Genomic DNA, 72,089 nt, shown 5'->3' with positions numbered 1-72,089 from the left:
CATAAGGAGCCATTTGAATACTCGACTGGTAGCTGTTGTTGTAGTCAAAATTCGCAAGAGGCAAGAACTAATCCCAAGAATCCCCGAACTCCATGACACAGGCGCAAAACATATCCTCCAATATCTGAATAGTGCACTCGGACTATCCATCCGTCTGAGGGTGGAATGTTGTACTAAACTAAATCCGTGTGCCTAATTCACATTTTATGGATCTCCAATAAACTGCGTACCCCGATCAGAGATGATGAATTCTGGCACACCATGAAGTCGGACAATCTCGTGATTATAGACCTTAGCCAGCTGCTCTGAAGAATAAGTAGTCACCACCGGAATGAAATAAGATGACTTGGTCAACCATTCCACAATCACCCATACTGCGTCAAATTTCTTCTGAGTCCGTGGGATCCCAACAATGAAATCCATGGTAACTCGCTCCCATTTCCACTCAGGAATCTCAAGCCTCTGAAGCAACCCAACTGGCCTCTGGTGCTCATACTTCACCTGCTGACAATTGTGGCACCGAGCTATATACTCCACTATCTCTTTCTTCATTCTCCTACACCAATAGTGCCGCCTCAAATCCTGATACATCTTAGTGGCACTCGGATGAATGGAGTAGGCGAATTATGGGCCTCCTGAAGAATCAACTCATGTAACCTATCCACATTGGGAAAACATAATCAACCCTTCATTCGCAACCCACCGTCATCTCCGATAGACACCTCCTTGGCATTGCCGTGTTGCACCGTGTCCTTAAGGACAAGCAAATGGGGATCATTATATTGATGCTCTCTGATGCAATCATATAGAGAAGACCGAGAAACCACGCAAGCCAGAACTCGACTCGGCTCCGAAATATTCCATCTAACAAACTGGTTGTCCAAGGCTTGAACATCCAATGCTAATGGCCTCTCCGCTACCGGTAGATATGCTAAACTGGCCAAGCTCTCCGCCTTTCAACTCAAGGCATCAGCCATCACATTGGCCTTCCCGGGATGATATAGAATAGTGATATCATAGTCCTTAAGCAAATCTAACCACCTCCGCTGCCGCAAGTGAAGATTCTTTTGTTTGAACAGATGCTATACATTCCGATGGTCGATATAGACCTCACAAGGGACATCGTACAAATAATGCCGCCAAATCATTAAGGTATGAACAATAGCTGCTAATTCCAGGTCGTGGACATGATAATTCTTCTCATGACCCTTAAACTATCCACACGCGTAGGCAATCACCATACCGTCTTGCATCAACACCTCACCGAAGCCCATATGTGATGCATCACAGTACATAGTGTAAGACCCCGAACTCATAGGCAACACCAATACTGGGGCTGTAGTCAAAGCAGTCTTGAGCTTTTGAAAGCTCTCCTCACACTCCTTGGTCCATCTGAACGGAGCACCCTTCTGGGTTAATCTGGTCACAGGTGCAGCAATAGATGAGAAACCCTCTACGAAACAGCAGTAATACCTTGCCAAACTAAGAAAACTCTGAATCTCAGTAGCTGACGACATTCTAGGCCAACTCTGCACTACTTTAATCTTCTTCGGATCTACCTTGATCCCTTCACTCAACACCACGTGACCCAAAAATGCCACTGAATCAAGCAAGAATTCACACTTTAAAATTTTTCCATACAACTTTTCCGTCAAGGTTTTGAGCACGATCCTCAGGTGCTGCTCGTGATCCTCCCAGTTGCGGGAGTACACCAAGATGTCATAATATAAACACAATGACGAATGAATCAAGATAGGGCTGGAATATACTATTTATCAAGTGCATGAATGATGCTGGGGCATTGGTCTGCCCAAATGACATCACAAGGAACTCCTAGTGACCATACCGAGTCCTGAAAGAAGTCTTCGGAATATCCAGATCCCGAATCTTTAGTTGATGATACCCCGACCGCAAATCAATCTTTGAGAATACTCTAGCACCCTGTAGATGATCAAATAGGTCATTAGTGCATGGCAATGGATACCTGTTCTTCACTATAAACTTGTTCAACTACCGATAATCAATACACATGCACATAGAACCATCCTTCTTCTTCACAAACAAAACCGGAGCACACCAAGGTGACACACTAGGCCGAATGAAGCCCTTATCCTGCAGCTCTTGCAATTGCTCCTTTAACTCCTTCAACTTCGTTGTGGCCATATGATATGGAAGAATAGAAATGGGTTGAGTGCCCGGCAATAAGTCAATACCAAAATCAATATCTATATCGGGCGGCATGCCCGAAAAATCTGCCGGAAATACATCTGGATAGTCTCTCACTGCTAGAACTGACTCAACGGTAGGAGTATCAACATTGACATCCCTCACAAAGGCTAGATATGAATCACATCCCTTCCCAACCATCCGATGTGCCTTAAGGAAGGACACAACCCTGCAAGGAACATAATCCAAAGTGCCCCTCTACTCTAACCGTGGTAAGCCTAGAATAACCAACGTCACCGTCTTAGCGTGATAATCAAGAATAGCACAATAGGGCGACAACCAGTCCATACCCAAAATAACATCAAAGTCTACCATACTAAACAACAATAGATCAATTCTGGTATCAAAACCACCAATGACAACTAAACACGACCGATACACACGGTCAACAATAATAGAATCTCCCACAAGTGTGAACACATAAATAGGAGAACTCAAAGAATCATGGAATATACCCAAATACAGAGCAAAGTAAGATGATACATATAAATAAGTGGAGCCTAGATCAAATAAGACTCATGCATCTCTATGACAAATCGAAACAATACCTACGATAACTGTGTCTGCTGTAACCGCCTCCATCCTACTCGGGAGAGCATAACATCTGGCTTGGCCTCCCCCTCTAGGGCGACCCCTAGCTGGCTGTGCAGGTGGAGCGGCAACTGGTGCGGTAACCACGGCCTAAGAAGTCTAGGGACCCTGTGGAATACGTGGAGACTAAGTAGTCTGTGAAGGTGCATCCCACTTGAGTTTGTGGCAGTTCCTCACTATATGACGAGTATTACAACACTCAAAACAATCTCTCGGAGGACGTGGCTAGTGAAACTGGCTCGGGCCTGGTCAGCTGGACTGGCCACTAAAAGCACCCTATGCAGAAGGTGCACTAGACAGTGGCAGTGCATAATGGGCAACCTGAGACTTGGGAGTAGCCGGAATACCACTGGAAGCTGGAAGTGCTGAATGAAATGGACGACTCACATAGCCTATGCCACGACGGGCTACAATTGGGGCACATGCACCACTATATAGACCAGAATCTCGAGGCCTCTTGGCCTCCCTGTCCTCCATGTCCCGACCTACTCTGACACGGTCATAGCACCCTAGCGCAACTACTCAAACTCCGTGCACCATGCATCCCGAAGGCTTTGGGGAATAAAGTCTCTCAGGAACATCTCTGAAAATTGAGCCCATGTGAGCGAAGCTACCTCGGTAGGGCTACCCTCCTCATAAGACTGCCACCACTGGTACGCTGGTCCCAACAACTAGAATGTAGTAAAAGCAACCCCGCTCAAATCCACGAAACCCATGGTATGGAGAATACAATGGCACTTTTACATAAAACCCTGTGCATCCTCTGTAGTTAGGCCGCTGAAAGTAGGAGGTTGGTACTTCTTGTACCTCTCGAGCTTGAGATGCTCCTCCTCAGATGTTGTTGCCCTAACCTCAGGCTGAACTGGGACAACCGGATATACTGGTATTACCTCTGGGACCTGGTCAACATGGACATGCTGCTCTAGGGTACGAGCGCGGGAGTCTGTGCTCCTCCCACATCCTGAGATGTGGCCGGTGCAAGTGGAATCAATATCGCCTGAGCTAGAGTACCAAACATGCTCAAGAACTGGGCGAGGGTCTCCTAAAGTGCGGGGGTAGCAACTGGCGCCTTAGGTGCCTGCCCCTTAACTAGAGCTACTGGTAGCTCCTCTATTGCATCTCGGGCAGGTGCTCTGGCTGCACCACATGCCCCTCCTTGGCCATTGCCCTGGCCCTGGCCACTCGCGGCTCTAGAAAGGGGCGCGAGTGTCTGATCACAGGATCCAGTGGTGCATGTTCTCACCATCTGTGACAGAATAGAAAGACAAGGTTTCATAATTTTGAAGTCAACAAATTCGCATGATAAGGAATCAAAGAAGTGAAGTTTCCTATCAGTTCCATAGCCTCTCGAAGATAAGTATAAACGTCTTTATACCGATCCGTGAGATTCTACTAAACCTACTTGTGACTCGTAACACCTATGAACCTAGAGCTCTGATACCAACTTCTCACGACCCCAATTTTCCTCTGTAGGATGTCGTAATGAAACCAAGTCTCTAAGACTAGGTAAGCCTAACATACATGAAGAATTTAACTGAAATAGTAATAAAACTTTCAATTTAAACCATTAACTATCAGAAAAAGGACTCTGATAAATAACCGAACGTAACACCCAAAATCTGGTAATACCGAGTCACAAGCTCTACATGAGTATATCGAGCATCACTATATAACAATATCTATTAAAAAAAATAGAATGAAACAGAACAAGATAGAGGGTGACTCTGAGGCCTGCGAGCACCGGCTAGTATACCTTGAAGTCTCACATCTAAGCTCGACTCACTGGTGCCTAGACCGGTATGCAGAACCTGGATCTGCAAAAAAGAGTACAGAAGCGTAGTATGAGTACAGCGCAATGGTACCCATAAGTATCAAGCCTAACCTCGGTAGAATAGTGACGAGGTCAGGTCAAGACACTTACTAGAATAAATAAGAAAACTGAACAGGTATATGATAGTATGATAATGAAACACAATGGAAATGATACAATGCAGAAATATAACAAGAATAGCTACACTAAACTAAGGAAATTAAGACATCATGGAAGAAAACACATAATAAGAATGCCAAGGAAACAATGCAGACAAGTCACAAGTGATGTAAATGAAAGGTATCAACAAGAGTCACTACCGAAGTACCGCTTCGTAGTCTCATTTCACAAATCAAATCATAGTCTTTCCTTATATCACCGCGGGAGCCTTGCATTTAGTTTTGAAAATCATTTTCCCAAAATAGCTACTCGCGTTTTAGCCCACCTTATCACACCGTGTGGCTTCAAGTAGTTCCCCTGCTAGCAATATGCGTATCAAGCCCACCTTATCTCACCGCATGCATTTCAACCTCAATCCTTATACCACCGTATGCGTATCAATATCACAACATATCACAAATCGCACCTCAAGTGCCTAATACCACAACTTACCAAAGAAGTCAACAATAATAGCGTTTTCACAATAAATAGCATATGGCTCAACCACAGTATGTACAAGAGTCTCAACACTAGCAACCGAATGTGAATAACTCAACAAGATTAGTATTTCAACAAATTTACAATTTTGACTGAATGTGAATCACGACCTTTATAACTTCAACACCAAAATTCAACAATAAGATATTCCAGGAACTAACAACTTCAAGTAAAAGAACTCAACGGCTAAATAATGAATAAGGAATTGAGAGAACAATAACTTCAACTAAGCATATAAAGGCAATTAGCAATTAAGAGATAAGACAAGTATTAACAATGTCAAGTAAAGCATGTGAAGATAGACTAATGATGATTAATATAACATGTTATGGAAACTCACTTAAAGGCATGAAAGCAATCTATATAGCTAAAAACTGGTCAATTACCATGTTTAGCCGTGTACACACTCGTTACCTTGCGTACACGGCTTCCACATACCACAATTAACACAAACAACACCAATCCTAAGGGGTAATCCCCTCCTCCCCACAAAAAGTTAGGCATGACACTTACATCAAAGCACGCTAACTCAATCCACTAGTAAGCCTTTTCTGCGATTATCCAACTCCGAACGGCTCGAATCTATCCAAATAACTTTATACCATAAATACAAATCATAGGAAACTAGTCCGAACAATAAAGTTGCAATCTTTAAAGAAAAATAAAAAGTCAACTCAAAAAGTCAATCTCGGGCCCGCATCTCGGACCAAACTTAATAAATCTGGACTCCCATTCAATAACGAGTCCAACCATACAAAAGTTACTCAAATCCGACCTCAAATCATCTTTTCACTCAAATCACTAATTAAATGACAAAAATAACAATGGATTCATATATAATAGCCAAAAATAAGTTAGAATCACTTACCTGATGATTTCCTTGAAAATCCCTCTAAACATCACCACAAACCGAGCTCTCTAGGTCAAAAGATGAAGAATGAAATTAAACCCTCGAACACACCATTTTCTGCCTAGTGATCTCGCTTCTCCGAGCCATCAGCCGTATCTGCGAAATTTCCATCGCAGGTGCGATCCTCACTTATGCCCATCCCCCTTCGCTTCTTTTGTAATGAGTTTCCTCGATGCTTACTCTGGGTACAACCAAATTAATATGAACCCGGAAGATCAGGAAAAAAACCTCGTTCATAGCGAATTTCGGCACATATTGCTATAATGTGATGCCCTTCGGGCTAAAGAATGCCGGAGCCACTTATCAGCGGCTTGTAAAAAAGATGTTTGAAAAATATATAGGGAAAACCATGGATGTTTATATAGACGATATGCTTGTTAACTCTTTGAATGCAGGTGATCATCTTAAGCACTTACAAGAAACTTTTGACATCCTAAGTAAGCATAACATGAAGCTTAACCCCGAGAAGTGTGCGTTCGGGGTCAGCTCCGGCAAGTTCCTAGGATTTTTTGTATCATAAAAGGGGATTGAGGTAAACACCGATAAAATCAAAGCCATCGAAGACATCCCGGACCAGCTATCAAGCGTAAAAGAGGTTCAAAGGCTCACATGGAGATTAGCCGCTTTGAGCAGGTTCATTTCCCGGTCATCAGAGAAATGCCACCTTTTCTTCGCGTTACTTAAAAATAAGAACAACTTCGAATGGACCCCACAGTCTTTGAGGGATTTGAAAAGGTACTTGTCAAGCCCTCCGTTACTATAAAAGCCGGAGGAAGGTGAAAAATTGCTAATATACCTAGCAGTCTCAGAGGTAGCGGTAAGCGCCGTTTTAGTCTGTGAGGACGAAGGTACACAATCTCTCATTTATTACGTTAGTAGAATTTTAACGGGAGCAGAAACTCGCTACCCGTATTTGGAGAAGCTGGCCTTAACTCTCGTAGTCACCGCTCGGAAGCTAAGGCCTTACTTCTAATGTCACTCGATAGCTGTGGTGACCACCTTTCCCCTGCGAAATATCCTTCATAAAACCGAACTACCGGGTAGGTTGGCCAAATGGGCCGTCGAAATGAGTGAATTTGACATTGAATATAAACCTAGGACTGCGATTAAGTCACAAGTTTTGGCCAACTTTGTGGCCGATTTAGTCCGAGATTGCTGCCTCTGGCAACCAAAGAAGCAGTGACGATCTCATAATCGACATCCGGAGCTTGGACCCTATTCACGGACGGAGCTTCCAACGTAAAGGGATCCGGACTTGGCATAGTATTAAACACGCCTTCGGGAGAAACCCTAGGACAAGCCATAAGAATAGTTCCTTTAACTAAAAATGAGGCGGAGTATGAAGCTTTGATTGCAGGACTTGAACTTGGGGACTAGATTTCGGGGTAATAGAAATCAAATACGATTCCCAGTTGGTGGTATATCAGGTCTATGGGATCTTTGAAGCCAAAGAAGAGTGCATGCAATAGTACGTAGCGAAGGTTCAGGCTCTGCTTGCTCGGTTCCGGGAGTGGTCAATTATGCATATCCCGAGGGATGAAAATGCAGAAGTGGACACATTAGCTAACCTTGGCTCATCGACGGAAATGAAGGGATCAGACTCTGGTATGATCGTACAACTTATGAACTCAGTTCTGGACGCAGACAATTATTACGAGGTAAACGTGACTAATTTGGTTTGGGACTGGAGGAATGAGATCATCGACTACCTTAAGCACAGAAAGTTGCCTGAAGATCCCAAGGCATCTCGGTCGTTGTGCACCAAAGCACGCGTATAGTTTCAAAGGAGGCCAATTGTATAGGAAATATTTCCAAGGCCCGTTGGCCTAATGTTTGGGAGCCTCCGAAGCTAATTAAGTTATACGAGAAGTCCACGAAGGGATCTGTGGAAATCATTCGGGCACAGATTCCTTAGTATTGAAATGGAACAAGACGCCAAAGTTTTTGTACAAAAATGCGATAAATATCAATACTACACACCATTGGTACATCAACCAGCAGAACCATTGCATTCGGTTTTATCTCCATGGCCATTCATGAAGTGGGGGATGGACATCATCGGACCGCTACCACCGGCTATTGGTAAGGTAAGGTTTCTTTTAATTTTAACTGACTATTTTTCTAAGTGGGTTGAAGCATGTCCTTATCAGAAGATCGGCGAACATGAAGTGGTGGATTTCTTGTGGGAGAACATAATTTATAGATTTGGAATACCAAAAGAGATAGCATGCGATAACGGGCCACAATTTATATGCGCAAATATCACAAAGTTCCTTGAAGACTTGAAAATCAAAAGGATCACATCTTCGCCATATCACCCGAGCGCGAATGGTCAAGCAAAATCAATGAACAAAGTGATTATACAAAATCTCAAAAAGAGCTTGGAAGCAGCTAAAGGCAAATGGCTCGAGGAACTACCTAGAGTACCGAAAAATGGCCAAATCAAGCATATGAGAGACTCCTTTCTCCTTTGTGTACGGAGCATTATCCTTGATCATGGTGGAAGTAGGGGAGCCTACCCTGAGGTATTTTTAGGAAAATGAAGAAGCAAACAACGAAACAATGTTAGTCACTTTGGAGCAGCTCGATGAGCGCAGGGACTTGGCGCATATAAGGACGGCAACTCAGAAGTAGAGAATAGAAGGATATTATAATCGAAGATCCAACCTCCGTTATTTCAAGGTGTGAGATTTGGTTATGAGGAAAGTAGCTCAAACCACTCCGGGAACTAAACACAGGGAAGTTAGGTCCTACATGCGAAGGCCCCTACTGGGTTTCAGCTGTCACCGAGAAAGGTTCATACGAATTGGAGAACCAAGGTGGAGAGAATTTGCCAAGCAACTGCAATGTGGCATACCTCAGGAGATATTATTGCTGAAGAACATCACATGTACTGAAAGTATGTGCTGCACTCTTTTTCCCTTCATCCAGTTTTTGTCCAATTGGGATTTTCTGGCAAGGTTTTTAACGAGGCAGCAATGAAAATCATACCACGAGGAAGGTTTCAACATTAGCAATAAGACCTTTTAAAAGCAAGGCACACAAGCAAAGAACCACTACGGATCGGTTAGATAATCTTTTGCTCGGTAGCAAAGTTCCCACCGGGAAGTTAAGTTTGCTATCGAACAAAGGTTATCCGACCGTCCACAAGTGCAAACCACTAGGGGATTGTTAGATAGTCTTTGGCTCCATAGAAAAATTTCTAAGGGTAAGTGAAGTATGTTACCGAACTGAAAATAATCTAGCAATTCATTAGTGGAGTATTCGAAGGTGCAAAACTTCTAGTGTTCCAATTCGCATTCGAACACTAGGGGGAATGATATGAGGATACGACAACAATGACTGCCACATCGACCGAAATACGAAAACCGGAAACATAGTTGTATCATCGAGACCGGGGACTACGCGGCCAGCCCGTACAAACAAGTTGTACAAATAGCCACAAGAAATGGCAATTTCTTTTTAGCATAACGAATGCTTATGTACTTTTTGAAAATGGAAGGAATAAAGTAAAGTCCTTTTATTTCTATCTTGTTTCTTGTCTGAACAATGAATTGATTTTTTCATTTGAATGTTAAACAAGTACTTCAAATGCTAGTGTCGTAATAAACAGGAGATGTCATTTTCAAGAGTACCGTAAACATAAGAGGACCCTTTCTTATGAAAACCCTCACGATAAAGGGTTGATTTCGGAAGAACTTGTGCCCGAAATCTAAATGCTTTCGGGGGAAAATACACCCAAAGCCTTGCATAATCAGATTCAAACAGTAAAACTTGCGCAAAACACTTAAGCAAGAAAGAATGCAAAGCTTAAACTTGCATAAATGTTCAAGCAAAAGAACGCAGAAAGACTCATGCAACACTTGAGAAAAATGTGTTTTTATTTACAACAAATGTGCCAAAATGGCACAAGTATAAAAGTTGGGAAAATAAATGAAAAGCTAAGCTGCTACATCTCTGGAACCTGGAGGAAGAGAAGCATCCGCGCCCCTAGGGGTAGTGGGTAGATCCGTCGCCGGCTCGATATCTTGACCTTCATCATTTTGGCCCTCAACATCTTCACCTTCTGGTTCCTCTTCAGTTCCCGAGGATTCGGAATCGGAACCAAAAGAACTGGAAGCATCAGGCCTGGCAGGGAGACCCCTTTTAGCAGCTCACTCCCGTTCATGGGCTTTAGCGATTTTGGCATCAAAGTCAATGACACCCGCTTCAGCCTCTTCCAAGGTTTTTCTCCTCATGTTGTACATAACACATGTTTTTTCAACAATAAGGGAAGTCGCTCGGCGCTTTAGTTCTTCTTTAAGTTGGTCAACTTCGGCAGAAAGATTTTCCCAGGCAGATCTAACGGACTTGAGGCTAACGTCAAATTCGTGGACTGGAAAATTCTATTATGCTCAATGGTCTTCTTATACTTCTCCTCCAATTGGGCATATTTCACCCCGACAACAGCATGCTCTTCAGTTATTGAGTTCAAGGATGCCTCCAAATTATTTAATCTTTCAGCGGAGGTAGCCTCGCGATCGGATGCAGCAAGAATGACACTATGAACTTCGGCCCATTTGGCCCTAGCCTCTTCAAATTGAACCCTCAGTGGGGCGATCTCTTGGCTAAGGGTCTCTATTTCTTGCTCGCTTTGCTGCAAACGAGCCTCCAAAACAATAGCCTCAGTATCTTTGGCTTCCAGTTCTGAGAGGCGAGCAACACTTTGGTCCCGCTCGGCCAAAAGTCGATCCCGCTCGGAGGTAAGTTCCTCCTTTTCATGAATCAACCTTTGGAGGCCTTCGGAAGCAAGGAAATTGGAATGCGAAACAAGAAAGGCAAACTCAAAATAATACTAATTTTGCCCAAAATTCCCATGAACTGGGACTGGGGAAGAGAAAAATCCTCTTCTCGGACAGATGCGGCCGGTGGAGATGATGTAGCAGTTGTTGGTGGAAGATTTGGTGAAGAAGGAGATGAAGCTAATGATGTTAAAGGGTGAGAAGAAGTTGCGGCAAACGCAGTGTTGGTTGTTGGTTGCTCATCAACCGAAGACAAAAGGGAGCCGGTACTCAGCCCCACAATACCGGGCGCGGTGACTCGGATCTGAAAATGGGAGTTGGCATTTTTCACCATCTCAAACTCACCCTAGAGTGCCAAGGCATCATCCTCAGTTGGTGTAACTAACTCAACAAATTGAGCAGTCTATTGAGTTAAGGAAGGCAGTCGTCTTCTGTGTAGAGAAGCCCCCTCCTATGATGGCTTCTCCCATGGTATAGACAATCATCACGGTATCTATGGCCGGCCTGGGTAGAGGGCTTGTCACCACAACTTCTGGAGATGACTTGGGGGCCGCATTCTTCGCCCTCTTATTCTTTCCCCCGACCGCGGAGGAACGCCTTCTTTTTGGATGCTTGCTCTCCGGTCGGGGACTCCGAGAAGAAGCATTCGCATCAAAAGCAGGCCCGGAGATGCCTCACTGTGAATAAGCCTTCTGCAGTAGCATCACCTCATTAGCAGGATCGGCAAAACCATCCTCCTTGGGGACGACAACTGAGCCCTTGGTAGACCTATATTCAATAGAAGAGAAGAATCAAACAACTTCCTTATGAGAAAAGGTAGAGACAAGATAAGTTTAACTTACCATGATTTTTGGCCTTCCATCTGTATCAACTATTTCCACCTGCGGGTTTCGGGCATAGTAACGTCCAAAATTTTCTGAAACCATTAGTCTAAGCCCTCAACCCTAGGAGAAACCCACCGAGTCACTAAGACAGGTAAAGGAAGAAAATTCAATAATGATGAAGAATGGTCTTTAACAGAAGAAGAAGCAAACGATACACTTACGAGTGCGGTTCCACAATTCTGGAAAAGACAGAGCCGAGGCCGAGATGATGTCACTGATGGCAACTGAAACGAATCGTTCCATCTACCCACGGTCGTTATCATCATCCATGCTGGATAGCAGTGCATGGTGACCTCGCTTGCTGAAGTTAATCATTCCCCCATGGAAGATCTTGGGGGAATAGAGGTTCATCACGTGAGCTAGGGATAGCTCATCTCCCGTTTCTTGGCACATGCGCCGAAAACAAGCAATCATCCTCCACACAGAAGGACTCAGTTGTGCCAAACACACCTGGTAGTGGAGGCAAAACTCCAAAATAATGGAGTCAAGCACTCCACTCAAAGAAAACGTCCCCAAAGTGAAGGTGTACGGATAGAAGTACGTAAAACCCTTTTCGGGTAAAGTTACCCCCTCCGCCAGGTCAGGAGTGATAATGTCTAAATTCTGGAAATGGAAATCTTCCTTCATAGCAAGAATACTGAAGGATGGATGGAAGAAGGGTATCTACCAATGGCACATGTCAAGGGTTAGCAGAAGAAAATTTCTCTTCGAAGTCTTTAATTGTGACGAGACTTCTGGGGATGATGGTGTCATGGTAGGAGGAGCAGCTTCATCAGCTTTACTTTTGTTCTTTGAGGAACTAAGGTTTTTAGAAGAAGAAGTCATTCTATGTTAGAGAAGAAGAAAAAGCTTTTCTCTTATGAAGAAAATTAAAAAAAGGTTGAAGAACATAGTACAAGTTGAATGAAGAGAGTTTGAGAGAGTTTGGAGAATTATGAGTTATGAATAAAGGAGGTTGATGCGTATAAGTAAAGGTTTAGGCAGCTAAACTCGTGGCCATAATTACCTCGATAGCCGGCAAAAATTATGTTGAATCGTGGGATGACGCGTGTTCGGGGCATTAAATGCGGAGAGACGCGCATCTAATCAACCGTCAGAATCTTTTCAGAGGGGGTCAGTAAAAGTTTCGCCAAAAAGAATGTTTCTACCAACTTCCCGGTGACACAAAGTTATGCCACCGGAAAGTAGGGAGACTATCTGTATAGGGTAAAAATATGTTATATTTATTGATCGCATAAGGAAGTGACACGTGGAGCCAAATGCAAAGGATAGTTAAAACCGAAAGCAACTATTCGATCTGTTACCGGAAAGAATGATGCTCATAAATATGAAATAAATGCCTGCCACCCGGTAGCATTTAGTGAATAATATTCTACAGCATTTAGTACGTTGCCCGTTACAAAGAATATGGCATTCATGCCCGTCGTTACACATTCTTCAATGGCCCTCATAATTGACATTAAAGAAGGGCTTGATCCTAGGACCTTGTTCCCTAGGTGCATCTATAAATAGTGAGTTTTGTTATCATTGTAAAGGACACGAATTTTCTGGCAAACGTACGCTACATTCTATTCAAAGCTTAATATAATTTTATCTTCTTGCCTTTTGATTTCATTGATGTTGTGCACGGAAGCCCTACTCCTGAAACTACTGTTTTTGCTATTTCGTCCCCATCTCGAGGCTAAGTATTGCATATTTATCTAATTCTTCTCTTATTTCAGGAACAAATTAATTCATTTGTCTAGAAATCACATATAAATTCAATTGTACCGTTTTACGGGTAAACAATGAAGTTGATATTTCTTTATTGTTATTTAAAAATACAAAAAACAATTAATTACAAACCTGACCAAGTAGGTAAAATTCTCATTTACATAAGAAAATCTAAGTTATATTTATTGTCGTCTTACTCTTCCTAGCTAGAAAAAAGGTCTTGAAAAGAACTTTTTGTACAACAAATTAATTATCATAAATCTAATTAATTAAAGAATTAAAAGAATATTTGGGCAAGTTTAAATAATTAATAAATTTTTAAAAACATTTGATGATATTTGTTTATCTAATATATAAGATTGACACCCTTATTTAGGAAAATTGAGTCTAATTTAATCCGCCAAGATTTAGTGTAACCTGTCGATTTGACATCTTTAATTAGGAAAAATATTTATGAACAAATATTTTCATTGTGGTAGGTCTTCAAACTTTATCTTATACTCCCTCTGTATTAATCTATATGATATTGTTCTTATTAATTTATTCCAAAAATAATGACATCTTTTTATATTTGAAAGCAATTTAACTTTTAACTTTTCACTGTATCTATTTTACCCTTTAATGAGAAGATTGCCATACAAAAATTATAACCCACAAACCTTTTATCCTATAAACTTTTAAAACCACAAACTTTAAAAATACTTTATGTTAAGGGTTAATTTTAGAGACCTTCCTTCAGATTTGGCTTCATCGCACTATTTTCCCTAGTGGTTTGTAATATTACTTGTAGGAGTGTCAATTGATCTTTAAAAATTGACTAAACTGACCGAATCAAATCGATTGTTAGGTTTATTTTAATAAAACCGTAGGTTTTTATATAAAACTATAATTGTGCCGATAATTAGGGTAAGTTTTTAATTTTATAAAAATAAATCAAAAAAATGCCGAACCATCTTGAAATATTTATATAAGAAAAATATATTTTATATATTAAGTTTAAAAATAACAAAACCTAATTTTTTCCTTGGGCCTTGAGATTAAGGAAAATTTTACAAGCTAACAAGTAATTAAAGTCCAAAGTCTCAACTCTCAAACCTATTATACTACTTCTACTGAAACTAAATTAGATCTAGCTATCATCTTGAGTAGCAAGCCACGGGTATTCTAGCGATCTTGAGTAGCAAACCATAAGGTATTGAATATCTTTCCTCTTATATGATTTAAGACTTTTCTTATTGTATACTTAATCTTCTAATATACTCTATTCTTGAATCCAATCTTTCTTAATATATTCCAACTCATGTGATCTAATTTTTTTTGTCTTTGCTCAATTTCCCTTAAGTTGTAGTAGAATAGTGGGATAAATCTCTATTTTGGCTATCTTTCACATTCCCTTGATTCATCATTTTTTAAACTATAAAAATGTCTAGAGAGTTTTATCGAAATCCTAAGTGTGACAACCCAGACTGTCATTTTATGTATTGTAGCCATGTTTCCCTATTTATTGATTATTCTACGTTCATTTGTTGGTTGGTTCCAGGGATGTTTCGGAGCGAGTTGGGGCACTTAGTCCTAAGGTTGGAAGCTTAAGTTGGAAGAGTTTTTCGGAGTTTGACTTTTGTGTAAACGACTCCAAAATAGAGTTTTGATGGTTTTGATAGCTTCATATGGTGATTTTGGACTTAGGCGTATATCCGGATTTGAATTTGGAGGTCTGTAGGTTGATTTGGTGCATTTTAGTGAAAATTGGAACGTTGAAGGTTGAGAGGTTTGATCGAGAGTTGACTTTATTGATATCGGGTTCGGATTTTGATTCTGGAAGTTGAAACAGGCCCGTTGATTCATTTATGACTTGTGATTTGAGGCTTGTGTGTAAAATTTGAGGTCAATCGGACTTGTGTGCAAAATTTAAGGCCAATTGGAGTTAGTTTGGTATGACTCGGCATTAGTTTTAGAAGTTGGAAGTTCATTAGTTCATTAGGCTTGATTGGGGTGCGATTCGTGATTTCGATATTATTTGATCTGATTTGAGGCTTCAACTAAGTTCGTATCGTATTTTAAGACCTGTTGGTATGTTTGGATGGGTTCCCGGAGGCCTCGGGTATGATTCGCATTGAGTTTTGAACTTAAGCAATTGGTGAAGCTTAAAGCTTCCGGTGTGATCACACCTGCGTGGATTTAGTCATAGGTGCGAGATCACAGAAATGGCCTTGGGGTCGCAGAAGCGGTTTTGACTGAAGCTGGGTAGATGTGCAAGTGCGAGGAAATATTTTGCACCTGCGAGCTCGCATATGCGGGTAGATGGGCGCAGAAGCAGATTTGGTCAGGAGAGGCCGGAGTCACAGAAACGGAGGTTCTCTGCAGGTACGGACGCGTAGGAGCGAAGGGAGGACCGCAGAAGCGATCCCGCAAGTGCGCATGGGGGGGGCGCAAGTGCGCTTGGTCGGGCATTAAGTGCATTCTGTAGAAGCGGACCCCTTGACCTCAGAAGCAAAAAATGGGAGCGCATGTGCGATAGTGCTGGGCATAATGTTAAAACGAAGGGTTTCATGATTTTCTCTCATTTTGGACTTGTGGAGCTCGGCTAGGGGCAATATTTGAGAGGGTTTGGGCTACAATTGAAGAGGTAAGTGAAGATTCATCACTTTTAATGATAAATATAATTTACCCATTGATTTTTACACCTTGATTATGTGTGTTTGAGGTAAATTTGGGGATTTTTGGACTATGTATTGGGTTTGAGTTAAAATTTGTGGATTTTTGGACTATGTATTGATGAGTGAGGTTTGGGGATTTGAGGGTTGGTTTATGGTTAGAATTGGATGGTTTTGGTATGCTTGGACTCGTAATTAAATGGGTGTTCAAATTTTGTGAATTTTGTCGGGTTTTGAGGTATGGGCTTGGGGTTTACTTTTTGGGTTGACTTTCTGATTTTGATTAAAGATCTTAGCTTTATTTTTTGGAATTATTTTCTATAGCTATTATTGATGGAATGAAGTTGCTTTGGCCAGATTTGAGTCGCTCAGAGGATGATTCGTGTGGATAGTGATTTTTAGAGCATTGAGTTGCGCACTTTGAGGTAAGTAGCTTTTCTAAACTTGGAATTGAGGGTATTTGCCCTGAAAAACATTTGTGACGCACATGCTAGGTGATGGGCGTGTGGGCGTGCACCGTGGTAATCACAATCCAGTTGATTCTTTTGTACTGTATTATTACCAAGTCTTGTTCTATCCGTGAAATCCTTACTTGTTAGAGTAATTGAACTGTGATTCATGATAGAAATTATTTTTAGGCTAAGTGCTTATTCTATTGAGACCTAGTGAGGCTATTTCTGTTGTTTTGAGTAATCTGCTTTAACTGTAATTATGTACTCAGTCATGATCCTTCATTTGCATATCATATCTCAGTCTCTATTATCATTTATTGTTACATCATATGTTATTATTATTTGGGATGAGTAGTACGAGCTAATGAGCCCTTGAGACTTGAAAGATTGATGACTGAGGTGGGCCTGAGAGTCGAGTTATGAGTGTTATTGTGGATCGGGCTGCGCACCGCAGCAGGCCTTATAGGCTTTATATTAGTGCTTGGGCAGGATCCGCTCCTCGGGAGTCTGACAGACCAACAGTGAGTGTAGGCACAATGAGATATATACACGTGCTTTTGTGAGGGGCATTGATATCAGGCACTCGTATAGTGCTGAGTGAATCTGTGTGGATTGTGTGAGCATTTGGAAGACAGATTGAGTGTGAGTACTTGGGAATATCACTATGAAATCATAATTTTTACATGCATATTTGACGTGTAGGCATAGAGATGGACCGTTCTTCATGCTAGATATACTTGGCATGCTCTTATCGGTGTTGGTCTTTAATTGTGAACTTGAAAGCATGTCTAAATTTCTGTACTATGAACGAGCTGATTTTGGAAATTTTTCTGAGCTATTTTTTATCATTACCACTATTATACATGTGTTGTCATTATATTGGTTCTAATTGTATCCTTCTGAGCTCGTCACTACTTTCAGACCAAGGTTAGTTTTGTTACTTATTAAGTACATAGGGTCGGTTGTACTCATACTACACTCTGCACTTCGTGTGAAGATCCGGGTACATCTGGACGAGGTGATTGCTAGATCTGTGCTAGTACCTGCTCATAGACTTTGAGGTAGATGCTATGACACCCGCAAACCTTAACTCTCCTGCCTTTTATTTTCCTCAGTACTGCTCTGTTACTCAAGCAATTGTACTAGAGTTTCTGTTATGTTGATACTTAGTAGTGCTCATGTACTCGTTAACACCAGATTTTGGGGTGGTTCTAGTAGCATTTCAGTTATTTGTTTCAGATATTTATGAGACTTTTCCATTGTTGAGCTTATTAAAACATGTTTTATTCAAATGTTTAGATGTTATGTGATTGTCGGCTTGCCTAGCAAGTGTGTTAGGCGCCATCACGACATGTAGAGATTTTGAGGTCGTGATAAATTGGTATCAGAGCTCTAGGTTGCTTAGGTCTCACGAGTCATGAGCAAGTTTAGTAGAGTCTTGCGGATCGGTACAGAGATGTCTGTACTTATCTTGGAGAGGCTACTGAACTGTTAGAAAACTTCACTTTCTTGTATTTTTGTCATGCGGATTTGTTAATTCTTGAATCTAAACTTCTACTCTTCTATTCTCTCACAGATGGTGAGGATATATATGACCGGATCAGGCGGATGGCCACCAGTACCACCAACTAGGGCCGCAAGTTCGGGGCCGCGGCAGAGGCCGAGGTGCGGCTCGTTCTATAGCTAGAGCAGCACCTATGAAGCCACCAGTTGTTCCAGCTGAGGAGCAAATACAAGATGTTGTTGAGCCGGTGGGACCATCTCAGGCACCAATTGTGCCCATTGTGATCCCAGGCCTTCAAGAGGACTTAGCCTAGATTTTGACGGTGTGCACTAGCCTGGCTTAGGCAGTCTTAGTTCCAACTGCACCAGCCATTTCACAGGCCGGGGGAGGTGCACAAACTCCTACCTCCTATACTCTAGAGCAGGTAGCTCACGGACTCCAGACACCAGGGGTACTACCAGCACAGTCGATTATTGCTGCTCAAGCCCAGGTTGGCCCACCTATGAGTGATGAGGAGCAGAAGAGACGAGAACGATTTGGGAGGCTCAAGCCTCCGGAGTTGAGTGGGAAGAGTCAGAGGATGCTCAGAAATTTATAGATAGGTGTCAGCGGATCCTTTGCACAACGGGTATCTTGTAGACTAGTGGGGTTACATTAACTACTTTTCAGCTGACAGGGGCAGCCTATAGATAGTGGGAGGCCTATGAGTTCAGCAGGACAACCGGAGCTGCACCACTTACGTGGAATGAGTTCTTAGTTCTCTTCTTAGAGAAGTTTGTTCCACAGACTTATAGAGAGGAGTTGCGCAGGCAGTTTGAGTAGCTACGCCAGGAGGTCATGACCGTGACTCAATATGAGATGAGGTTTTTAGAGTTGGCTCATCACGCGATATGGTTGGTTCCCACTGAGATGGAGAAGATTAGGAGGTTCATTGATGGCCTCAACTATGGATTACACATCATTATGGATCGAGAGGTTGTGACAGGTGCGAGGTTTGACGAGGTGGTCGATATTGCTAGACGCTTAGAGCTAGCACGCAGGTAGAAGGGTGAGGAGTGAGAGGCCAAGAGGCCTCATAGTTCATGTGGATTCAGCAGTGCCTTATCTGGAGGCCAGTCCCATTACAGTAGAGGTCTTTCTTCTAGACCCGTTCAGGCAACTCGCCATGTTCCTCGTGGTTCTTCAGTTAGCCACAGTTCCTATAGTGCACGCCCAACTCAGTCATCATTTAGTGCATTTCTAGCATAGAGTTCTTACCATGCTTCATCTGCACAGGGTTCCTCGAGCAGTTATTCATACTATCAGAGGCAGCAGCTCTGCCAGAAGAGAGGTTCTTTTGAGTGCGGAGACTTGAGTCATCTCAAGAAGGATTTTCCCAGACTATTGGGTAGGGTTCCATAGCAGAGTTCTCAGCCTATGATTCCAACACCAGTAGATACACTGCCCGCTCAGCCAGCTCGGGGTGAGACTCAGGCAGTTCGAGGTCGCCCTAGAGAGGGAGGTCGATCAGGTGGTGGTCAGGCTCGATGTTATGCTTTTCCCGCCAGACCAAAGGTAATTGCTTCAGACGCAGTGATCACAGGTATTGTTTCAGTGTGCCACTAGGATGCTTCCATATTATTTGACCCTAGTTCCACTTATTCATATGTATCATCATACTTTGCTCGCTATTTGGATATGCCCCGTGATTCCTTAGTTATGCCTGATCATGTATCTACACCAGTGGGTGATTCTATTACTGTGGATCATGTGTATCGGTCATGTGTGATGACTATTGGGGGATTGGAGACGAGAGTTGATATTTTACTACTTAGTATGGTTGATTTTGATGTGATTTTAGACATGGATTGGTTGTCATCATGTCACGTTATTCTAGATTGTCACGCAAAGACTGTGACATTGGCAATACCGGGATTGCCTAGGGTTGAGTGGAGAGGTTTCCTGGACTATGTTCCCAGTAGAGTGATTTCATATTTGAAGGCCCAACGAATGGTTGGGAAGGGATGTCCGGCATATTTGACCTTTGTGAGGGATGTTAGCACTGATGCTCCTACCACTGAGTGAGTTCCGGTAGTGAGAGACTTTCCAGATGTGTTTCCTACGGACCTGTCGGGCATGCCACCCGACAAGGACATCGATTTTAGTATTGATCTGGTGTCGGGCACTCAGCCCATCTCTATCCCACCATATCGTATGGCACTAGTAGAGTTGAAAGAATTGAAAGAACAACTTCGGGAGCTACTTGATAAGGGATTCATCAGGCCTAGTGTATCACCTTGGGGTGCACCGGTTCTATTTTTGAAGAAGAAGGATGGTACTATGCAGATGTGCATTATTTACAACCAGTTGAGCAAAGTTACAATTAAGAACAAGTACCTACTACCGCGCATTGATGACTTACCTGACCAGCTTCAGAGTGCTAGAGTGTTCTCTAAGATTTATTTGAGGTCTGGGTATCACCAATTGAAGATTCGGAATTCGAATATTCTGAAGACGACATTCAGGACCCACTATGGTCACTACGAGGTTCTTGTGGTGTCTTTTGGCTTGACCAATGCCCCAACAACATTCATGCATTTGATGAACAGTGTATTCCAACCATTTCTTGATTTTTTAGTCATAGTATTCATTGATGATATACTGGTGTACTCACGCAGCCAGGAGGATCATGAGCAGCATCTGGGGATTATATTCCAGACGTCGATAGAGAAGAAGCTACATGCTAAATTCTCCAAATGTGAGTTTTGGCTTGATTCTGTGGTATTCTTGGGGCACGTGCTGTCTAGTGAGGGGATCAATGTAGATCCGAAGAAGATTGAGGCAGTCCAGAGTTGACCCAGATCATCTTCAACTACTGAGATTCAGAGTTTTCTTAGCTTGGACGAATATTATCGCCGCTTCGTGAAGGGTTTCTCGTCCATTGCTTTATCTTTGACTAGATTGACCCAGAAGGGTGCCCAATTCAGGTGGTCTGATGAGTGTGAGGAGAGCTTTCAGAAGCTCAAGACTGCCTTGACCACGACTCCAGTTCTAGTTCTGCCTTCAGTATCGGGTTTATATACGGTTTATTGTGATGCTTCTTGGATTGGTATTGGGTGTGTCTTGATACATGAGGTTAGGGTGATTGCGTATGCTCTACGCCAGTTGAAACCCCATGAGAAGAACTACCTCATTCATTATTTAGAGCTGGCAGTCATTGTTCACGCATTGAAGATTTGGAGGCATTATCTCTACAGTGTGTCTTGTGAGGTATTTACAGATCATCAGAGTCTACATCACTTGTTTAAGTAGAAGGATCTAAATTTGAGGCAGCGGAGGTGGTTAGAGCTGTTAAAAGACTATGATATCACCATTTTGTATCATCCCGGGAAGGCCAACATGGTGGCCGATGTCTTGAGTAGAAAGGTTGTGAGTATGGATAGCTTTGCATATATTCCAGTTGGTGAGAGACCGCTAGTATTAGATGTTCAGGAATTGGCTAATCAGTTTGTGAGGTTAGATGTTTCGGAGCCCAGCATGGTTCTTGCTTGCGTGGTTTCTTGGTCTTCTTTGTATGAGCGTATCAGAGAGCGTTAGCATGACGACCCCCATTTGCTTGTCCTTAAGGACATGGTGCAGCATGGTGATGCTAAGGAGGTTTCTATTGGTGATGATGGGGGTGTTGTGGATGCAGGGTCGGATTTGTGTACCCAATGTGGATGGGTTGTGTGAGTTGATTCTTGAGGAGGCCCACAGTTCACGGTATTCCATTCATCCGAGTGCCGCCAAGATGTATCAAGACTTGAGGCAACACTATTGTTGGAGAAGAATGAAGAAAGATATAGTAGAGTATGTGGTTGAGTGCTTAAACTGTCAGTAGGTGAAGTACGAGCATTAGAGGCGGGGCTGTTTGCTTTAGAGACTTGAGATCCCCGAGTGGAAATGGGAGCGTGTTACCATGGACTTCGTTGTGGGGCTCTCACGGACTTTGAAGAAATTTGATGCAATTTGGGTGATTGTGGACTGGTTGACTAAGTCCGCACATTTCATTCCGGTTATGACTACCTATTCTCCATAGCGGCTGGCTCAAATCTATATCCACGATATTGTTCATCTTCATGGTGTGCCGGTGTCCATTATTTCTGTATCGAGGCACGCAGTTCACATCATAGTTTTGGAGAGCAGTGCAGTGAGAGTTGGGCACACGGGTTAAGTTGAGTACAACATTCCACACCCAGATAGACGGACAATCCGAGTGCACCATTTAGATCTTGGAGGATATGCTACGCACTGTGTTATGGATTTCGAGGGTTCTTGGGATTAGTTTCTGCCGCTTGCAGAGTTTTCCTACAACAACAACTACCAATTGAGTATTCATGTGGCTCCTTATGAGGCCTTATATGGGAGGTGGTGTCAATCTCTAATTGGTTGCTTTGACCCGGGAGAGGCTAGGTTGTTGGGCACTGATCTGGTTCGGGATGCCTTGGAGAAGGTCAAGTTGATTTAGGATCGGCTTCACACAGCACAGTCTAGACAGAAGAGTTACACTGATTGGAAGGTTCGTGATGTTGCATACATAGTGGGAGCGAAGGTATTTCTCAGAGTTTCGCCCATGAAGGGTGTGATGAGGTTTGGGAATAAGAAATTTGAGCCCTCGGTATATTGGCCCTTTTGAGGTGCTTGAGAGGATTGGAGAGGTGGCCTACAAGCTTGCATTACCGCCTAGTCTATAGATGTTCACCCAGTGTTTCATGTTTCTATGCCCCATAAGTATTATGATGACCTGTCTCATGTTTTGGATTTTAGCACGGTTCAGTTAGATGGGGATTTGACTTATGATGTGAAGCCAGTGGCCATTTTGGATCGGCGGGTTTGAAATTTGAGATCAAAGAATATAGCTTTAGTTAAAGTTCAGTGGAGAGACCAGTCAGTCGAGGAGGATACTTAGGAGACCGAGTGGGATATACGGAGCAGATATCCACACCTATTTGAGACTCCAAGTATGATTCTAGACCCGTTCGAGGATGAACGTTTATTTAAAAGGGGGACAATGTGACGACCCAGCCGGTCATTTTATGTATTGTAGCCCCGTTTCCCTGTTTATGACTTATTCTATGTTCATTTGTGGTTATGTGACTTGCCGGGGTGGTTGGTTGGTTCCGGGGATATTTCAAAGTGGATTGGGACACTTAGTCCTAAGGTTGTAAGCTTAAGTTGGAAGAATTGATCGGAGTTTGACTTTTGTGTAAATGACTCCGGAAAAGAGTTTTGATGGTTCTGACAGCTTCATATGGTGAGTTTAGACTTAGGCGTATGTGCGAATTTAGATTTAGAGCTCCGTAGGTTGATTTGGTGCATTTTGGCCAAAATTGGAAAGTTGAAGGTTTGGAAGGTTGAGAGGTTTGGCCGAGAGTTGACTTTGTTGATATCAGGTTCGAATATCAGTTTCGAGAGTTGGAATAGGCCCATTGTATCATTTATGACTTGCGTGAAAATTTGAGTTCAATCGGAGTTGGTTTGGTATGACTCGATATTAGTTTTAGAAGTTGGAAGTTCATTAGTTCATTAGGCTTGAATTGGAGTGCGATTCGTAATTTTGATATTGTTTGATGTAATTTGAGGCTTTAACTAAGTTCGTATCGTGTTTTAGGAACTGTTGGTATGTTTGGATGGGTCCCGGGGGCCTCAGGTATGATTCAGATTGAAATCAGATTGAGTTTTGGACTTAAGGAATTGCTGAAGCTTAAGGCTTCTGGTGTGATCTCACCTGCGTGGATTTGGCCACAGGTGCGAGACCGCAGAAGAGGCCCTGGGGTCGCAGAAGCATTTTGGCAGAAGCTTGGTAGATGCACAGGTGCGAGAAAATATTCCACACGCGTGAGCTCACATGTGCGGGCAGATGGGCGCATAAGTGGATTTGGTCAGGAGAGGCCGGAGTCACAGAAGCGGAGAAAGTGGAGGTTCTCCACAGGTGCGGACGCGCAGGAGCGAAGGCAGGACAGTAGAAGCGGTCATGCAGGTGCACATGAGGGGTCGCAGGTGCGCTTGGTCAGGCATTAAGTGAGTTCCACAGAAGCGGACCCCTTGACCGCAGAAGCGGAAAATGGGGGCGCATGTGTGATAGTGCTGGGTAGAATGTTAAAAGGAAGGGTTTCGTAATTTTCTCTAATTTTGGACTTGTGGAGCTCGTCTAGAGGCAATTTTTGAGAGGGTTTTGGCTACAATTAAAGAGGTAAGTGAAGATTCATCACTTTTATTGATTAAATATTGTTCACTCATTGATTCTTACACCTAGATTATGTGTGCTTGAGGTAAAATTTGAGAATTTTTGGACTATGTATTAGAGAGTGAGATTTGGGGATTTGAAGGGCGATTGTGGTTGGAATTGGATGATTTTTGTACGGTTGGACTCGTAACTGAATGGGTGTTCGGATTTTGTGAATTTGTCGGGTTCCGAGGTATGGGCGCAGGGTTGACTTTTGAGTTGACTTTTCGATTTTGATTAAAGACCTTAGCTTTATCTTTTGAAATTATTTCCTATAGCTATTATTGATGGAATTAAGTTGTTTGGCTAGATTCGAGTCGTCCGGAGGTTGATTCGCGTGGGTAGGATTTTTTGTAGCATTGAATTGCATACTTTGAGGTAAGTAGCATTTCTAAACTTGGAATTGAGGGTATTTATCCCTGAAAAATGTGTTATTTGTGTTGTGTTGGAGTGACGCACATGCTAGGTGACGGGCGTGTGAGCGTGCACCGTGGTAATCATGATCCAGTTGATTCTTTTGTACTGTGTTGTTATCAAGTCTTGTTCTATCCGTGAAATCCTTACTTGTTAGAGTAATTGAATTGTGATTCATGATAGAAATCATTTTTAGGCTATGTGCTTATTCTATTGAGACCTAGTGAGGTTAATTCTGTTATTTTGAGTTATCTGCTTTAAGTGCAATTATGTACTCAGTCATGATCCTTCATTTGCATATCATATCTCAGTCTCTGTTATCATTTATTGTTACATCACATGTTATTATTATTTGGGCTGAGTAGTACGAGATTGTGATCACTTGAGACTTGATAGATTGATGAATAAGGTGGGATTGAGAGCTAAGTTGTGACTGTTATTGTGGATCGGGCTGCACGCTGAAGCAGGACATATCGACTTTATGATTATTTTGTGGATCGGGTTGCACGTCGCAACAGGCCTTATAGGCTTTATATTAGCGCTTGGGCAGGATCCGCCCCTATGGAGTCTGACATACCAGTTTTGAGCGCAGGCACAATGATATATATGCACGTGCTTTGGTGAGGGGCATTGATGCCAAGCACCCGTACAGTGCTGGGTGATTGTGTGTGGATTGTGTGAGCATTTGGCAGACAGACTGAGTACTCCGAGAGTGTGAGTACCTGGGAATATCACTGTGAAATCATATATTTGACATGTAGGCATAGAGATAGACCGTTCCTCATGTTAGCTATACTTGGCATGTTCTTATCAGTGTTGGTCTTTAATTATGAACTTGAAAGCATGTTTAAATTTCTATACTATGAACAAGTTGATTTTGGAAATTTCTTTGAGTTATTTATTGTCATTGTCACTATTCTACATGTGTTGTCATTATATTGGTTCTGACTGTATCATTCTGTAGCTCGTCACTACTTTCAGTCCAAGGTTAGTTCTATTACTTATTGAGTACATGTTGTCGGTTGTACTCATACTACACTTTGTACTTCCTGTGTAGATCTAGGTATATCTGGACAAGGTGATTGCTAAATCCGTGCTAGTACCTACTCGGAGACTTTGAGGTAGCTGTTATGCCGCTCGCAAACCTTGACTCTCCTTTCTTTTATTTTCTTCAGTATTATTCTATTACTCAGACAATTGTACTAGAGTTTTGGTTATGCTGATACTTAGTAGTGCTCATGTACTCGCTGACACCAGATTTTGGGGTGGTTGTAGTAGCATTTCAGTTATTTGTTTCACATATTTATGGACAAGAGGGGGTTGCTCTACTGGTGAGCACCCTCCACTTCTAACCAAGAGGTTGTGAGTTCGAGTCACCCCAAGAGCAAGGTGAGGAGTTCTTAGAGGGAGGGAGCTAAGGGTCTATCGGAAATAGCCTCTCTACCCCAGGGTAGGGGTAAGGTCTGCGTACACATTACCCTCCCAGACTCCACTAGTGGGATTATACTGGGTTGTTGTTGTTTCATATATTTATGAGATTTTTTCATTGTTGAGTTTATTAAAACGTATTTTATTCAAATATTTAGTTGTTATGCGATTGTCGGCTTGCCTAGCAAGTGTGTTAGGCGTCATCACGACATGTTGGGATTTTGGATCGCGACACAAAGTAAGTACGCATTTTATCGCGTTCTAACTTTTATTAGCGACTCTTACATGACATTTTAAGAAAAATATCGAAAATTAACTGAATCGTACCGATACCGAAAAGATGATTAGGACGGTTTTGAAAAGTTTAATTTTGGTTATACAAAATAGAATAACCGAAAAATTGGTAAGGTACATATTTTATACAAAATAATCGGCTGAACCGAACCATTGACACCTCTAATTACGGGTACCTCCCTTATTTTAAAATTTTTGTAACAATTCTTTTAAGATATTTATTTTAAATTCTTAAAGAGTGTGATATGACTAATTTATCCATTGTAATATAATCTTTTGTTTAATTAATTTTGCAAACACTTTTGTCTAATAAAAGATTTTATTTGAAAAAGACTAAATCAATACACACTATAAAAGCAACTCCAAGCACCAGATCATACACATACCACAAGAAAGTAATAGTGGATGTCATGATGATTGAAATAAGTATAAGATTGTTTTTGTTGATTTCCTTTCGAATAATGTTAAGGGAAAAAAATTATTTCATTGGATGAAAAGAACAAATTAAAGGGAAAAACTGGCTTGGGGAAACAAATGGTCTCCGGAAATATAAAGATAAATATATGAGAGTGGAAATAGATAGTCTCCATAACGGTAACCGACAATGGTGATTAATCTCGACAGCGCGCCGGAATAATAAGATCATCAATGGTGAGAACTAAGAAGAATAAGGAATTTTTTTTTATAGAAAAAGAAATATTTGCAGAACTAATTAATGAAAATAGTGTATTAGAAAGGACAAATCAATCATATCACACTCTTTAAGGGTTAAAAATAAATGTATTAAGAAAATTATTATAAAATAATTAAAACGGAAACAAAACTGTCATCTTTTTTATCCCTTTACTATCAGAAATTAGTTATCCATTATACTTTCCTCTACTATACTTTCCTATTGTTACCTATTTTAATATTTTTGCCCCTACAACTAACAGACCCTTTTAGTATGACACGTGGCACGATATGAAACAACTTAACCATCTACCCATTTATCCCACCTAATCAGTCTGACCCGATAGCCCAATTCAGCAACACCAAGAGAGGTTCAACAACGTCAATCGCCTCCCTCTTCTTTGATTCCGCCGATGCCTTCAACTGCCCCCAAATTCCATTTAAACAAATTTTAGCAAAGAAAGGCAATGTATTGTATAGAGGAAAGAATTTGAGATTGAAGCTTAAACCTCCAACGGCCCGCATGAGTATTTTTTTATTTCTTTTTTTGGTAGCAAATATAAAAGCATAATCAGTACAAACAGACTACCAGACTTCATTAGACTCGAGAGAGTGAGGTAAAACAAAAATTTTCACCACCACATCCCGCCCTCCTCCCTGAGAAGATTCCTTTGTAATTGTATGGTTTTCCATGATTGTGTTTTTTTTCTTTTTCTATCTTTCTTCCCCAAGATAGAATTTTGGCTCAATATTTTTGTGAATTCTCTATTTTTCATGGAAGGTACTGGTAAACCATGACTTATGAAAATTGTGTGGTTACACATTTGTCATGTTTGTACACGAGGGGAGAGAAGGCCACGACGAGGTGGTGGCAATAAAAAAAAAAGTATAACTGGGAAAGAGCAATTAGAACGGAAAGGTTTATAATAGCTTAGAAAATAAATAACTAGGAGATCACATTGATTGAAATAGATTTAGGATATAATTGGTTATTGCTCTATATCTTAGGATCTAAAAATAATTTATGAATGGCTGAACTCTAATTTGCAGCTTGTGGTGAAATATGTTAAAATAAAATTTGGGGGCAGTTGGATGCCCCAGTGGAATCAGAGAAGAGGGAGGCGACTGCATTGTTGGACCTCTCTTGGTGTTGCTGAATTGGGGCTATCGGGTCGGGCCGATTGGGTGGGGTAAATGGGTAGATGGTTAGGTTATTTCATATCGTGCCATGGGTCTTACTAAAAGAGTCCGTTAGTTGTAGGGATAAAAATATTAAAATGGGTAACAACATGGGTGGATAGTGAAGGAAAATATAAATTAGGTTACTCATAACTAATTTCTGATAGTAAAGGGGCAGATCTGGTCCTTTTCCGTAATTAAAATAAGGGATGACCTGTAATATTGTAAATTATAAGGGATGAAATTTGAGATTAGTTTATCCAATTTGGTTAGAATAAAATTGTAATTGCGATTTTTTTTTTACAAACTAAAGTAATTTTTTTGCACATACGTGGCAAAGAACAATTGGGTAGTTCTTACACAATGACGCACATAGCACATAAAACTCCTTGCTCCTCCTCCCACTCCCCTGCTATGGTTATCAAAAGTTGAATAGCACATAAAACTCGTTGCTCCTTCTCCCACTCCCCTGCTATGGCTATCAAAAGTTGAAATCGCTAACCAATCATATTTATCTCATAAATACCAATAGAAACAATTTACAATCTCTAGGAAGATAAGGCAACTTAACAGGTAAATTCTACTTGACATAAACACGAGGATTTATTTTATAGATTAATTCATCATCTTTACCTTTCTTCTAAAACTCTGTAATAGTAATCTATTATTTTCAAGTTATTTCGGAGTTCTCACATGTGTTCCTAAGTTGTGTATTTATTTCTCATTAGGTCCTAAATTACGAGGGGGTCGATTTAGAAAACTTTACATTTGAACTTAAATATGGTAAACCTCATTAAACGATATCAACTTTATTCAGGTTCTGGTTATAGAAAACGAAGATCACCAGTAATAATTATCAGACTGATAAGTTTTACGCGTGTATATATGTTGAAGGCTATCTATTGACATTTATGCTTGTTTTCCCACAATATATAGGTCTGACATTTGAGATAAAGAAAGTAATAAGATTGTATCCATCTTGAAAGCTTGTTAATTGACAGAATAGTATTTGTGTGACAGGACAACAACAATTACGCCTTAGTCCCAAATAAAGTTGGGGTCGGCTGTTTGTGTGACAGGGTTAAGAAAAAATGATGAGACTACAAACTTATGCGGGGCTTAGTGTAATGGCTACACTAGCTGTCATTTATCATCCCTTTAGCAGTAGAGGCCAGTTTTACCCAGCAATGGTTTATTTATCGACATCTAAGATCAGTCTGGTGCTTCTCCTCAACATGGGTCTGGCCATTATGTGCATTTTATGGCAGCTAACCAAGAAAGTTTTCCTTGGTACTCTTCGGGAGGCAGAGGTGGAGAGGCTAAATGAACAATCATGGCGGGAACTCATGGAAATACTTTTTGCAATTACTATTTTCCGCCAAGACTTCTCTGTGATTTTTCTTGCCATGGTTACCGGACTATTGTTTATCAAGTCTTTGCATTGGTTGGCTCAGAAACGGGTTGAGTATATTGAAACAACTCCAGCGGTTACTAAGTTGTCCCACATTCGAATAGTCTCTTTCATGGGCTTCCTCCTCCTCATTGATAGTATCTTTTTGTACAACTACATGAACCATTTGATACAGACAAGACAGGCTTCTGTTTCTCTCTTCTTTGCATTTGAGTAAGTCATGTTGTTCTAATTTATTTCTAGTCTTTTTTTCCATCTGAATATGTGCTACGATTCTTAAAGTTCTACTGCTAGTCTAGTCGTGCTTTTGGACACATTTTAGATACATGCCAGGCGACAGTGTAGAGCTTCATTAGACTGGATACCATTAGATCGAGTTATACAAGCACGTTTCATGCCTTTGCCTTAAATAAACACTTAGTTGGGCTGGGGGCATGGGGATATATGACACTTTTTCAAAGATAATTTGATTTGTACTGGGTTTGGTAAAGGGAGGGTGTTGGATCTTTGCACCTGCAAATGCTGTTTATCTTTTTGATGCAGTTCTTTCGTTGTTTATATTCAAACTAGACATAGATGCTTTGAAATTCACCATTAAAGCAGGTATCATTTCAGACCTGAATGTTAATCATTAATGCTAGTCAATTGTCATTCCTGGCTCATTCATCATAGCTTTTGTGCATATTTTACCTTTTATGGTGACAATAGAAGATCCATCACGAGGACCTTTCACGGGTGTGCTTACTTCAAAATGGTTTTTCCACCTGATGTATGCTGGAATCACGTTAGTAACTCTGGCCACCAAGTGCAGTTTGACCATATAGCTGCTATCGTTTTACCAAGTACAGTTTGATCATATTAATTATCTGTATCCCATATCCAGCTCCTAAGTGAAGTTTAACCTTTTACCTTTTTGTCATTATCTCTCAGGTACATGATACTCACTACAACAACTGTTGCAACATTTGTGAAATATACATTCCATGTATGTGACATGCTTATGGAAGGACAATGGGAGAGGAAGGCCGTATATACTTTCTACTTGGAGCTTATTCGGGACTTGCTCCACTTGACCATGTACATGTGCTTCTTCCTCATGATTTTCATGTAAGTCAAATTTTATTTTATTTTCTTCTGCTCCCCCTCCTCCTTTCTTCCTCCTGTTTGATTGATTAGTCTAAGGAGAGTGTCCAAAATAGAGAAAAAGGTCATTTTCTTCCTGTTGTCTTCGTTTATTTTTATTTATTTTCCTGAACTTTCAGCAATTATGGTGTGCCTCTGCACTTGATTCGGGAACTTTATGAGACATTCCGCAACTTCAAGAGTCGAGTTGCTGATTACATACGCTATCGAAAAATCACTTCAAATATGAATGATCGTTTTCCAGATGCTACACCGGAAGAGCTCAATGGGTAAGTTGCTCACTTATTGGAGCCTTGGTTCATATGGTTTCTTCATCATTATGGTTACATTTAATGCTCTTGCAGAGGTGATACCATCTGTATCATTTGTCGTGAGGAGATGACCACTGCCAAGAAACTTGTTTGTGGACATCTCTTTCATGTTAATTGCCTCCGGTCATGGCTAGAACGTCAGCACACATGTCCTACATGCAGAGCCCTTGTTGTACCACCTGAAAATGGGACTGATGTTGCAGGATCTCGATATGCTCAGCAAGGTATCACCTATAATTTGCCATTCTTTATATTGTGTATCAACTGTAATAAGTAAGTTTGAATGACGCCTGGAAATTGATGCTTAGTTTTCTAAAATGTTGCTCAACATGGCTTTTTGCTATAGTAGAATCGAGTTTAAATTACCCATTTCCTTGTAACTAGTTTCTGGGCACTTTTATCAATGAATACAAACTTTTTGAGAACCAAATAAAAATTGCGTGTGAGTTACAAAATAAAATTTAAGGAAAAAATTTAATTTCCCAAAGATGATGAATGTTAATTCTGTATAACTAATTCAGGAAGTAACCGTAACTTTCAGAAGTCCTCAGATTGGCGCTTTTGTATATTTAGCTGCTAATAAGTTTCAAAGAGAACTATCAATCTACGGTGGCAACCCCAACAACCCCCATTGCTGAAACTGGACTAAACCATGCATTCTTAAGATGTGGCTGCATTCTACCTAGTGAATCGCGTGATATGGATTTCAGGTTTCAACTGGCTGAAACTTTTTAGAGGCTCTTGAGCATGATTATATTCTTATGGCTATTGAGATTTGACACCGATAATTAGTTTCTTGCAAAAGAAATAACTGAAAGGAAGCGAAGAGGCATGTCTGCCAGCTGACTAAAATGAGAAAATAAGAAGAAAATTATGGGGGTCCATGCAACACATAGAACAAACTAAGTAAAAATAGAAGATACAACAACTGAAAGAAAAAAGATCAGTCTAGACATCTCTGAATCTCCAAAAACTCAAAATAATACAGGAAAAATAAGAAGCCTCGATACAATATGCTCAGAGGATATAAAACTGTCATCTTTCATATGTAATGCACTAGCAATTTAGCAGGCATAAAAAGATAAAATTGAAACATGACAGAGGATCTACAATGTCTTGTAGTCTTAGTACCAAGGAAACCTTTCTCTAGGCTAAAAGGCAAGCAACGGTAATGATCACAACATTAAGTAAGGCATAGAGAAGTATGTTGAAAAATATTACTGAAACATGAGCTTTTAGAAGAGCCGAAGGTATAACCCGAACAAATTAATAGCCAAAATGGGTCACCTGAAAGTTCAAAGGTTGGGGAAATTTACCAATCATTATTATTTACTCCTACGAAATACTTTTTAACGTATTTGTATACTAATTTTGAAGGACTAACGCACTGAAGGGTAACGGTTGACTCTTTTGTTCTTAGTAGTTGGTTGTTTCACTCTTGAGCTTTAATACACCTTCAAAGGTCTTATTAATATAGATGGCCTTATTAAAAGTTGGCCAGCTGAATAGGTTCACGTTTTTGGTCATCTGAACGGCCTACGTTTTGCATACTTCCTATTTTAGTTTATTTTTTGTTATCTTTATTGAACTTTTTCTTTTTTATTTTTAATTATTTTTGTTAAATGTGTATTTACATTTTTTGTCAAAATATTTTTGAAACAATACTTACTTCAAGGGCAAAAATATCTTTCAATATCTAAAGGTTTTTTTTAGTCTTTTGACTTTTCACTTTGGGGCTTCATACTTATAATGTAGTATGATAAGCTGTTTTGAGCATTAAACTTCAGCTGAAATTTGTTGATTATAAGTGAAGATAACGTGATTGTAGTGGAATAAATTGTTTTATATTTTAAAAGGAATAGTTCTTTTGATGCACACTAAATAATTGTGTCCCTACTTGTTAATTGTCATCTGTTATTTCTTTTCTTAAAAGATGTCGTGCTTATAGAAACTCATCTATAGCTATTGGAAACTTGGGTATTTCTTTGTACAAAGTGATGAATGTTCTGGTATCTATTCACTAAACACTCCGGTAATCTCTAATAGGCCCAGGAACAAGTTTTACATCTCAAGGTTCGCAAGCAGATCCCAGGACAAACAGCCATGTTAGCCAGCACCAGGCTAGACTCCAAGCTGCAGCTGCTGCTGCTGCAATTTATGAGAAGTCCATTGTTTATCCTTCTGCACAGATGCTACCCTGGTATTAATTATCTCTTCTACGTCAACATTGTATTGCTCATTTTCTTTGCATATTTATGAGACCTTTCCCTCAGGAGTGCATGTAAATGGTGAAACCTACCTGACTATCTTCCTTGATAAGCATAGTTAAATTGACACTTCTCCATGTTTTCAATGGAACATGGTCTCCTTTCTATTTCTAACAAATCAAAGTAATTTTTTCCAATCGGTAATCTCGTTTTGCTCCACTTGTTTTCTTGATTAACATTAACGAATAACACTCTCTGCAAATTCAAAAGTATGCGGTCCATTTGAAATGAAGGGAGAAGGGAATCATGAGTTGTCATTTAACGTATGTCATTCGCATCCCTTTGAAGATATTCACATAAGCACTTGTCATGTTGTGGGTCTGCTTTATATTGAATGCGTTCCATTGGAGATTTGGCTTGTCATGGAACCCTTAACTTTATAGCAGGTGAATGCTAATTAAGTTGTCCATAACTCGCATGAGAAATGACTTCCAATATGTATTTCCTTGATCATGTGGTGTGAACTGGTGGTAGATGCAGAGTGGTGGTTACCACTTCTAGTTTTTGATAGTGTACCATCCCGCCCCTTTTTCTCTCTCTTTTTTTGGCAGCTGACGAGGGGTTGGTTGATCACGCCCAACTATGCCTTATAAAAAGGACTAAGCGGTCGTTGCAAATATAATCCGGTTTACAAGTCCGAAGTCGAATCCCACAAAGAACTAAGGCTTAGCTACAGTTGTTCAACATCGCTAAGAAACACAAGTCCAAACAATTTCCTAATTATAAAGATTATAATGTTTATTTTTATCTAATTAACTAACAAATACTAGAAAGCAGTAAAACTATCAATTAACAAGGATAAGGATTGGAGACAAGGCGACGCAAGCTCTAACGCGAGCTTTACCCTTCGCGTCGCCTGCTGCTTTCTGCTTCACTTTGAATTTTGATTCTTTCTGCCAAACTTTCCCATTCACGTTTTCTCTTTTTTCAATTTGTTCTTTTGTCTTCTTTTGCTTCTTTTAATTTATATTTGTTTTCTTTTGTCTCCAATTGCATGGACATAATCATGAGCCATTCTTGTAGTGCATAAAATACACATAAAATCTCTACTTTCCTCCCAATTTCGTGTTCAACGTACCTACAAATAAAATAAACTCAATTAAGCACAAATATAGTATAGTTTAGCATTAAAGCACTTAAAATGTAAAGTAAGTAATGCACTAAAAATATATAATTATAGCCACACATCAGTAGTTCTCTTTTTTTATTTCCTAGTAAATTTCTTAGTTCTTATAAACATAGTGCAAGACCTCTAATTAATGTTCTCAATACTCAGCTATCTTGGTGCTAACATGCCTTTTGGAGATAGTTCTTGGAACAACCTTAGTACTTCAGATACTCAACTCGAGGCCCATAGGATATTCTTACAGCAGCAGATTGAGGTAAGGAAGTTTTTCTGGTTGATTGGTTTCTCTCTTTTATGTTTGTAATATCGTGCTCCTATTACTCTGATGGATTGCTAATTTCTATATGCACTAATCATTTTTGAGATAATTTCTAGGTGTAGTTCAATATTCTGTTTGTCTTACCGTATTTTGAACTTCTTGAAATTTATTATCTGTGGAATGATGTATAGCCTTGTTGAGATAAGCGTGGACCATAGAGCGCTGGAAATTGATGAATAGCCTTGAAATTGATGTATAGCCTTGTTGATCAAAAAAGAAATTTGATGTATAGCCTTCTTGATCAGAAATGAAATTGATGTATAGCTTCAGCCTGTATAAGGTCACATTGTAGCGGATTAGAGTCTCATTTTTTAAGATTGTTTCTTCTTAGCCTTTCTTTTTCTGGTAAACTTTTTTCTTATTTGATCTTTCACAGAAAGCCTTGTTATTATATCATATATGTAAGGAAACTTCATTTGTGAATCCAGGTTCTGCGAAGCCAGCTCATGCTTCTACGGAGTTCAAAGACACAGAAAGCAGCTGCTGCTGTAGGAGCTTCAGATGTCAAGGGAAAAGCAATTTCGTTTGAGAGTTCTCAAAAAGGACAGGCTGAAGGTGCAGATACTTAAGGCTTGATCATCTGTATATAAAGTGCAAGTTGAATTGTGGACATTCAGTTAGAATGGCAGCTGAACAATGCTATTTGTTAGAGGATCTGTCAGTTGTGTTTTCTCTAGCGATCTGGAAATAGTTATATTGCTGGTAAGAGAGATGATTTCTGTCTTGTGATGTATTTGGTTCTCGAGGATCTCCTCTTGCATCCCTGTAGAGTCTCCACTTCACTTATCATTTAACTGAATTTGGTCCATTAGCAAACTAGGTAAACAGGTGTCAGGAATGTTTATATTTTAGCACAAGATCAGGAAAGCTGAAATTATCAGTATCAAATGCGCATTAATAATATTTGTTCATCCTTAAACTCATAACATACAGCAAACTTCCATTGTGCTATCTTTATCATAAATGCCAACTTCAAACCAAAACTGTCTTGCAGGTCAGACAGGTTCTTGAATTGGCCTCCTTATTTCAGCACCAGGAATAGGTGTTATATGTACAGGGCATTGGCTTGTTGTGAGGAAATAATGATTGTTTACTGGTGGAAATAGTGGTGCATTTTCTCATAGAGATGCAGTAAGTATGATATTTGGTCAGTGATATGCAAGGGAAATTGGCACAAACTCATTTTTTGAGAAAGCAAATGGTTCTCTCTCATTTGTTCTGCAGATTCAGAGATCTTATTTGTCAGAATAATGTATAAGTTGGTGATTCCTCTAGCTTGTTCCCAACTCGCTTTTATTGCAGTCAACTTGTTGAATGTAGTTCTATATAGTTTAATGGATATTTTCTATGCAATAATAATTCTGGTCCCATTGCTTCCCAACATGTTCCCTGTAGACGCAGTTACTATATATATATTCCACTAATTCTTTTTTTCTAATATATATAATAAAATGCCTTCGTTTTCCTCTTATAGAAAATGACAGTTTTGTACAAGTGACTATTGATTAAAATTTTCAGTTGGATTTAAACTTACTGTGTCACTCGAACACAACTCATTGGTATTGGGAAAATAGGATATGTAGGAGTTAAAAAACAAGGCTTGAAGTGTTTGGCTGCAAGGGCTAATTCAAACTTATATCACATATATAATAGTTAAGAAACTAGAACAATAAGCACCAAGAACCCAGGATGTATACAATTCTTGGAAGTAGGGAGTTAATCTTATTAAAGAAGAATGGAAAAGGGCCAAAACTGTCCCCGGCTTAGGGTCAAATTTACCCTACGTCCACCTATCGGTCCAAAAATGCCCCTAACATTAGCTTTTTGGCTCGCTTATGTCCTTATGACTAACAGTCAACTCCCAAATAAAAATAATATTTATTTAATTATGACGTGACAACTTTCTATTGGCTCTGCTTAAAACTCCATCCCATATCTATTTAATAACCTACCCACGACTAAAACCCGAAAATTCCACAATATTACCGGGAAAATCATTTTGGGGTGTCGTTCTACTAACTGTTGGCCACTTCTTCTCAGGTTTACAACCTTCCCCTTTGATACTTCCAACCAAGTTCGGGAACTCCTTTACCATGAGAGCCTCTTGAGGAGAAGATGTGTGCTGACTTTTTGCTCACATGGTGTAGGACCAATTGCTAACAAACATTCACCTCATACCGAATTTTCCACTGTGTAAAATGGAGCAATATTTTCTTGATACAAAACTACAAAGTCATTGATCTACATATTTCCTTTGGTAATTTGGTTCCATTAGCAACAAGATCGTGCGAATGCAGTACCAACCAGCATCGCCTAGAGCACCTTGAGCATTAAGACCGAGCTTCACACGATTGTCATTCTTTACAAACTCTAGTTTAGCGTGAAAAATAAAAGTGATGTACGTGTTAATTAATAAAACAGAAGACCTCCATACTGGAAGGTCAAGTCCATACTTGGATTAAAGAGTAAAGAGAAATTGGTAGGAAAAGGACAGCATGATCACATAGGCCTTCATTTGGGTTCTCAGAACTCCATTGAAGTTTCAATTTTGCATCGATTCAACAGAAGTTACTAGAAGCTTGTAGTTTATGGAATATGCCATAGAGGAATTAAAACAACGCATTGTCATCTTAGCAAGGACACCCCAAATAAGGATCAGCCAGGGCGGGTTATTGTTTCAGTGGGTAGGTTATTAAATAGATATGGGATGGAGTTTTAAGCAGAGCCTATAGGAAATTGCCACGTCATAATTAATTAAATATTATTTTTATTTGAGAGTTGACGGTTAGTCATAAGGGTATAAACGAACCGAAAAATTAACGCATTTTAGGACCGATAGGTGGACATAGGGTAAATTTGATCCTAAGTCAATAGTTCACGGACAATTTTGGCTCTTTTCAAAAGAAGGAATATATCCTAAGATTCAAGACAACTAGAACATTATCATTTGTAAAGAAATCCATTAAATTTTGATAATTTGAATAATTCTGACGCAAAGTTAAATAGAACAACAATAATCATGATATAACTGAAGTTCACACTAGTGCAAGGTTCAAATGTAACCTCTTCTCTATAGTGGACAGCCGAATATTATTATCCTAATGAGTTGAATATTGGTTATTATATTTATAACATGACTCTAAGAAAAGTAATATGAAATGAAATTATATCCCCATCATATGACTATATATTAGTACAATATTTTTACTTGGGGAATATAAATGTTAACGCCTCAAAAATGTACAGTGACATGGAAATGTATAACAAATAATTGATCCAAAGTAGTACGAGTATTAGTTAAAGACCATATTTGCAACTTGCAAAAGTAATCCATTTCCATGACGGAAATAAAAAACAATGGCATCAAGGAATATAATAATAAATAAAAAAAGGAAAAGAAAGAATCAAAGAAACTCAAAAAACAAAGGAAAAAGAGCGCTACCTTCTCAACAAGGAGCGTTTCTTCTGTTTCTCAAATCGATCATCAAATTATAGTTATGGAATAGCTTGGATCCTTCACGTCTCACTCTCCAATTCATCTGATTCGCTTTTGGAGAAAACATAAGGCGGAATGGGACAAGCCTTTCGCAAGTTATTTGATACCTTCTTCGGCAACTCTGAGATGAGGGTAAATGCCCAAGCACACACTTTTATAGTTTCCGACTCCCCTTTTTATTTTTCCAATTTGTAATTAAATTTCATCACTTATGATTTTTGCCAATTTAAGTTCCATATACTTCCCAATTCCACTTACTTTGGTTCATGATTGTGTTAATCTTAAGTGACCGTGACTTTTGATCCGTGTCTGAGTTAAGAGACGATAATTTTTTCTATTTTTAGCTATATTTAGTTTTTCTTTTTTAGCTATTGGACTGTTACCTTAATTAAGAAGCAGTTACCTTATGGACCAGTCATCAGTGGAGGTGCGCGCAAGAAAAGAGGTCTTGAAAATACCTCTTTTAGTCTTACCTTAATTAAGAGTCTTGTCTAGGTTAGGAATTTTGGGGTAGGAGTTATATATAGTTGTTGTAAAGGTTTCTTATGATTATTAATTTGAGGTTTTACTCCATTTTTTTGGGATTTTCTGTTCTCAAGGTATTAAGGACGAGTTCTTCAATTTCCTTACTATTTAATAGCTCCCACTCCAACATTTTATACTTTTTTTTTTGCTTGGTCATTCCTGAGTGGATGCTACAACTTGAATCTTGGCATTCACAATCTTAAGTATATAACACACGGGCTATATATTTTTGTGGAAATTGAGTGATATAAAGTATTAACATGTTTGAGGTTGCTGAGGAATGAATGTAATATGCAGGGTTGAATTTAGCTTTAAAGCGTCTTCATGCGGCTTATGGAGAAACTATCAGCTGGGTTTTCATAATAGTTGTATATTGTGATTTTTCTGAACAGAGAAAGAGTAGCTTTCATTTTATTGTATAGGAACTGGTTGACATACATAGAGTTCACCAATCTGTGAAATGATTTGTTCTTTGTATGTGTCTACGTGAGTTGGAGAACTTGGGGTTGATTTCTTTGTTTATCGCCTATCCCAACATCTGAGGGTTAAAAGACTTGCCATTGAGGGAGCAAATTGAGTATAAGTACTTAGAAGATAAAGTTAAATATTGGTGCCTTAACAGAAAGTTGTCTGTTGGAAACAGATAAAGGAAGCCCTCATAACAAATGGCAATTATGATTCTCTTTTTTTGGGGGACAACTTCCATTTATCAACTTTTCTTCATTAGCACATTACTGTTTTCTTCCTTTTGGCACGTTGCTGTTAGTGGTGGTTCTTGTTCATTAGTGCAGTTGCTGTGCTTCTCAGGTTGCTTCCTTTCTGACTTCAATTAAATGCACTGCTGTAACTAATGTTTAAACCCGGTCTTGTAATTTACTTAAATTACATGTTTTTCTCTAAATACTAAAATTGAATTCATTAAAATAGACAATAATATGCACTGAAGCTAGTTCAGTAAGAACCGGTGAGAATAATCTAATGGTACCCATTTATGTCCTATGTAGGTGGAATAAAAAGTTATAGTCCTGCTCCCTTCAATACCATTCCTTTTCCTCTAGGATGATTTTCCACATAGTGCAGAGTGCCAGCTACCAAGTGGCTTGATATTGCTGAGGGATCTCCCAGTTCTGCAAAGGACCTCTAAAGCAGGTTGAGTAAACATGCAAAGAACCTAAAATGGCCATCTTTAGATCATTAGACACCTTCAATTTGTCAGATATGATCTGGTCTTTGCCATCATCCTTAATTTTTTCTTTTCAAATAGGTAATCATCAAAATTTTTGTATGAGGTTCTATCTCACATGAATCTTCTGCCTTAGGTTATTAGTCTATAATGCAGTGCCCACATTGTTGACAGCATAGGGAGGGGTTTGGGGGAAGGGAATGGAAGAGTTTCTTGGAGGCAAAACCAATTTGTTTCCCCAATGACTTTTACCCCCTCTATTGAGAATAATTACTAGAAGTTGGTAGATTTCGTAGCAGGTTTAAATATGCAAGTGATGCTTATTTCTTATCATCCATGCAATCAGTTTTCATAGGTCATGGACTTATGTTCACTGCATGACTTTTGTCTCTGATTATTTTTTTAGCAGATTATTCTTGTCGTATGTGTACAATATCTTATACATTTTTGCTATGTTTTCTATGATTTGCTTGGCATAGGTTGTAATGTTAGGGCTGGATGCGGCTGGAAAAACAACTATATTATACAAGCTGCATATAGGAGAAGTTCTGTCTACAGTTCCTACTATTGGTATGCAAATTGCTTTAAATCTCAGCGGTGTGGCACTTGGTTATTAAAATGTGTAATTGGAGCTTCAATTCAGGATCTGCTTGCATCAACATTGTTCTCAACTAGACAATTTGTATTTTTTTTAAATTTCTTGATTGCTTGACGAATTTGAGGTTTTAACTAACTGTAATATGACCTATCAATGTCAAATGTAAAAAATATAAAAAGCACCAAGATCTGAAATATATGATAGATTTTATGAGCACCCTACATAGCTAATAGGGGGTTGTTTCCTTCAATATTCAGAATGTATATCCGAATTTGTGGCAATAAATATGCTTTTCCTTATTAAATAGATACTTGGTAGATTATTAATGAATTGTCAGAGAAAATGGGATTTTTTCATTACCTAGGATATGGTTGATGTTAATAGATGTGTAAGGTAGGGATTGCTGAGTATTGTTGATTTTGCACTATTTCAGTTCACAAAGTAAAGTAGATCTCTATTACTTGAAGAACTACATGTGCAATCTTTTGTCTGAGAAGTATTCTTAGTTCATTGAAGATTGCATCAACACTTGTTACAAAGAAGGTACTTTAATAGGCCATGCTAGAGGTAGTTAAAAACTTCATTAACCACATCAACACTCAAAGAAGGTACTTTTTAGGCCGTCACTTAAGATGACATTGTAGTGGTTGCAGAAGGCACAAATTGGAATCTCAAATCTAGCAATGGAAATTCCTTCCTGTTTGGAATATTGCAAAGTTTTACAGAAATGAGTAATTACACTGTGACATCAAGTGAATGTCTGTCTATGTAATAGCTGATTGAATATGCATGGCATGCAGGTTTCAATGTAGAAAAAGTCCAGTACAAGAATGTGATTTTTACTGTGTGGGACGTTGGTGGACAAGAGAAATTAAGGCCACTCTGGAGGCATTACTTTAATAACACGGATGGACTGGTAACTATGTATATTATATTGTATCTGCGTCGACTTCTATGCATCTCGGAAACAGCCTCTCTACCTTATTGAAGGTAGGGGTAAGGTCTGCGTACATACTACCCTCCCCAAACCCCACTTGTGGGATTACACTGGGTCTGTTGTTGTTGTTGTTGTTGCTGCTGCTGACTTCTATGCATCTACTGCTGAGTTTAATTTTAGTATAATTAAATGCGAGAGGGAAAGGTGAATTTTCCCTCTTTTAGTTAGAAAAAGAGGGTGAATTTTCCCTCCTCTTTTTCTTCACAGGTAGTACTACCTAAAAGCCAAATAGGAAGATTAATTCCTCGAAGAGTTAGAAGATATTCTAAATGAGAAAATGTGTGAATGTGATATATCATATGAACATGTCATTACTAATACGTAAGTCCACTCCCATATCAAAAACCAAACCTACATCTTCCCTTTTATATGAACTATCCTATCTTTAACTGCTTGCACATCCTGTCTCTGTAAAATGGTAACTATATCTGTTTACGAATTGTTTTATTGTGTACAGATTTACGTCATTGACTCTTTGGATCGAGAGAGAATCGGAAAGGCGAGGCAAGAGTTTCAGGTTCCTTTTTTGAACCTTTATCTCTTTGATTCAGGTACTTCTTGGTGACTTACCTAATGAAATCTCATTCTTAATGTGTTCTCAGGCCATCATCAGAGATCCTTTTATGCTTAATGCTGTGATCTTGGTTTTCGCTAATAAGCAGGACATGGTAAGTTTGTCATATCAGTTGGCTTGTGCATCAACAAAACACAATTAGTTGCTTGTTATCTTATTTTCTCTCTTTATGTAATGTCGGAGCATAAACTAATAGGTGAAAACTGCTAAATAAATCCAAGACAATAGATACTCAAAGATTTCAACTTTCCTAGTGCTGCTTTTACGATATAATTACATTTCTTAAAGATAACAGAAGATACTCAAAGATTTTGCATATCTTATGTCCTGGCCTCTGTAAGCTTTAACATGCTGTTTTGTTTATTGAACTTCCCTGTGCGTGATCCAGAGCTGGCATGTGATGTATTCTGGTGCTTGGTTAGTGAAAACAAATTGGTGTGGTCTGTATCTCGTCAGGCAGATGCTCGTGTTATTTTACCTCACCAAAGCATACTAATACGAGAACTAAGAAGCAGCTCCTCCTCTTTCCTTATCCTTTCTGACCAAAACCTTCCGAAAGTAGACCTTCATAACCATTGAATTGTTTGGGCTCTGCCTAACTGGTCTGCAACTCTAAATGTTTATTTCTCGTGACTGATCAATTATAGAAGATATATGACTTTTTCATGAAGAATAGGTTCTTTGAAGTGGAAAGTCAAGCTGAATTTCTTGAAGTATTAACCCTCGATGGTTATCAATGCAACCCATTCACAAGGACTATGTCATTACTTTGGGAAAGTTTCACATCATTATATAGCGTTACCTCTTCTTTAACTCCAAATTGCCAGCAGAAAAAGCAACATCTGCAACTGTTGCTTCTTAGGAGTCAATCTGCAGTTCCTAATTATAATTCTGATATCTAGATTCCATCTGTCAGAAGGATAGTATAATAAATAAAGATGTAATACATAGAATTAGAATAGGATGACTGAAATGGATGAGTGCTACCATAGTGTTATGCAATCGGCAGATGCCTAATAAAGTGAAATGGAAGTTCTATGAAACGGTTGTGAGACCAACAATTTTATATGGGAGTGAAAGTTCGGCCTCAGGTTTAACATATTCATAAAGGGAGCCTTTATAATAAGGTCAGAGACTTGTACGAATTAGTATAGATATAAGTAGGGGATTTAGAGATTATGTAGCTTCGGAGAACCCCTCATTGCGGCCAGAAGTCCTTTTTGTTTGATTGAAGTCGTGTAGGACAGTATAGAGACAAGTGTGGGACTCAGAGAACCTCTAATTTCCCTAAAAACAAATTAATAGTAATTGAAATGAAATGGGTTTGATCAAAGCAAAATAGATATAGAGGATTCATGTAGCCGACCCCAACTAGTTTTGAGATTGAGTATTAGTTGATTGATTGATCGATTGAGTCTTAGCAACAGATTACCTACGTTGATCCAAAGGGAATGGTGGGAAAGGTGCGAAGGGCTATGACCTAATGGAATTTTTCCAACAAGCAATAATGGTTTGGCAGGAAATATTACTTGGCCTTGTAAGAGCAGAATAATATGGAAAGTAATTAGGTGCAAAATAATTAAGATGAATTGTCTGCTCTTATTTTATTTTTTGGTGTAAGTAAGAATTCCTAGATGATGCTGAATCTTTGATTATAATTATAGAATCCTTGTAAGAAGAGCAAGGACATCTTGTTGCTTCATTTGGAATGTAAATTGGTTCTACACAACCTTTTTGCAACTGATATATAATGTTATTTTTCTCAAAAAAGAGCAGGATAATATGGATTCCAGCATATTTTTCCAAGTTTTACTCTTGGTTGGAATCTATACTAGTTTTTGTTTATTTATTTATTAATTCTGGGTGCAAAAAGACAAATGAGAATTTTCATGTAGCTAGTCCAGGCATGACCATGAACTTTAGCAATAAGATGATGTGGCAGGTAACAAAGCAAACATGCAGGTGAGGAATAACGAATTGCCACAATTAACCAACTAGCAACTGCAGGATCAAAGAAAATGTATTGCAGTTGTATTAAAGAGAAGCAGTAATCACAACCAGAAAAATGATAGCCGAAGCAAAAGAAAACATGTAGTATTAGAAATCTAAGAATAGGAAATACGAGAATACACTAGTACTACATCTATAGAAAAGCAATACAGGTACGAAAAAGAATTATGCTCGACTATTTACTAACCTGTTACCCTAATCCTCGATCTCGACACCCTCCCATCCAGGGTCATGTCCTTGGCAAGCTGAAGATGTGCCATGTCCTGCCTAATCATCTATCTTTAATACTTTTTCAGCCTACCTCTACCTCTCCTTGGCCACTATAGCTAACCTCTCACCCTCCTCACTGGGGCATTTGTGCATCTCCTCTTCACATGTCCGAACCATCTCAGCCTTTGCTTCCCGCATCTTGTCCACCACGGAGGCCACTCCCACCTCCCACTTTCTCTTTCCATCTCATACATAATCTGCATGCCAATTTTATTATGCTTGTGGTTTCTGCTTATGTCACTTTTCTGTTGCATTATGACTGCTGGGTAAAAAGGTGTATGGTAGGAGGTGAAGTAAAAGAAGGATGACTGTCATTCACCTTTAATCCTCTCTTCTTTCTCTTTTTCGTTGGGTGGATAAGCATCCAATTTTTTTCCTTCTCATGTCATTAGGAAATGATATTGGAGGGGGTTTTGCCCATAATTCAGTTTTCTATCTAAAAGAATTTGTGGAAATGAGGCGAATCTCTTCAAGTCTCTCCTAGTCTATGTATGTGTGTGTGTATACACACCCCTCTATCCCCTTTCCATCTTCTCCACTTGTGCCACATAGTTTTATAATCTTGAACTTTTTTTTCTCTCCAAATTTTGGTCCAGAAAGGAGCAATGACCCCAATGGAAGTGTGTGAAGGCCTTGGTCTTTATGATCTAAAAAGCCGAAAATGGCATATTCAAGGCACGTGTGCTCTTCGTGGGGATGGCCTATATGAGGGACTGGACTGGTTATCGAGCACTCTGAAAGATCTCAAGGCCGCTGGGTACTCTTCAGTGGGCACTTCATCCTTCTGATTGATCAGGTCTGCACTTAGCCTGGATGTTCAAGAGTGTTGCAGGCATCCATAACCTGCTAATCTAACTTTCATATGCTTTTGCAGGCTTACAAAAGAAGAACCTCCCCTTTTGAGGGACAAAACTGAATACCTTGTCGTCTGTAAATTGAAACGCCTGAACTCTCATTGACAATCTTTACTTTTGGGTCTGTGCTTCTGATGCAGTGGAGTACACTAGGCACTTGATTCCTGGCCTAGGTGAAGCTTGATTTTTGGTTCTTTGTATGCGGAAATACGGGCCTTGCAATTGGTCTTTCCCGTACACTAGAAATGTGTCTGTTGATGCCTACTTTTAGTATTTTCAGTATGTAATTCCACACTGAAAGCATGCCAAATTTATCCACCCTGCTCCCAAAATAATTTGTGCCTATAGATGTATCATTCCAGTTCTTCCTTAAATGTTCCTACTTTTATGAATGGAGTCCTTTTGTCATCCTGTTATGCTTCATAAAAGACTCATGTGCTGAAGTCAACATTTCTCAATTAAGCGTTCTGAACTAAACACATAGCTCGTCTTAGTTACTTATTTCACAATTAAATGTTTTATATTTGATGAATTTCCTAATATAGCTCTGCCCTTGCTTAAGTTGTTTTGGCGGAATATGGTTTTATGAAAGGACCACCTGAAGGGCATTTAAAATCTTGATTGTCAAGGAATAGCTATGGATGAGCATGTTAATAATGTATCTTTACATTTTTATAATAAACTTAAAATGATTTTCAACTTATTTGACATGGTTCTTTTCTATGCTTGGCGATGAGTTTCTTGAACCTTGTCGAGAGTTTGTTTTAGGATTGCGTTTGTTAACTATGCCGCATCTTTTCCTTCTTACTTCACTTCTTCCTTCCTTCAACAATCTTCTTTGCTTCATGTGATTTTGGGTGATGGTTTTACTAGACGAGTATTGAGTTATAAGAAGTGCGTAAAAGAAAAGTTTTTTTCAGCAATGTCACACCAAACATGTAGTTTGTTTGATTTCTGCAGGCGCCCTTTACTGATATAATCTGTCAAAAGTCGAAATTAAGAAGAAAGGCAATGTTTCTTGCAGTTCTAGTCTGGATGCAACGTGAACGAATATGCTAAGTGTTTAACTCATCTGGAGAACCAACTTATCAAGTTTGAATAGGGGATCCAATCTTCCTTCAAAGAAAGATTGCAACTGTTAGTGTTAGAGGGTGCACTTTAAGTTATATCACCTCCTTCACACTAGTTTCATAGATATTTTGCTGGTTATCAATCATAAGTAGTTGAGATATTGACAAAGAGCAATATGTATGAATAGTTTTACTTTCCATATATAAGTTTGAAAAACTCTAGGAATACAAAAACAAGAGCGATCAAAATTTTGATATATCTCTGAAGTAGCAAACCAAGAAGGTTTGCAAGGCTGATCCAACATCGTGCTCAAAGTTCATTCACTGGCAGGTGGAGTTGTCTGCCTTTAATAAGCGTTTAATTTTCAGTGTCACTGATCAAAGGATTTTCTGGAAGTGTTTGCAAGGCTGATCTTGAGTTTGGCGCCTGTGAACCAAAAAAACACTTTAATTGTACTTCACATTTAAGAAAGGAACACACAAATTAAAAAGAATCAGTTGATGGTTCTTACCTTGATTTTAGCAACCTCCTTTCCACTAGGATCTTTTGTGATCTGTAGCTCTTTCTTTCAACATCTTTGTAAGCTTCCTCAAGCTTAAATCTTGCAAAGATTGCTTACTGTCATTACCAGCAATGCCTTTGTAGACTGGTTCTGGGACAGCATTAGGTATGAGAGAAGCTAGGGGAGGAAAAGCATGAGCAGCAATATCCACATTAATCGCAGCATGATCAATTTCAGATTCTTCCATAGGTTCTTCTCCATAGGATCTTTTGTGATCTGTAGCTCTTTCTTTCAACATCTTTGTAAGCTTCCTCAAGGTTAAATCTTGCAAAGATTGCTTACTGTCATTACCAGCAATGCCTTTGTAGACTGGTTCTGGGACAGCATTAGGTATGAGAGAAGCTAGGGGAGGAAGAGCATGAGCAGCAATATCCACATTAATCGCAGCATGATCAATTTCAGATTCTTCCATGGATTCTTCTCCAGCAACTACATCTGAAACATGTAAACACTGCTGACTTCCACTCACCTTAACCTCGCACTCACCTTCCTGGGCAGCATCATCAGGTGTGAGAGAAGCCAAGGGTGGAAGACCATGAGCTGCATTATCCACATTAGCCTCAGCATAATCAACTTCAGATTCTTCCATGGATTCTTCTTCCCCGGCAACTTCAAGAGCATCAGCTTCCCTATCTACATTAGCCTCAGCTTGATCAACATCAAATTCTTCCATGGGTTCTTCTTCAGCAACTTCCAGACCATGAGCTGCACTATCCACATTAGCGTCAGCATGATCAACTTCATATTCTTCCATGGGCTCTTCTTCTCCAGCATCTTCTGTGTTAGCTTCGGAAGCATCTTTCAAACACTGCTGACTTCCACTCACCTTAGCCTCCCCCTCATCGTTGAATTGCCCCAACGAATTCACCTCATGGAAATCTATGTTAGTGTCTGCATTGACACTTGCAGGTTCTTCACAATGGGGCTTGTCCTTTTTATGCGGCTGCTTCATCAGGATCACACTAGTGATATCTGAACTTCTCTTGGTATCTTCACCCAAGTTATGGCTTTTGTTCTGAAAATCTTTTTCAGTTTTAGCCTGAGCTTGATCAATTTCAGATTCTTCCATGGATTCTTCACCAAAATCTTCTATTTTAGCTCCTGAAACATCATTCAAAGACTGCATTCCTTCAGATACTATTTCTTTTCCATTCTCAAGTTCCTCCGTTATTGACATATGCACATCTTCAGATCCTAGAAACAATTTTGTTTAATTATCACAAAGCAAGAAACAATTCACTGTACTAAGTAAACTGAGATTGTCTATACAACAGAGATGGTGATAAGACAATTGATACAAAAAGTAGACAGAAGAACAGATACCATTTTCTTGAATCTTTCTACCAATTGAGCAGTATACATAAGCCATCAAAATAAATAGACTACAAGTTAATTCATATAAATAGTAATGCAGAAGACTGGAGCAAACAACAACATACACTGAGAACAGAGCAATACATACCATTGTTGTTGTGACCAAGTGGTACTTCCTCTGAGCCTTCTTCTGCTTTTGTATCTAACGCAACAACCAGGTTATTGTTACTTTCTTGTTGAACAACATCTTCAGTTTCTATTTCATTTTGTACCAAGGTATTTGAATATTGACCTGATACAATATCTGATACATTATTGATCTCCAAACTTTCTAACGTTTTCAATTCAATACATGTACTGCAGTTGTCAGTCAGAACTTAGACACCAAGTAATGTTCAGGAAAAGAAAAAGGTTAAGGATTACTTGTGCTTGCGGACATTACCATTTTTGTCTACTTCTTCATTCTTGTGAATAGAATACTGCTCAGAATCCACCTCCAAACTTTCCTCAGTTTCTTCAGGAAAAGCATCAAATGTAAGGGTTCCTGACATTTCATTCTCTTGTGGGCTCTCCTGCATTGGTTTCCCAGCTATCCTTGCTGATCGACGAGTACTGTACACTTGCCTAACTGAACTTGCCTTCAATTCCTTTCTTTGGCTAGTTAGAACAACTGCTGGTGTCTTTGGCACATCTTTCATTTTTCCCTCAATCTGATCCCCAAATTTCTCTTTTGGTTCACATTCCTTCATTGCGGATTCCAATTTAGCGCGAACTGAAGTTGCTGCAGCCCTTCTTCTGGTAGTCGGCAATGCAGGAGTTTCATGCAGGTCGTTCTTGGCTTCATCTACATCTCTGACCACCTTTCCTCTCGTTCTGCAGCTACTCCTAGTCAAGGTCTGCAAAGTTTCTGGGTCATGTTTGATTGCCTTTTGTTGTGTAGCTCGACGACAAGTCCGAGGTACACTTGTTACTATTTCTGACTTCCCAGGAGACTCCATGGATGAGTTTGCGGTTTCAGATTCACATGAACTCAAGATTTCTTCAATACCATCAACCTGTATATAAAAATAATACTGAATTTCCTTTCTATTGTACAATGTCAACGTACAACTACATGAACATGTTATAAGCAGCTATAGATATCCAACTGTGGAAGTACTAATCATGCACAGCTTAGGCAATAATTTTGGGAACATAGAATCATAATTAAAAAAGTTTATGGTTTGGGGCATGGAGAAGAGTAGATTTAGCCATACTGCTCCACAGGGCCGGACTTAACTGATAAGTTTAAGGATTCACATTAGCTTTAGCTCAAACCTTTATAGTATTTAAGAATCCACTAAATACGACATACAATTAATAGATTGCGAACCAAGCAAATCAAATGGGTTGTGGTAGAATTTCGAACTCGAACTCATAAAATTCAAATCCTGAATCCGCCTCTGCTATTCCAATAGAGAGTTGCACAAAACACTTAAGAACCAACCTCGGGCCTTAATCCATTCCAATATCGTAACTTAATCATTGGTGTTGCACACATAAGCAAATATTTAAAAAAATGTTTCCAATAGTTTATGCTTTTAGAATTGGTGGTTGGCACAATCCAACAAACATGAAGGAGTGTTAATATAGAAATTAGATACCAATAAATCATTTGCAGACTAAATACATAAATAAATAAAAATTAACTTTAACTTTAAGCAATAATTAATCCCAAAATTATTAAATCAACATACTGGAGCTTCCTAACAATCTCAGATTCAATCTAATATCAAAGGTTAATGCCGCCTATCTTATTTACATTTTAAAAGAGATACTACTAATATTCCTTTCAGATCATTCAGAAATGAAATTAAAATGCTGCCTATCTTATTTAAACAATTTCACAAAACAGGAAATATAGCTTTTTAATTGAAAGAAGAAACTTACAAACTCGAGGGACTGAAGAGCGTCGGCCATGGCGACATTGGTGAGGTTAGCTGGGATTTTGTTCTTCTTGCAAAGAGCTTGCAGTTCTCTCCTTGTAAGGCTGTGGAAATCCATCTCTCCCCTTGAAATGAAACTGGAATTCGTCCCAATGAATTACTTGTGTGGGGGGCAGTAGGGATGAGAGTGATGAGAAAAAGGAGGGGTATATGGAGTATATATTATTACTTGTGTGGGGGGGGGGGGGGGGGGGGAGTAGGGATGAGAGTGATGGGAAAAAGAAGGGGTATATATATTATTACTTGTGTAGGGGCAGAGAAGGAAGGAACTCTTGTGAATATGACAATGACCGTTGGAGCGTGATTCAAAATTTTGAACCTTGGGCTGCGCCGAGAGAGACTTTGTAAACCCTAAGCATGGGAATTGGCCTATAAGGGGCTGATCTTCAAATATTGTCCTCCTTTTTTAGAGTATTTAAAAAATGAGCCTGGTCCCACACTCACTCATTTATTTTAGGCAAAATATATAGTTTACTCATCCACTCAAATCTATGGTACACACATGTTGACCACATATTTAATATTACACACCAAACCTTTCAAAAGTGTGTCAATGACACACCATTTTTGACCAGTATCTTGGACGTGTGAAACACGAACAATGCGGCACGTGAAAAGATAATTTTGGCCTCACTTGACAAATATCAACTGCTACTTACTGGAATTGGGCCCATTTACTTAACCCTAACGCCCACTTCACCTTCCTATATTAAAAGCTATTTGGCAACCATTTTCAGACCGAAAAATCCAACCCCCATCTTCACCTTCCACATCTAATATTTTCAAGCTCGTTATATTTGTTAAATTAAAGTACAATTCATAAGGTAAGATAATTATTCTTCTGTCAATTCTCGTATTAGGGTTCATATTGAATGGAGAATTCAGGTCCATTTTGTCGATGTGGATATGCAGCTGAACTAGTAATTTCAAGGAGCATAGATAACCCTGGTCGTCGATTCTACGGCTGTAAAAATTACGAGGTAAGCTTAGTTTGTTATAATCGTTATTTCAAGATTTTATAAGCTTCATTTTAATTTATTTTTGGATTTGTAGAAAGATAAGAAAACTGGGTGTAAGTACTTCGCATGGTTTGATCCCCCGACTCATGAACACTTGAAGCCAGTGATTTTGGGTCTGCTTAGGAAGAATAAGCAGTTTGAAGTGCATTTGCAGGAATCCAAAAAATAGAGGAATTGGAGGAGACTCTTTTTTCTTCTTCTGATTTTAAGATTAATCATCCTTAAGGCCATTGTATTTGGTAGTTCTGAGCACTACTATATAGTGTAATGATATTCCCCTGTATTGGGTGTTCATGTATTTGGCTGATTGAAGTTGTTGTTATCTATAAGGGTTATCCTCTATTTTATTATAGATGTATTCAAGCTTTGTGTTATGTTCCTATTTAGATCATTGAAGTTATTGATCTTCTCTTGTGTTATGTTATGTTCCTATTTGGCTTTGGTAACCAAATATGGGTAATGCAGCTTTTGTATAACCAAAGTATACCAGTATAAAACGAAGACCTAAATATACTTCATTCCACAAAATAGGTATTCATTAGTAGACACCAAAACGAATTTGTGAATTTACAACACTTAACAAAATATACCACTTGGTTGTCCATATCAACACTTTACAAAATATAGCATTTGTTGTCCATAGCAACACTTTACAAAACATAATACTTTTAAAAGGTTTGGTGTATAACGTTAAACCCATGGTCAACAGGTGTGTAACCGAAATTTGGGTGCAAGGTGGATGGGTAAACTATGTATTTTGCCTTTATTTTACCTATATTATTAATTATTCACAAACTCTACTCGATTGTTATGATTTTGTGTTATGTTTGATTGTTCACCAAACTCTACCATATTGGCATGACTTTGTGTTAACTACATTCAACCTATTTGTTAGATCATTCATAAACTCTATAAATTGGCATGATTTTGCACTTGTTCAATTGTTCACCAAACTCTACCAGATTAATATGATTTTATGTTATCTACAATTGACATATCTATTAAATTGTTCATCAAAGTCTATTCGATCATCATAAGTTTTTTGTCTTATTCAACAAAGTGTTCTTCAAAATTGTAATTCTACTTTTGAAGAAATCGCCTCAATTCTGCTCCAAATGATTTTAAATTAGAAACAAAACCTCCAAATACCGACACAAACGATTCTCAATTACCAATGTAGTCAAATAGACGCCAAATCAAGATGATCCATTTTGTCTTCTTCAATACTTTCTAAAGACCAACAATGGAATTTTGAGATTTTTAAAGTAAATCACTAAATTAGTCTTTGAACTAAAAAATTAAGCATAATTTATCAATATCCAAATAATTTTAATAATAATCAAAAATTAACGTCCATTTTTTACCCACAAATAAGAATTTAAAGCTTCTAATATTGAAGAATTATAGTGTTCTTGATGAAAAAGAAGCTTCTTTTTGTTACAAAAATAAAAAAGGAATAATATTTGAAGACCAGTCTTAGGGGGACATCCAAGTAAATTTTTTTGTAAGCATCTCATTAAATGGGCCGGCCTTTCATGTATTATTTCGGAAGAAGCCCGCCTACAACTGAATATTCCCCGGAAGTATTTTTACATGTAGCCTATGTGCATAATGTCATTCAAGTGCAACCATCTTTTTAAAACTTTTGCACCTGTAGGCAGTTCATGGGCTTTCAACATTAAAATCACTGTTATTGCAAGCTTAAGGCTAGGGGTTGTTACGTATGCGGTGAGATAAGGAGAGCTTGATATGCGTGCTGCTAATAGGGGAACTACTTGAAGCTATGCAGTGAGATAAGGTGGGCTAAAATGCGTATAGCTATTTCGAAAAAAATAATTTTCAAAACTAAATGTAAGGCTCACACGGTGATATAAGAAAAGATTGTGATTATGATTTGTGAAATGTGATTTCGAGGCGGTACCTCGGTTGTGATTCTTGTTGTACATTTTATGTTGAGACAACTTGTTGATTTGAATTGTTATTGTTCTTCCTTCAATCATTCATCCACATTTTGATTGTATTTGGATATTCGTTGTTATCTTGGTGTTGGAATGATTGTGACTTCTTGTGTAAGTCATGCATTTTACGTGATTTATTGTATTGCTTTAACATGCCAATATGTGCCTCCGTTATAACTTGGTAAATTAATTATCAATGTGAATTAAATTGTGTGGAGTCATTATATCATATTCTGTTGAGTTGTTGGTAACATAACGATTTTAATAATAGAATTATTGATGTACTTTATTCTATGTGTCTCTTAATATAGAACTTGCTATCTCACTCAGTGCCTTATTATTTTAAGTGATTATCTCTCTTTTACTATAATTATATTCTCAAATTATATTCAACACCATGTTGATTGGTTACCTTACTTATAATTGTTATCACATTTCTCTTTTAACAAATTCTATATTTAATTCATAAATTTAACTGATGTTTTGCATTGTTTAAATATGAAATTTTACTCAATTTTATTGATTTTTAAACAAAAATCATATGATACTCTACCTTGTATAAATTGTATTTTATTTTACTTTAATTTATTTCTAAAATAAACTCATTATTTCATTTGACTTCTTACTTTATTCAAGATTATTATTATGCTTTATGGTGTTTAAATATAACTCTCAATCATTTTAATTGATATTTGTTACTGTTGCAATATACATGGTAGCACGTGGGCCTTGCCGTGTGAAGGTAATTATTATTGTGGGCACGAGGTTCCATACGTGTAAGATTTGAAAATTATTTGTCCATGATTTGTGATTTACGAGGTGTGGTGCCTCAGAGTAATTCTCGGTTTAGGACCATGCATTGGGAACAATTTAATTATTTGAGTTGTCATTGGTTCCTCCTTATTTGAGTTCATTCATATCTCATCGGTGTTCTAATTATGTTGCTTCTCTATTACCCGTTTACTACTTGCTGCTATTTGTGTTTCTATTATTTCGTTTGTTGTTGTAAATCACTAATCTTTCCGTCGTTAGCCTTACATTGATGTTCTTTCCATTGTTAGCTTCTTGCATATCTTGTAAAGGTTTCTATGTCTAGTAGGTGTCTTGACTTGGCCTCGTCACTACTCTACTGAGGTTAGGCTTGATACTTACTGGGTACCGTTGTGGTGTACTCATGCTATACTTCTGCTCATTTTTGTACAAATTCAGGTATTTCTGATCGTGATATTGAGAGTTGCGTCTGCGCGGTGGAGACTTCAAGGTATACCTTCTTGACGCTCGCAGGTCTCAGAGTCACCATCTTACTTTCTTATGCTACTGTTAAATTGTAAATCAAAACAATATAGTATTTAGAAATTCCAGTATAATTTGGTAGATCTTATGACTCCGTACTATCGATTTTGTTAAATGTATAACTATTTCTCGTTGCAGTTATGTATGTCATTTATTGGTTTATGATTTAATGATTAAATAGTTCAATTCTGTTATTAACTCAACATGTGTTAGGCTTACCTAGTCTTAAAGACTATGTGTCATCACGACATCCTAATGTGGGAATTCGGGTTCGTGACAAGTTGGTATCAAAGCTTTAGGTTCATAGATGCTACGAGTCATAAGCAGGTTTAGTAGAGTCTTGCATATAGGTACGGAGACGTCTGTACTTATCTTCGAGAGGCTACAGAACTATTAGGAAATTCCACTCATTTCATTCCTTATCGTGCGACATTGATTCAGCTTGAAGCATACATCTTACATTCCTTTACATCCACTCATATAAGATGATGTGCACTCGATATCAGCTATGCTCCGACGGTTCAGAATGCTACAGATGGGCTTCGAAGGGGCCATGGATGCTCGATCATTGTCTCGAGCTGTTTTCCAGACTGAGGACATGGACGTGTTGGTATATCTTAAGTTGTTCAGGTGTGGGGTGTAATGGGTTCTTGTATCTCATTGGTGCTGCACAAGCTTATGAAGGCTAGTATTGTGGATCATCGGATGTTGTGTCCTATGGCTTCGCGCCAAGTGAGGGAGTTTACTATCGACGATCAGATTGCATGGGCAAGTGTTATGTCAGTTTGGGTCTGAGGTATATATGCGGTATATCTATATTATTGCTAAATCTACATTACAATATCAGAGAGGTTAGAGGAACATCTTCAGATTAATAGAATGCCTCTTCGGAGTGAGTATCTCAGTTACAATATTGTTGGGTGCTTCAGAGGAAATACAATGGTTTATGGGCCTTCGAATGATGTGGTTTGTGCTAGGATCTCCCGTAGCAAGCTTTGATTTGGAATGATTGTGTACTGACGAGGAGAAGTGTTAACTTGAAGACAAGTTGAGGAAGATTAGAGGAAATGGGTCAGCTTAGTGGTGTTGGTTCAGCATGGTAATAAAGGTAATTAGTTCTTTTGGTATGGTAATTCCTTACCGGCATTTTTGTGGCAGTACACTTGGGTTTGACGGCTTGCGTGACTTGGTTGAGTTGGGAAAGTTCAATTCTGATGGTTTGGTGGTGGCAGGCGAGTCTTGAAGAGTTCTTGATAGTGTCGACCTTGACTTGAACTAGATGTCTGCTACCGACAGAAGGAACATGTTGTGTATTACGATTTTTGCTTGGACGGGGTCACAAGTTTTAGACAGCATGGAGGATTTTAGATGTTTAGAAGAATGCTAGCATCATTTGGTACCACCTAAGAAGGGTGCGCACTCCAGAAGGCGCACAATGCTTCCACTTGCGGATACCTGACTAGTATTACAGTAATCGCCTGATTGATCGATCGCTGATGTTTAGATTTTGCTATATGGCATGAAGGAATTATGGAAGTATTTATCATGGGATGATCGTGTATGATGAAGGTGTCAGTCGTTTGAGTAGTGAAGTTGGGATCGGATATGGAGATTCTGGCATTCTAAGGACCAGAAGACTAAGAAGTTTCTCAAAGGTAGCTTATTCTATGGTTACGGACGATAAAGGTATGCTAAGAGGTTGGTGACTGATGATATGTGCTATAGATATGCTATTGTGGGCTTTTCGGAGGCTATCCACCTATTTTGGAAGGATCAGAATTGATTTCGAGGCCGATGGTAGGCCTAATGAGAATGTATATTCTACACCGGGATAGACTTGTTTACTCAACACAGTTATTGTTATGGGTGGTGTCATCGATTAGAGTTGGCCTTATTCGTGTTCTGATGTGTTCTATATGTTACTCTTCTACACCACGACAGGTTGTGAGACTGTTGACTGTTTACCTATGATGCAGTTATGTTTGGGCTTTGAAGCGAAATTTGAGCGAGATTGCTTTTGGGGTGTTGAATGGTTGATTGTTCCTTGGTTATGGTCTTCCTGTTTTTGGTATATAATGATATCTGTATCTCCATGGTTATGGTCACGCACTTCGTATGTTTGTTGTTGATATGCTTATGGTTGTTGATTGTGAGTATCATGGCTCAACGTATTCCAGGTGGACCGGTGTCGGATTGGGTCATGCACCACAATGACGTTATGTTAGGATATGCTCCTTTATTCTTATTTCGTGTTTTATGTTTCTCTTTGTGTGGTGGATCGATAGCATTGCGCTTCATAGTGGTATCTGTTGAGCTGGCGGGATGGTTCTTTCATTTCCATTCTTTTTCCATAATTGTTATATTCGAGTTATTGTTCGTTGGTGCACGGATTGCGTGGTATGTGGCTCTAAGTAGCATTTGTATGACAGGTCAGTCGAGTATCTTGTACTAGATGAGGTGAGGTTATTGGGCTTGAAATGAGTGCCATTGGATTTGATTAAGGTATGTTTGGAAGAAAAATATCACTAGTCGACTTAGATTTTGGCTATGGTTCTTATCGGGCAAGAGAGATCCATAACTTGTTGATCTGATGGGTGGTTATGAGTTTCTATATGTGTCTTTCATCATTGATAGTGTACAAAGGTTCAGAACAAGGTTTTAGTTGATATGAGGTTTGTTACCGGTGTCGGGTTGGTTATCGAGCAGCTATTACGGTCAGAAGTTATAGCAATGAGTATTTAAGTTATGTGGTATATGATGTGATTATGTCTTGAGATGCGGTTATGGAATGATACAACTTGTTCAGAGTTATACGGTGCAGAGATGCAAGAATAGGATCATATTGAGTTCTAGATGTTGGGGATTTGGGTTTTAAGGTTAATGGACTACAGTTGAAGTAAGGATCCTCTGTTAGGTGGTGTTGTCGGGCTTATATGGATTGGGATGATGTGGGATCACCCATGGTTATGTGTATGGTGAGGTTATATGGCGATTTGATGGCTTTGGAAGGACTCTTGGCACGTTCGAGGACGAACGTATATTTAAGTGCGGGAGAATGTAACAACCTGAATGGTTGTTTTGAGCTTTAGCATTCCATTCGGTATTTTGAGACTTTGAGTAGCTTCATATTATGTATTATGACTTGTGTGTATGGTTGGTTTCAGTTTTCGAGCGGTTCGGGACTGAATTGGAAGAATGATTCTCGTCTTAGAAGTTTTAAGTTGAAAGGGTTGACCAAGGTTTGACTTTTGGGTAAACAGACTCGAAATCGGGTTTTGATTATTCTGATAGGTTTGTATAATAATTTTGAACTTGTACGTATGTTTGGATTTGGTTTCGGAGGTTCCTAGAAGAATTCGACACTATTTGTCGAAAGTTGTAATTTGAAAAACTTAAGAGTTCATAAGTTTGACCAAGAGTTGACTTTGATGTTATTGGACTCCAATTGATATTCCGAGACTTTGGAAAGGTTTATATAGTTGAGTTGAACTTGTGAGCAAAGTTTGAAAGTAATCCGAAGTGTTTGAGCCTCGATTCTTTGTTGTGATTTTCCCGTTGGTGTTTTGAGGATTTGGATAAATTTGTATGACGTACTTGTACTTGTTGATATGATTGGATGGGGTCCTGGGGTCTCGGATGTATTTTGGAACATTGGTTGACAAACTAGTTAAGGATTTGAAGTTTGACCATGGTCAATATCGGATCAAGATGACCTCTTTTCGATGTTTTGAGTGCTCGAGCAGGTTTGTAGCGTGTTGTATGATTGAAATGCATATATAGTTTGTGTTGGGGAGGTTCCGAATAAGTTTTGGGTGTTAAAACGAAGATTTTCTTATTGCTGGTTTTTTTTCTGATGTAAATAATTACGAATATTCCATTGAATTTTCAGATTTCTTTTAAAACTTCAAAAATATCATATCTCCCTCATTTTAAGGTCAAATTGGGTGATTTAAGAGGCTATCTTGGGTGTAATCTCGCAAAGATCGTATAAGGCTTATCAAACATAAGTTTTGGGATCATCTAGGATGCAACAACCCGACCGGTTGTTCTGAGCCCTAGCACGTCGTTTGGCGGTTTGAGGCCTTGAGTAGCTTCACTTCAGGTATTGTGCCTTGTACGTGTGGTCGGAATTGAATTTCGGAAAGTTTAGAGTTGATTTAGATAGAAATTTCTAATCCGGAAGCTTTAAGTTGAAAGAGTTAACTAAGGTTTGACTTTTGAGTAAACGACCTCGAAATCGGGATTTGAAGGTTCCAATAGGTTCGCAAGATTATTTCAGACATGGGCGTATGTTCGGATTGAGTATCGAGTAGTACGGGGGCATTTCGGTGCTTAATATGGAAAGTTGGCATTTTGGAGGTTTTAGAATTTCCTAAGTTTAATTTGAAGTGGACTTTGGTGTTATCGATGTCCGTTTGGAGTTTCGAGCCTTGGAATAGATTCGTATCGTGATTTGTGACTTGCACGCAAAGTTTGGCATCATTTCGGGATGTTTAAGTGTGATTCGGACGTGTTCGACAAAGTTTGGAAGTTGGTAAGTTTAAAGAAAGGTTTCGATCGTCGATTCATAATTTTGATATTGTTCGACGTGATTTGAGGCTTCGACTAAGTTCGTATTATGTTTTGGGATGTGTTGGTATGTTTGGATGGGGTCCCGGGGGGCCTCGAGTGCAAATCAGATTGGAATCGGGTCGAGTTTTGGACTTAAGGGATTGCTGAAGCTTAAGGCTTCTAGTGTGATCGCACCTGTGAGGTTTTTGGCCGCAGGTGCGAGACTGCAAAAACGGCCAAGGGGTCGCAGAAGTGGTTATGGGTGAGCTGGGTAGTGGTCACAGGTGTGAGGAGGATTTTTGCATCTGCGAGCCCGCATATGCGATGAGGCTCCGCAGATGCCAAGTTGGAGAGGTGTGGCTAGCTTCGCAGAAGCGGATGGGCTCCGCAGGAGCAGAAGCACAGAAGCGATGGAAGGGCCACAGAAGCAGCCTCGTGGGTGCGAGCTTTGGGCCGTAGGTGTGGCTGGTCGAGGCCTAAGTGACTTCCGTAGGAGCAGACATTTTTCCATAAAAGCGGAGCCGCAGGTGCGGCTAGGGTGCCCGCAGGTGCGAAGACGCCTAGGCAAAATATATGTTGCTCAATTGGGATTGTTTTCTCATTTCCCTCATTCCTCTCTTGCTTGGGCGATTTTTAGGGCGATTTGGAGGAGCCAACTTCATCATCTACCTTGAGGTAAGGAATTTCTACACATTGTGAGCTAAGTACATGAGTTATATATGGATTTAAACATGGATATCGGTAGAATATGTGGAATTTTAGTAGAAAACCTAAAAAAATGCTATTTTTGGATTTTGACCACGAAATTGGACAAGGAATTAGGAAGAAATTGTATATTTGAGTTCGTGGCATTATGGGTAATGATTGTCTTCAAGAATTTTAGAAATTCGGGCACGTCGAGCCGAGGGTTGACTTTGTTGACTTTTTAAGCGGAGTTGGAAATCACTATAAATTGTTAAATTATACGCATTAGAGTATATTTTGATTGATTTCCACATTGTTTGACTAGTTCTGGATCGTTTGGCTTTGAGTTGAAGAGTTAGAGAGGCATGGGAGCCGGTTATGGAACTTCGGAGTAAGGTAAGTCTCCTGTCTAACCTTGTGAGGGGGAAATTACCTCCTAGATGATGTAATTCTTATGTGCTACTAGTTATGGGTGCTACGTACACACGAGGTGACGAGAGTCGGTACGTAGCTAAAGTATGTTTATGTCCGGGTAGACTCAGGTGTTTATCATGTAATATTTGAATTATTTGAACTCCATTGCTAGCTTAAATAATTGTTGAATTCATAATTGAAATTTGTTTGGAAATACACATATACTAGGCCGAGCTTTTTCACCCTGAGTTGTTGGTCATTTAATTGAGAAACGGTAAAGGTTATATCCACTTTATGCTCCTGTACCTATATTGTAAGTACATGCCTCGTAATTCGATAAGTTCCTTCCTTTCTTGTGGAGCAGGCCGAACACCTCGGCAATATAGTAGATGCATCTATGGTTCGTGTCGGTCGACCCTCGATAGTGTACATATTATTCTGGATCGGGCCATATGACCTCGGCATAATCGTGCGTTATATCGCTACACGTTCGAATATTCACGAGATTATCCTTCCACTGACGCCTCACATTTTATATGGTATTCCTTATCCGTTTGATACTGGTACTGGATATATATGAGCTGTTGAGATATAATACGAGATTGAGAAATTTATATCTTTAAAATAAATTTTTGGAAGATTATGTAAATTACAGTTTTACCCCATTATTACTGTTGTGCTTCATATCTGTTTATGATTTATCTTACTGATTTATTGGACAGTAAGTGTCGATGTCGACCCCTCGTCACTACTTCTCTGGAGTTAGGCTAGATACTTACTAGGTACTCTTTGATTTACGTACTCATATTGCACTTCTGCACTAAATGTGCAGGATCTGACAGGTTCATTGGTGGTCATCTTGGCGCGTAGGCGCATCTGCTGGGGAGACTTTATGGTGAGCTGCATTCCAGGCTACGTATCGCAGCCCACATAGTCTCCATCATACTATTTACTATATCTTGTCTCATTACATTCCAGACAGATGTTGTACTATTACTATACTCCTTAGTAAATGCTCATGCACTTGTGACACCAGATTTTGGGGATATTCTAGTTGATGCTTACATATTTGCATATTATTATCACTTTTTTTATGAAATACTAATTATGTATGTACCCGTGATTTTAAAGGTGTAAATATCCTTAGTTAATAAAATTTATGATTTTCAAAGTAATAAAATGAACAATTGACGTGATAGTTCACCATTGGCTTGCCTAACAGTGACGTTAGTCGCCAACACGGCCTATAGTGGGTTTTGGGTCATGAGATAGGATCTCGATCTGGGACTGCATTTGTTTCTTGTTTCAGAATTTAGTTACTTTTTCACAAGGTTTTAGAGTTTGGATTTGGGCGAATTTGGAGGAAATTTTTACTACTTAGATTGGGGTAAGTATTTTTGACTCAGATTTGTTATTATTTCATTATTCTAACCTCGATTTTAGTGTTTGATTAATAATTTGAATTGGAGAAAGTGGGTATTTTAGTAAAAACTTTCTAAAACACAAATTGATAGTTTGAAGGCCGATTTGAGGTCGGAATTGAATGATTTTAGTATGTTTGGACTCGTCTCGGAATGTGTGTTCAGAATTTGTAAGCTTTGTCGAGTTTCGAGGTACGGGCCCAGGGTTCATTAAAGATCGAAGCTTTATTATTCGAAATTATTTCCTATGACTTTTATTTATGATATTAAGTTATTTTGACTAGATTTGAGCCGTCTGGAGATTGTTTCACTCGGGAAGGGCTTCTTAGAGTATTTATTTAGCTTCTTTCTGAGGTAAGTATCTTGCCTAACTTTGTGTGGGGAAATACCCCTTAGGATTGGGTTCGATTGTACTATTTTAATTATGTGGAAGACGTGTATATGAGATGACGAGTATGTACACGGGCTTATATGTGAAAATTGACAGGTTTAGACTCTTAGGTTAGTTATAAGCATTTAATTGAAGTTGTTATTAATTGTTCAATCTTTCGTTGTCAAGTTTATTCTTACATGTTTTACTTGAAGTTGTTATTACATGTTCTAGTTTCCATTGTCGAGGTTACTCTTATATGCATTTATTAGTAGTTGTTGTTACATGCTATTCTTTACATTGTTGAGTTATTCTTATGCATTTAATCGTAGTTGCTATTTCATGCTACCTCTCTTGTTGTTGAGCTTATGTTATGCATTTGAATTTGAAGTTGCAATTTAATGGAAATACCTTCATTGTTGAGTTATGGAAGTTGTAGTTGTTGAGAGTTATTGACACGTTTGTGGTTGAAATTGTTGGTTATTGGAATACCTTTATTTGTTGAGTTATTCCTCGTTCATTTGGTTGTTATTGAGATTCTTGTACATGTTGTGGTTGAGCCGTGAGCTATTTGTTGTGGTAACATTGGTGTTGTTGATATTTTGGCAAGTTTTGGCATATGGGCACTTGTGGTGCAAATTGTGATTGTGTTCTGATATTGATACGCATGCGGTGGTATAAGGCTAGAGGTTGATACGCATGAGGTGAGATAAGGTGGGCTTGATACGTATGTTGCTAGTAGGGGATCTACTTGAAGCCACACAGTGAGATAAGTTGGGCTAAAACGTGTGTAGCTATTTCGGGAAAATGATTTTTAAAACTAAATGTAAGGCTCACGCTATGATATAAGGAAAAATTGTGATTATGACTTGTGAAATGTGATTGAGGCGGTACCTCAGTTGTAATTCTTATTGTACATTCTAGGCTGGGACAACTTGTTCATTTGAATGGTTATTATTCTTCATTCAATCATTCATCCGCATTTTGATTGTGTTTGGTTATTCGTTGTTATCTTGGTATTGGAACGATTGTGGCTTCTTGTGTGGGTCATGCATTCTACGTGATTTGTTGTATTACTTTAACATGTCAATTTGTGCCTCCGTTATAACTTGATAAATTGATTGTAAATGTCAGTTTAATTGTGTGGAGTTATTATATCATATTTTATTGAGTTATTGGTAGCATAACGATTTAAATAATAGAATTATTGATATGCTTTATTCTATGTGTCTCTTAAGATAAAACTCGCTATCTCACTAGGTGCCTTATTATTTTAAATGGTTATCTCCCTTTTACTATAATTCGGTCCTCAAATTATACTCAATACCATATTGATTGGTTACCTTACTTAAAATTGTTATCACGTTTCTCTTTTAACAAATTCTATATTTAATTCATTAATTTAACTGATGTTTTACTTTGTTTAAATATGACTTTTTACTCAATTGTATTGATTTCTAAACTAAAACCATATGATACCCCATTTTATATAAATTGTATACTTTAATTGATTTCTAAAATAAACTCATTATTTCATTTGACGCCTTACTTTATTCAAGATTGCTATTTTCCTTTATGGTGTCTAAATATAACTCTCAATCATTTTAATTGATATTTGTTATGGTTGCAATATACATGGTAGCACATGGGCCTTCCCGTGTGAAGGTAATTGTTATTTTGGGCACGAGGTGCCATACGTGTAAGATTTGGAAATTGTGGTACATGATTTGTGATTTACGAGGTGTGGTGCCTCAGAGTAATTCTTGGTTTAGGCCCATGCATTGGGAACGATTTGATTATTTGAGCTGTTATTGGTTCCTCCTTATTTGAGTTCATTCATATCTCATCGGTGTTCTTATTATGTTGCTTCTCTATTACCTATTTACTACTTGCTGCCATTTGTGTTTCTATTATTTTATTGTTGGTTAAAAATCAATAATCTTTCCGCTGTTATCCTTACATTGGTGTTCTTTCCATTGTTATCTTCATGCATATCTTGTACAGGTTTCTATGTCTAGTAGGTATCTTGACCTAGCCTCATCACTACTATACCGAGGTTAGGCGTGATACTTACTGGGTACCGTTGTGGTGTACTCATTCTATGCTTTTGTACATTTTTGTTCAGCTCCAGGTATTTCTGATCGTGATATTGAGAGTTGCGTCTGCGCGATGGAGACTTCAAAGTATACCTGCTTGACACTCGCAAGCCTCGGAGTCACCATCTTACTTCCTCATGCTACTGTTAAATTGTAAATTAAAACAATATAGTATTTAGAAATTCCAGTGTATTTCAGCAGAGCTTATGGCTCCGCACTACCGATTTTGGGAAATGTATAACTATTGGCCATTGCAGTTATGTATGTCATTTACTGGTTTATGATTTAATGATAAAATAGTTCAATTATGTTATTAACTCATCATGTGATAGGAGGCTTACCTAGTCTTAGAGACTAGGTGCCATAACGACATCTTAAGGTGGGAATTTAGGATCGTGACAAGTTGGTATCAGAGATTTAGGTTCATAGGTGCTACGAGTCATAAACAGGTTTAGTAGAGTCTTGTACATCGGAATGGAGATGTCTGTACTTATAATCGAGAGGTTACGAAACTATTAGGAAATTGAACTTCTTTCATTCCTTATCGTGTGGTATTGATTCATCTTGAAGCATACATCTTATATTCCTTTTTTACGCCCCAAACCTGGGGAGGCGTGGTCTGCTTGAGCATACCACTCTGTAATTGTGAACTCTGGAGGGGTAACCCTCAACTTAGGCCGATGAAGCCTACATACGAGCTGACAATACCAATCAAGGCTGATGGGACCATATTCTAAACCATCTAAATATAACGTCTCTCTCATATGAGGGGTAAACATACCTAAAAGCTTATATACAAAATTGTGTAGGCCGACGAGGCCACCATGAACGTCTACAACCAACAATACATAACTGAACATGTACACATGGATGACAAGGCTAAAATACTGATATACAAAATATACAGGACTCATCTACAAGCCTCTAGAGATAACTGAACAATATCATGGTCGGGACAGGGCCTCGACCTACCCATCAAACCCGTATATATAAAATGGACTCTAACGTCTAGACCTGGTAACTCCGGGAAAGTGGAGCTTACTAACCAAGCTTATGTTTGGATCTGTCTACTGGGAAGGTCTATCCAGCTGTCTATCAGAACCTGCAGGCATAAAATGCAGAGTCCCCAACAGAAGGGACGTCAGTACGAAATAATATACCGAGTATGTAAGGCAATAGAATAACTGAAAATTGAGACTGAATTGATAACATAATAACTGAAAATAACTAGGAGTCAAAGATGAAATGAAGATATGCTTACCTGCTGATACCGACTCAACTCTCTCAATATAGTAAGTAAAATAGTTGTCCGACCCTTTAAGGCTCGATACGTATAACTACTCTACCATAATAGGCTTGCTCATAGACGCTCGGCCATACTAGGCTCGGTATCTCGTCCATTCTGGGCTCTCTCATAGGCGCTCAGCCACAGTAGGCTTGGTGTATAACTTACCATGTAATTAGAGGTTGCCCAATAGGGACCTGCCCACCGATTATAACTCGATGGTGGCAAAAATATTGTAATACGCCCAATAGGGGTCTGCCCGCCGATTATAGCTCAATGGTGGTGAAAATATTGTAATACTGTATGTTTATTTATAGACCATCTACTCTCTTGACTGGAAGAAGACAATACTTAACTGAATATAAAGTCCCGATAAGGGAGAATACGATAACTTATAAGACAAGGATAATGTTCATAAATTCAGGAATACGAACTTCTCATTATGTCTCGTTATCAAACGCATGTAGTTATGGGATCATGCCAAAATGAAGGAAAGGTTTAGACTTAACATACCTTATCACACGATGTCCAATAACCATGTTGAAATTGTCTCGCCACACTTCAATCTACAGCAACGATAATAATGCTATCGTTAAGCTACGAAAGATGCAACTATCAAACAATGAACGACAAGCTTATTTTGTATTAAAATGGGCGGCATCTCCCCTGTTTTTCTTGCATTCCCAAGTCCATAAACTAACAAGAACCCATACAACCTTCACATATATACTTTCAGCACCATAACACAAATCAAGCTACACAATAACAAGTGCATAAACAGCACCAACGAAATCACTATTTAACACGACGAACGACAAGCTCAGATTGAATATCTTTTGAACCCTTTAACCGCAAATTCATTAACTTAACAACATATCAAGCATGATATTAAGTATAATGGGAGGTCTTCTAACCTCCAATTCATCTCCTAATTCTCCCCCAAACAGCCCAACAATGTAACAACAACAACAATTACAACTTTCCATTATTATGTTGTCCTTTCTCTTCATATTCACAGTACCAACAACAAGTTTTACTTGTAGACGATATATTTATAATACAAAGATCATAATAAAGTCATTTTCCAAGGTTTAAACCATTTAAACTTCATGGAAACAACCTTTCCAAAACAGTCCATTAAAAACAATAACATCTCAAACTATTTCAAGTCTCCTCTTATAGTATTTTGCACAAATAATGCAACCAACACACAAAAAACTTCAAGAACATGTAGTAGGCTGTTATACTCACCTTAAACAGTAGAAACAACAAGAAATTGCAGCTAAACACAGCCCACAACTATCCTCAATGGCACCACAACATTATAAGTGTTGTATTCTCTTCTTGAATCAACCTTTGGTGTTCAAGTTGGTGTGTAAACACTTGTAGTTTGCCTTGAAACTGTTTTGGAACTGTTTTGGTTGAGAAACAATGAGTTTAAATGAGTTAAAATTGACTTAAATAAGAGATGGACTTTTCTATCGACTTTGTGGGTCCCAAGGGAGTTGCTTGCGCAGTCTCACACAAATGCGAATATCTCTCTACTCCAATGTCGTATCAATGAACGGTTTAATGAGTTAGAAACTAGACTCGTAGATATTCAATGATATAGGTAGATAATCCCCTAATTCTAAGTACAATGTGAGAAAATCTCAACTATATTTGACCAAATGTTCAGCACATTTATGAATGTAACTTGTGATGACCTTTGCCAACTTTTGTTCTACAACTCGCTTAACTTCAAAACATAACACAAGACTATAAAGACTACAATAACTCATAACATAACCTCCTTATCATGTTGAGAAACTTAGTCTCACCCCCAAAGTACATGTTATAACATTCCCAACTTGTCGACTTTTGACAAAACTTATTTTCTTCAATTCATATAGCTTCTAAGCCTTCCAACCCTCTTGGTACTTGCAGTTCATGATCTTAAGTGTTTGTAACCTCCAAGTTAACATGATTAACTTAATTTATGTACTTTCAAAGATGATCTCATTTCATAACTTACATAAATTGATTGCAACAAAGTTTTACGTACGAAAACATGGGGTGTAACACCTTTACATCCACTCGTCTATGATGATGCGCACTCGGCATCACCTATGCTTCGATGATTCTGAATACTACGGATGGGATACGAGGGGTCCATGGATGCTCGATCATTGTCTAAAGGTGTTGTCTAGACTGAGGACACATACGTTTTGGTTGATCATCAGTTCTTCATGTGTGGGATGCAACGGGTTTTTGTTGATCATCAGTTCTTCATGTGTGGGATGCAACGGGTTTTTGTATTTGACTGGTGTTGTATTAGCTTATGAAGGTTGGTATTGTGGATCATCAGATGTTTTGTCCTATGGCTTCGCGCCAAGTGGAGAGTTAACTATCGACAATCATATTGCATGGACAAGTGTTATATCAGCTTTGGGTCTGAGGTATATATGCGGTATATATGTATTACTGCTAAATTTACATTTCAGTATCAGAGAGGTTAGATGAGCATCTTTAGATTCATAGAAGGTCTCTTCAGAGTGGGTATCTCAGTTGTAGCATTGTTGGGTGATTCAGAGGAAATACAAAAATTTATGGTCCTTCAGACGACGTGGTTCGTGCTAGGATCTCCTGCAGCGAGCTTTGATTTGGAATCATTGTGTACCGACGAGGAGAAGTGTTAACTTGAAGACAAGTCGGGGAAGATTATAGGAAGTGGGTCAGCTTGGTGGTGTTGTGTCAGCATGGTAATAAAGGTAATTGGTTCTTTTGGTATGGTAATGCCTTACCAGCATTTTTGTGGCAGTACTCTTGGGTTTGATGGCTTGCGTGACTTCGTTGAGTTGAGGAAGTTCAGTTCTAATGGCTTGGTTGTGGCATACGGGTCTCGAAGAGTTCTTGATAGTGTCGACCATGGCTTGAACTAGATGTCTGCTACCGGCAGAAGGAACATGTTGCGTGTTATGATTTTCGTTTGGATGGGGTCACAGGTTGAAGACAACATGGACAATTTCAGATGTTTAGAAGAATTCTAGCATCATTTGGTACCACCTGAGAAGGGTGCCTACTCGAGAAGGCACATTGTGCTTCGACTAACGGATGCTTGACTAGTATTACGGTAATTGCCTAATTGATCGACCGTTGATGTTCAAATTTTTCTATATGGCACGAACAAATTATGGAATATTTATCATAGGATGATCGTGTATGGGGAAGGTGTTAGTTATTTTAGTAGTGCAGTTGGGATCGGATAAGGAGATTCTTGCACTCTAAGGATAAGAAGACTAAGAAGTTTCTCAGAGCTAACTTATTCCACGGTTGCGGGCGGTAAATGTATGTTAAGAGGTTGGAGACTGATGATATGTGTTATAGATATGCTATTGTGGGATTTTCAGAGGCTATCCAGCTATTTTGGAAGGATCAGAATTCATTTGGAGGCCGCTGGTAGGCCTAATGAAAATGTATATTCTACATCGGGACAAACTTGTTTACTCAGCGCAATTATTATAGCGGGTGTTGTCATCGATTAGAGTTAACGTTATTCGTGTTCTGATGTGTTCTATGTATTAACCAGTTGTGAATATGATGAAGGAAATACCCAGCTCCCATGATACACTACGCGATCCAATCTTCGCGATCGCGGAGAAGGCCTAAAACACCAGAAATTAGCAGTACCAAAGAACATGGAAATGATTCGAAACTCACCCGAGCCCCTTGGGATCCCGTCCGAACATGCTAACAAGTCCCAAAATATAACATGGACCTACTCTAGGCCTCAAATCTCACATAACAACATCAAAATCGCGAATCGCACCTCAAATCAAACTTTATGAACTTTCAACTTCGAAAGCTCGTGTCGAACCATATCAAATCAACTGGAATGACCTCAAATGTTTCACACAAGTTCCAAATGATATAAAGAACCTATTCCAACTCCCAAAATAATAATCTGAACGCGATATCATCAAGGTCAACTCCCGGTCAAACTTATAAACTTTTCAAACCTTCAAATTGCCAACTTTTGCCAAATAATACTGAAACCTTCTAGCGACTTCCAAATGCAAATCCGAGCATATGCCCAAGTCAAAAATAAACCTCTGGACCTAAAAGGACCATCAAAACTCCGATCCGAGGTCAAATACACAAAAGTCAAACTTGGTCTACTCTTCCTACTTAAAGCTTTCTAGTTGAGAATCATTCTTCCAAATCAATCTTGAATCACCTGAAAACCAAAATCGATGATTTACACAAGTCATAATACATCATATAAAGCTACTCAAGACTTCAAACAACTGAACGGAATACAAATGCTCAAATCAACCAGTTGGATCATTACATATTTTATATGAAGTTTGTTACTGGTACCGGGTTTATTATTGAGCAGCTATTGTGGTAGGAAGTATTGCTATGAGAATTTGGGTTATGTAGTATATCATGCAATTTTATCTGGGGTTATGGTTATGAATTGATACGGCTTGTTCAGACTTGCCCTATGCATAGATGCGAGAATCGGGTCTTATAATGAGTTCCAGATGTTGGAGATTTGATTCTAAGGTTTATAGACTAAGATTGATATAAGGATCTTCAGTTACGTTGTGTTTTCAGGCTTATAAGTATTGGGGTGATGTGGGATCACCCACAGGTATGTGTAAGAGGAGGTTATACGATGATTTTATGGCTTTGAAATGACCCTTGGCACGTTCGAGGACGAACATATGTTTAAGTGGGGGAGAATGTAATGACCCGATCGATCATTTTAAGCATTTGCATTCCGTTCGGTGGTTTGAGGGCATCAGTAGCTTCGTATAATATATTATGACATGTGTGTATTATCGGTTCTAATTTTCGGGTGATTCGTGATTGATTTGGAGGAATGCTTCTCAATTAGGTAGCTTTAAGTTCGAAGAGACGACCAAGTTTTACTTTTTGTGTATTTGACATCAGATCAGGGTTTTGATGGTTCTGATAGGTCTGGATGGTAATTTTGGACTTAAGCGTATGCTCGGATTTGTATTTGGATGTTTCTAGAAGGTTTTGGCGCTAATTGGCGAAAGTTGACAATTTGAAGGTTTGGAAAGTTCATAAGTTTGACGGGGAGTTGACTTCAATGTTATCATGATCATATTTTTGTTTTGATAGTTGGAATAGGTTCAATATGTCATTTGGAACTTGTATGCAAAATTTGGGTTCATTTTGGATTGGTTAGGCTTGAATCAGATACTTGGTTCGAATTTTGAAGTTTATGGACTTAAGAGATTGATCTTGATAGACGATTCATGGTTTTGATGTTGTTATGTTGGATTTAAGGCCTCATGCAGTCCTTATTATGTTTTGGGACTTATTGGTATGTTCGGACGGGGTCCCGAGGGGCTCGGGTAAGTTTCGGATAGGTTTAGGTTGTGTTGCGCTCGTTTTTGATGTTTTGGCATCGTTTCTTCAAGCATAAGTGGGACCCCATTAAGAAAACGAGCTCTAAATTATGTTTTGATTGAAACATTGGATCCATATCATAATTACGGATCCATAGCAAAAATAATTGTCAAATGTGAAAATCGTATGAGGGAGTTATGATCATTTTAGTATCGTAGAAGAAATCTAGTGCCCGTGCTTCGCAGATGCGAAGTTGGGTCCGCATTTGCGACCCCGCAGGTGTAAAGAATGGTCCGAAAAAGCGGAAATGACAGCTGGAAAACCTCAAGTGCGGATTTTTGGGCTCAAAAGCGGAAATCCCTGTGTATAAAAAAATCAGATAACGTTCTTTTGGTAATTTGAGCATATCTTGAGTTCTAGAGCTCCGATTGAGGTGATTTTTGCGGCGTTCTTCAGGTATTTTCATGGGGGGTCAATATCTAACCTTAATTTTTATATTTTAAACATGATTACAGTAGTTCATTTGTGAATTAATCTATATTTTTGTTGGAGCATTGGGGGTTTTAGTTTATCAAAAACGTTTCTAAAGTGAATAATTGAGTTTTGAATATCGATACGGAGTCAGATTTGAGTGAAATTAGTATAGTTGGAGTCGTAATTAAATGAGTTATCTGATTTTGTAAGTTTTGTTAGGTTTCGAGGTACGAGCCCGGGGTTAACCTTTTGGTTGACTTTGAATATTTGATTAAAGATTCGACCTTTTTCGTTTGAGTTTGTTTCCTTTGGCATTATTTGATTATTTTGAGTTGCTTTTGGCTAGTTTCAAGCCGTTTTGAGGTTGATATGCGCGGGATGACATTTCTAGAGTATTGTTTGGCTTGCTCGCTAATGGATTTATCTTGTTCAGGGTAAGTAACATTTCTAAACTTGGAATTTAGGGTAAATATCCCTGGGAACCATGTTATTTGTGATGTGTTGGGATGACGCACATGCTAGGTGACGGGCGTGTGGGCGTGCACCAGATAATCATGATTCGGGCTGACTTTTGTACTGTTTTGCCATCATGTCTTATTTTATACATATGCTTCCTACTTGTTTGATTACCTGAGCTGTGATTCATGTTAGAAGTCACGTTTAGGCTATGTGCTCATTCGGTCGAGACCTAATGAGGCTATTTCTATTATTTTGAATTATCTGATTTAACC

General features: G+C 38.9%; 3 protein-coding genes across 10 annotated transcripts; 2 read left to right on the top strand and 1 right to left on the bottom strand.

Moving 5' to 3' along the window:
* The first annotated feature begins 28,824 nt into the window (after positions 1-28,824).
* Positions 28,825-36,313, top strand: LOC104103286 (ERAD-associated E3 ubiquitin-protein ligase HRD1B-like). Of its 2 annotated transcripts, none has more exons than XR_011408611.1 (9): positions 28,825-28,986; positions 29,434-30,037; positions 30,755-30,931; positions 31,087-31,236; positions 31,312-31,502; positions 33,325-33,478; positions 34,822-34,927; positions 35,419-35,692; positions 35,985-36,313. XR_011408611.1 is itself a non-coding variant. In XM_070177425.1 (9 exons), exons 2-9 carry the CDS (start codon positions 29,505-29,507, stop codon positions 35,999-36,001), a joined length of 1,455 nt encoding a protein of 484 aa, XP_070033526.1. In that variant the 5' UTR covers positions 28,849-28,986; positions 29,434-29,504; the 3' UTR covers positions 36,002-36,213. The 2 variants fall into 2 exon arrangements, 1 of the variants encoding a protein (XP_070033526.1); XM_070177425.1 differs by having other exon boundaries at positions 28,849-28,986; positions 35,419-35,545; positions 35,985-36,213.
* A 2,056-nt stretch (positions 36,314-38,369) lies between these two features.
* On the top strand, positions 38,370-45,905 carry LOC104121165 (uncharacterized). 2 transcript variants are annotated; one of them, XM_009633088.4, is made up of 8 exons: positions 38,372-38,618; positions 40,016-40,160; positions 40,674-40,764; positions 41,593-41,708; positions 42,247-42,306; positions 42,392-42,457; positions 45,240-45,439; positions 45,518-45,905. In XM_009633088.4, exons 3-7 carry the CDS (start codon positions 40,680-40,682, stop codon positions 45,429-45,431), a joined length of 519 nt encoding a protein of 172 aa, XP_009631383.1. In that variant the 5' UTR covers positions 38,372-38,618; positions 40,016-40,160; positions 40,674-40,679; the 3' UTR covers positions 45,432-45,439; positions 45,518-45,905. The 2 variants fall into 2 exon arrangements, with proteins under 2 accessions (XP_009631382.1, XP_009631383.1); XM_009633087.4 differs by lacking the exon at positions 40,016-40,160 and having other exon boundaries at positions 38,370-38,618.
* An 839-nt stretch (positions 45,906-46,744) lies between these two features.
* LOC104121166 (protein Ycf2) lies at positions 46,745-50,611 on the bottom strand. Of its 6 annotated transcripts, none has more exons than XM_033652816.2 (5): positions 50,374-50,611; positions 48,887-49,499; positions 48,593-48,736; positions 47,080-48,324; positions 46,745-46,994 (listed from the first exon to the last, which is right to left on the bottom strand). In XM_033652816.2, the coding sequence occupies exons 1-4, from the start codon at positions 50,485-50,487 to the stop codon at positions 47,105-47,107; spliced, it is 2,091 nt and encodes a 696-aa protein (XP_033508707.2). In that variant the 5' UTR covers positions 50,488-50,611; the 3' UTR covers positions 46,745-46,994; positions 47,080-47,104. The 6 variants fall into 6 exon arrangements, with proteins under 6 accessions (XP_033508707.2, XP_009631385.2, XP_009631387.2 ...); XM_009633090.4 differs by having other exon boundaries at positions 47,080-48,315; XM_009633092.4 differs by having other exon boundaries at positions 48,593-48,646.
* Positions 50,612-72,089: the final 21,478 nt, after the last annotated feature.

This window comes from Nicotiana tomentosiformis, chromosome 6 (assembly GCF_000390325.3).
Source record: "Nicotiana tomentosiformis chromosome 6, ASM39032v3, whole genome shotgun sequence".
Lineage (NCBI taxonomy): Eukaryota > Viridiplantae > Streptophyta > Magnoliopsida > Solanales > Solanaceae > Nicotiana > Nicotiana tomentosiformis.
This window is presented reverse-complemented; position numbering and strand designations above follow the sequence as displayed.

What these genes read in the sequence shown, in the direction of transcription:
- LOC104103286 (XM_070177425.1), top strand. Translation starts at nt 29,505, where the DNA reads ATGATGAGACTACAAACTTATGCGGGGCTTAGTGTAATGGCTACACTA. An exon ending in ACACCGGAAGAGCTCAATGG is followed by an intron (nt 31,237 to 31,311) that starts GTAAGTTGCTCA and finishes ATGCTCTTGCAG; the next exon opens with AGGTGATACCATCTGTATCA. An exon ending in ATCTCGATATGCTCAGCAAG is followed by an intron (nt 31,503 to 33,324) that starts GTATCACCTATA and finishes AATCTCTAATAG; the next exon opens with GCCCAGGAACAAGTTTTACA.
- LOC104121165 (XM_009633087.4), top strand. Translation starts at nt 38,562, where the DNA reads ATGGGACAAGCCTTTCGCAAGTTATTTGATACCTTCTTCGGCAACTCT. An exon ending in GTCTACAGTTCCTACTATTG is followed by an intron (nt 40,765 to 41,592) that starts GTATGCAAATTG and finishes CATGGCATGCAG; the next exon opens with GTTTCAATGTAGAAAAAGTC. An exon ending in TTAATAACACGGATGGACTG is followed by an intron (nt 41,709 to 42,246) that starts GTAACTATGTAT and finishes TATTGTGTACAG; the next exon opens with ATTTACGTCATTGACTCTTT.
- LOC104121166 (XM_033652816.2), bottom strand. Translation starts at nt 50,487, where the DNA reads ATGGATTTCCACAGCCTTACAAGGAGAGAACTGCAAGCTCTTTGCAAG. An exon ending in TGAAGAAGTAGACAAAAATG is followed by an intron (nt 48,737 to 48,886) that starts GTAATGTCCGCA and finishes ATATTGTATCAG; the next exon opens with GTCAATATTCAAATACCTTG. An exon ending in ACTTGGTCACAACAACAATG is followed by an intron (nt 48,325 to 48,592) that starts GTATGTATTGCT and finishes AATTGTTTCTAG; the next exon opens with GATCTGAAGATGTGCATATG.